General features: G+C 44.6%; 4 protein-coding genes and 1 long non-coding RNA gene across 58 annotated transcripts in view; 3 read left to right on the forward strand and 2 right to left on the reverse strand.

Annotated features, from left to right (window-relative positions):
- Positions 1-2983, forward strand: part of LOC127532302 (mucin-4-like) — a 5739-nt gene extending 2756 nt beyond the window's left edge. For 19 of the 50 annotated variants that reach the window (XR_007939678.1, XR_007939677.1, XM_051943739.1 and 16 more), the window contains 2 exons: positions 2667-2786; positions 2835-2982. Coding sequence is in view for 41 of the 50 variants with exons in the window: in XM_051943739.1 (XP_051799699.1) it covers positions 2667-2786; positions 2835-2867 (153 nt within the window). In the remaining 9 variants the exon portion in view is untranslated. Of the gene's footprint in view, positions 1-2666; positions 2787-2834 lie in introns of all 50 variants that reach the window. The other 31 variants (XR_007939673.1, XR_007939679.1, XR_007939674.1 and 28 more) reach the window with 9 other exon arrangements.
- Positions 1-20512, reverse strand: part of LOC127532301 (high mobility group protein B3-like) — a 23493-nt gene extending 2981 nt beyond the window's left edge. Inside the window, exons 1-5 of one of the 4 annotated variants that reach the window (XR_007939671.1) lie at positions 20357-20512; positions 16368-16525; positions 8627-8778; positions 5809-5983; positions 3136-3464 (exon numbers count right to left, since the gene is read on the reverse strand). Coding sequence is in view for 3 of the 4 variants with exons in the window: in XM_051943732.1 (XP_051799692.1) it covers positions 3345-3464; positions 5809-5983; positions 8627-8778; positions 16368-16517 (597 nt within the window). In the remaining variant the exon portion in view is untranslated. The remainder of the gene's footprint in view (positions 1-3135; positions 3465-5808; positions 5984-8626; positions 8779-16367; positions 16526-20356) is intronic. The other 3 variants (XM_051943733.1, XM_051943732.1, XM_051943731.1) reach the window with 3 other exon arrangements.
- On the reverse strand, positions 12154-16116 carry LOC127532300 (octapeptide-repeat protein T2-like). Its single transcript, XM_051943730.1, has 2 exons — positions 15582-16116; positions 12154-12578 (listed from the first exon to the last, which is right to left on the reverse strand). The coding sequence occupies exons 1-2, from the start codon at positions 16099-16101 to the stop codon at positions 12154-12156; spliced, it is 945 nt and encodes a 314-aa protein (XP_051799690.1). The 5' UTR covers positions 16102-16116.
- A 4684-nt stretch (positions 20513-25196) lies between the features above and the next one.
- Positions 25197-51463, forward strand: LOC110972620 (CST complex subunit CTC1-like). The gene is given in 28 exon segments (XM_051943648.1): positions 25197-25369; positions 25633-25732; positions 25993-26178; positions 26180-26309; positions 26389-26611; positions 26874-27097; positions 27297-27426; positions 27806-28414; positions 28491-28613; positions 28700-28929; positions 30283-30427; positions 30567-30763; positions 32891-32897; positions 34375-34543; positions 34629-34743; positions 35309-35462; positions 35465-35728; positions 35827-35916; positions 36032-36169; positions 39057-39103; positions 39209-39300; positions 39390-39525; positions 39837-39905; positions 40032-40194; positions 47533-47588; positions 47959-48115; positions 50766-50886; positions 51226-51463. Coding segments are annotated over 28 exon segments (4212 nt in total). The 5' UTR covers positions 25197-25318; the 3' UTR covers positions 51312-51463.
- Positions 45028-46616, forward strand: LOC127532292 (uncharacterized). Of its 2 annotated transcripts, XR_007939662.1 has the most exons (4): positions 45028-45127; positions 45552-45611; positions 46066-46125; positions 46553-46616. It is a non-coding gene; the product is annotated as an uncharacterized LOC127532292 (long non-coding RNA). The 2 variants fall into 2 exon arrangements; XR_007939661.1 differs by lacking the exon at positions 46066-46125 and having other exon boundaries at positions 45552-45581; positions 46553-46609.
- Positions 51464-71916: the final 20453 nt, after the last annotated feature.

The following is a 71916-nucleotide window of genomic DNA, read 5'->3' on the forward strand; positions in this document are numbered from 1 at the left end:
AATAGTCACTCCAGTGATTTCAGTTTCTGCTTGAGGTCTTCTAGTTTCTTTTCCAGTTTCAGATTTTCATCTGCCTTCTCAGACACTTTCTCAGACCCAGAATTACAAGAAAATACCGAGGGGGACAGTTTTTTTTTTCCGTGCAGTTGTTGTCTTAATGCAGTGCGCATTATTATATATATTTAAAAGGGGCAAAAGAGGGCACTTTTCAATACGAGGCCAAAAGGGCAGGGGCTGAAGCCCCCTTTTAGGTCTATGTGTGCACGTGCATGGCTGCCATAGACATGTGATAGGTGCAGACATGACACACTGTAGAATACTGAGCACAACCAACATCCATGCAACACTGAATTCAAGGACTTTCAATGATTTTTTTAGCTGATAATCCTAATTCCAGGACCACCTGATTTGTGGCAGTATTTCAGGATTTTTCCATGACTTTCCAGGATCACGTTTTTTTCCAGGACTTTTCAGAATTTTCAAGGACCGTGGGAACCCTGTAACAGGTTCTACTGACGGTAGAACCTCAACAGGTGCAGAAATGTGGACCAAAGACTGGATTTTAGTAGGAATATGGATCCATCTGCAGTCATGAACCAAAGCTTAGATCCACTTTTAATGTCCTTTTTTATCGTCAGTCTTTAGTCTCCAATCAGTCCTAGAACTCTGAATTTTCTGATGGAATCACTGAAACATGAATCTGTGTCACAACAATCATGTATTTTGGTTCTATTACAGATTTAGTGAAGTTCTTCTGACAACACAACGTCATAGATCCATAACACACAAACAGAACCTTGGATTATCCGTTCTGATGATGTCGAAAGTTGTGTTCATCTCATCTTCATGGTTTCGTGACATCTCATCTTCACAGGACTGATGATGATGGACTCCTCTGAGCCAGTTTAAACTGGTTTAGACTGAAGTCTGCTGCTCACCACATGGACAAAGAAAAGGTTCTGGAGGAAGGTTCTGAGGTCACATGGAACAAGAACCGAAGGTTTAACCCCGAGAACACCAAACCTACCACCAAGCATGGAGGTGGCAGTATCATGCTCTGTGGAACTGGAGCTTTACACAAAGTAAATGGAAAAATGAAGGAGGAGGATCACCTCCATGTTCTTCAGGAGAACCTAAAACCATCAGCAGAAGGTTGATCTTGGACACAGTTGGATGTTTCAACCAGACAATGAGTCCAAACACACATCAGACATGGTAAAGAAATGGTTCCATCAGGCTGGAATGAAGGATCTATGAAGGTTCTAGGCTACATTCAGAACCTTTCCCATGACTTTCCAGACGGCAGGCTGAAGTGACCCAAATCCAATTTTTTTGCCCCTATGCGACCTGTATCTGATCTTTTCATTACAGTCTGAACGACACAGATCCGATTTTTTCAAATGCGACCCAGGCCACTTGGTTATGTGGTCCTAATTCTGATACGTATCGGATCTTTTGCCATGTGACTTCAGTCTGAACGTCCAGGTCACATTTATCCGACCTATACGTCATTGGTACACGACAAACGTCACTATTCTGCGTTCAAGCAAAACACGTCTTCGGGCTGCTGAAGACGTGTGTCTTGCCGTGAGAGTGTTAAAAAGAGGCGTTCACATATGTAGGTAAAGGTTGCCCTTATCATTGGAAAATTTTGAATGAAGTCTGCATCTGTGAAGCCTCTCACATCACTATCCCACCACTCCTGGCTGTGACTCTGCACCCACACAGTTCTCTGGACAGATGTTGCTGCCACTGCCCCACAAAACCAGTATGTGTCTGTAGAGCCAGAGGCTGCACGAATACGATTCGTGCAGCCTCTGGCTCTGCAGCCATACCCTTCTCCACAAAACACCAGAGCCAAAATCCTGGCTCTATTCCTTCTTGACCTTCTCCTTGAAACGATTAAGTTATAAATATGCTGGCTCCGGCTGGACAACAGCTTTAAAATGGCCAGACATGCTCTACTGTTAGCATCCATGTTTACTTCAGTAAACACTGAACACGCTCTCTGCGTGTCGTTGTTGTGTCCTCTTCTGCACATGCGGGAACCTTTTGGGTCGTGTGAGGTTCACACAGGAGATCACATACAAGTCGCATTTAATTGGAAATGTGAACGAACTCGTAAAAAAAATCGGATTTCACAAAAAAATCTGAATTGAGCATTAAGCCCTGCAGTCTGAACGTAGCCTTAGACTGGTCTCCCCAAAGTCCTGACTTAGACCCATCAAGAACCTGAAGAACCAAAGAACCAAACAGAGTCGTGTGTTTGTGTTTTCCCTCAGTTGGTCATTTTATTATAAAAGTTGAAGTTTCTACTCTGACAGTGAACAAGGAACAGAAAACCTCCGATAAGAAAATAAAAAACAACAACATGACGATGATGGAGAGCAGGGGGAGGGGCAGGGGTTTCCATGGCAACACACAGGGGGAGGGGGTGCAGGGGTAACCATGGTAACAGTGAGGGGGTTTATTCTACTATCCTCTGGTGTGGGACAGTTTAACATCTGATGACCTCAACACACACACACACGCGCACACGCGCACACACACACGCTGCAGCAATGAGTGTGTTTCAGAGCAACCTGTCAATCACAAGATTCAGACACAGCATCAGGATTCATCAGCTGAGCCACAGACTAAGGGTGGGTCATGTGACCCGGTTACAGGTGGGTCATGTGACCCGGTTACAGGTGGGTCATGTGACCCGGTTACAGGTGGGTCATGTGACCCGGTTACAGGTGGGTCATGTGACCCGGTTACAGGTGGGTCATGTGACCCGGTTACAGGTGGGTCATGTGACCCGGTTACAGGTGTGTCATGTGACCCGGTTACAGGTGGGTCATGTGACCCGGTTACAGGTGTGCTGAGTGTTAAACTGGTCTTCATTAAGCTGCACCGCATGCTTCAGGTGACCAAACATGCAACATAAACACTAACTGGAGAAGTAACTGTAACTGCAGAAGTAACTGTAACTAAGTACAGTGGTGACTGGAGGAAAGCTACTGTTAGCTTTGGTTAGCTTTCTATGCTAAAGCTTCATGAACTACACTGAAACCACCAGATTAATGAGGGTCAGACAGAGTACAGGTGAGTTCTGATGTTCCCTCATCCTTACCTGACTCCTACCTGATGGACTACTGTGGAACATCTGATTCCATGGGTTAATAATGATCACCTGCTGTTACCATGGAGACAGGAGCAGCTGCTCCTGATTGGATGGCTGCTCTGACTCACCTGAGCCTCTGTAACCAGGATGTCACACCTGTGGTGAAGCCCCGCCCCCTGGCCTGCTGTCCAATCAGCTGCTCTGAAACACACACACACCTGCCTGCCTCTCAGTCTCTCTACTCGTCGTCCTCCTCGTCCTCGTCTTCATCCTCATCGTCCTCCTCCTCCTCTCCACCCTGAGCTGAAGAACCGGGGTTCCTGGCATACGTTGCACCGCCGCGGTACGCCACCATGTCCTGGACACAACAGGTGAGACAGCAGCTGACAGGTAAGAACACACAGGTAAGGACAGCTGAGAGCAGGGTTCCCACTGAAAATTGAAAACTAAATTCCAGGACTTTTCCGGGATATTCCAGGATAAAAATCATCCAATTTCCAGGACTTTGAACGGAATATCTGAAACAATTTTCTCATACAAACGAATCTTTCTGGCCTCCTCCACCCCTTACAGCCAGCCGATTCCACCCACTTTATTATACTATACAGTCTACCTGTGTTAGATAACAACATTAAAGTGTCAGGTAAAATACCAACTACTAGCCTAGTCACGCTACACCCATGTTTCTGACGGCGCAAGGGTCTAGGCACGCTCGACAGGGAGGGAGGCGGGCTAAAAGGTTGTCTATCAAATCACTCTGCAGCAATTGGGTAGGTATACAACCAATCAGTGCAACGAATAGGCTCCTAGAGCGCCAGAAATCAGAGGATGCGGTAGTTCGGTGAAGCCTTATTTATACAGTCAATGGGTGAAGCTCAAGTATATTACAGACATGTTAACAGAAAGATTATTCAGAGTCGGTGCTAATGGAGCTCAACGACTGTTGTCGTTTTTGTTGTCGACTCTGGCAGAGAATTAAATTCGTTGCCTTGGGTTGTCTAGCGCGGCTAGGCTAGTTGTTTCCGGTTGTTTCTGTCAGAATCGTCGCGCCTCTGTCGTCACTTAGTTACGCCCGCCTTCTGACTCTACACTTCATGGTGATTGGTCCGGCCAGTTTTAGGAGAATCCAGCCTCAAGCCTTATGGAGGGTAACTAGACCCACCCTGGCAGAGAATTAAATTCATTGCCGTGGGTTGTCTAGCGCGGCTAGGCTAACCAACTACAAAAATTCAGCAAAATTATTGTGCACACTACTAGGCTATCGGGCTGGCCCCAATAGTGGTTTCTGGCCTCCGAATATTCGGGCCCTATTAAAGACGAATATCTGGATATTCGTTCCGCCCCGTAACGTTCAACCGGGGGGTGGGGGTGGGGGTGGGGTGGCGGAGACGACCGAATATTCGGATCCGTTCGTCTGGTCTCCCGGGTCCACATTTTGCCCTCGTTTAGTCTTTAGTTAAACTGAAGAATTCAGAAAACACCGGTCTTCAGCATCTTGTCTCGTGTTTATGCAACGAAGTGAAGCGTGGCTTCAGAGTCGGCAGCCACCCGGCCATTCAGGTGGTGTTTACAAACATGAATGGAGGAGCCGAAATGAGCCGAAGAACACGGCGGGATGAGCCGAAGGCGCAGGGAAGAGACGATCTCCGAGATTTTCGTCTGGGGGGAGGAAGGGGTGATCACATCGACGTGTGTGTATGTTATAGACATGTGTGTATATGTTTATGTGATCACAGGACGAGATGAGCCGATGTGGGCAGAAGGAGGAGGGAAGACAGTAACGCTGCATATTCTTTCCGCCCTGTGACGTCCAACGGCAGCGGCAGCAGCAGCAGCGAATATTCGGATACCAAATTAATATCCGGATAGTGCCGTAGCGAACGAATATTTGGATATTCGGGTCCAGCCCTACTAGGCTATAGATGCTATTTCAGCAGAACAGAAAGCAGACCACCACCTTAAGGGAACGTTTCTACAACTACGTAACAATGCACCAATCTTTCCAGAGACATGGCCACATAAAACTGTACATGATACTATTACAGCCTACTAATATACATTATGTAACATAATACAAAGTCAATAATGGGACATTCATAATCAGTAACCACATAGAATTCATCTTTTGATCTTTCTTGAAAATAGTCACTCCAGTGATTTCAGTTTCTGCTTGAGGTCTTCTAGTTTCTTTTCCAGTTTCAGATTTTCATCTGCCTTCTCAGACACTTTCTCAGACCCAGAATTACAAGAAAATACCGAGGGGGACAGTTTTTTTTTCCGTGCAGTTGTTGTCTTAATGCAGTGCGCATTATTATATATATTTAAAAGGGGCAAAAGAGGGCACTTTTCAATACGAGGCCAAAAGGGCAGGGGCTGAAGCCCCCTTTTAGGTCTATGTGTGCACGTGCATGGCTGCCATAGACATGTGATAGGTGCAGACATGACACACTGTAGAATACTGAGCACAACCAACATCCATGCAACACTGAATTCAAGGACTTTCAATGATTTTTTTAGCTGATAATCCTAATTCCAGGACCACCTGATTTGTGGCAGTATTTCAGGATTTTTCCATGACTTTCCAGGATCACGTTTTTTTCCAGGACTTTTCAGAATTTTCAAGGACCGTGGGAACCCTGAGAGAGGCTGCAGCTGCTGTTTCTACTGGTCCTACCACGGGTCTTCCTGGTCCTGGTCCTCACCTGGTCGTATTTCTCTCGTAGCTTCTGGGCCTTTTCCTCGTACGGCTGCTTCTCAGACTGGGACAGTTTGCTCCACATCTCTCCCAGCTTCTTAGCACAGTCTCCTATAGACAGACCTGGACACTGCTGCTTCACGCTGGGACGGTACTCACTGCAGAACACGAAGAACGCAGACCTGGGGGAGGGATGGGGGGACGGGGTGAGACAGGGGGGATGGGGGGAGACAGGGGAGAGACAGGGGGGATGGGGGGAGACAGGGGGGCGGGGGGATAGGGGAATTTACAATACATCCGTCTAAATGAATAAATCTATTTACCATCATTACAAGGATCCTCCACTGTAGCTGGACCTTTATTTTGAAGTTTCCCATGATGCTCTCGCAGCTTCCTGTGGTGTTAACATTAGCCCGCTAGCAGCTTCCTGTGGTGGTAACATTACCTTGCTAGCAGCTGTCTGTGGTGTTAACATTAGCCTCCTAACAGCTTCCTGTGGTGTTAACATTAGCCAGCTAACAGCTTCCTCTGGTGTTAACATTAGAATGCTAGCAGCTTCCTGTGGTGTTAACATTAGCCTGCTAGCAGCTTCCTGTGGTGTTAACATTAGCCTGCTAACAGCTTCCTCTGGTGTTAACATTAGCCTGCTAACACCTTCCTGTGGTGTTAACAATAGCCTCCTAACAGCTTCCTGTGGTGTTAACATTAGCCAGCTAACAGCTTCCTGTGGTGTTAACATTAGCCTGCTAGCAGCTTCCTGTGGTGTTAACATTAGCCTGCTAACAGTTTCCTGTGGTGTTAACATTAGCCCGCTAGCAGCTTCCTGTGGTGTTAACATTAGCCCGCTAGCAGCTTCCTGTGGTGTTAACATTAGCCCGCTAACAGCTTGCTGTGGTGTTAACATTAGCCTCCTAACAGCTTCCTGTGGTGTTAACATTAGCCAGCTAACAGCTTCCTGTGGTGTTAACATTAGAATGCTAGCAGCTTCCTGTGGTGTTAACATTAGCCTGCTAGCAGCTTCCTGTGGTGTTAACATTAGCCTGCTAACAGCTTCCTGTGGTGTTAACATTAGCCTGCTAACAGCTTCCTGTGGTGTTAACATTAGCCCGCTAGCAGCTTCCTGTGGTGTTAACATTAGCCCGCTAACAGCTTGCTGTGGTGTTAACATTAGCCTGCTAGCAGCTTCCTGTGGTGTTAACATTAGCCTGCTAACAGCTTCCTGTGGTGTTAACAAAAGCCTGCTAACAGTTTCCTGTGGTGTTAACATTAGCCCGCTAGCAGCTTCCTGTGGTGTTAACATTAGCCTGCTAACAGTTTCCTGTGGTGTTAACATTAGCCCGCTAGCAGCTTCCTGTGGTGTTAACATTAGCCCGCTAACAGCTTTCTGTGGTGTTAACATTAGCCCGCTAACAGCTTGCTGTGGTGTTAACATTAGCCTGCTAACAGCTTCCTGTGGTGTTAACATTAGCCTCCTAACAGCTTCCTGTGGTGTTAACATTAGCCAGCTAACAGCTTCCTGTGGTGTTAACATTAGAATGCTAGCAGCTTCCTGTGGTGTTAACATTAGCCTGCTAACAGCTTCCTGTGGTGTTAACATTAGCCCGCTAGCAGCTTCCTGTGGTGTTAACATTAGCCCGCTAACAGCTTCCTGTGGTGTTAACATTAGCCTGCTAGCAGCTTCCTGTGGTGTTAACATTAGCCTGCTAGCAGCTTCCTGTGGTGTTAACATTAGCCAGCTAGCAGCTCTGATGCTACACCTCCTCCATCTCCACCTGGTTAGTTGTTTAGTCGGTTCTAACAGAAAAGATTTATTTTAAAACTAAACGAGTGAAAGTTTCCTCATAACCTGCTGTTAACTCTAATTTATGTTACTGGCAACAAAATGTTCTTTAACTGACATCAGAAACATTCCCATAATCTAAGTTCTAACAACGTTCTTAGATGTCCATCAGTGTTCCTATAAAATGTTTTCCAGATGTTACCAAGGCCTCAGACGATAGAATGTTTGTTCTGTTTCTGATTTACTAAAAACAGAACATTTCTTCTGATTCTGATGTACTAAAAACAGAACGTTTTACTGTCTGCTGAGGGAAAACAGGATCTGGAAAACATTCCCACAATATTCCAGAAGACCAGAGGAAGAACGTTCTCATTCAGCTAGAGAATGATAGACCATAATGTTCTAACAATGTTACCACCAAACACTTTCAGAACATTCTGTGAACTAAAAGAAAACAGAACAAATCAGTTGTTTGTGTTTGTAGAGTGGTTGGTTTGTTCTCCAACAGATAGAACGGTTTCATCCAGCTGATTATTGGTGATATCAGTACTGTGATTGTCTCTAAATCATGGCTAGAACATTCTGATGGAACCTGGTTCTCTTCTCCAGTTAGAACCTGTGGATCCAGGTCAGGAACGTTTGAAGACTCAACAACAGTTTAAACTTCTGTTTCACTCATAGATCAGGTCAATATTTAATCTCTAACATCTGAAATATTTCTACACATTTAATCTCTAAAATATTTTGACACATTTAATCTCTAAAATATAAAATATTTCTACACATTTAATCTCTAAAATATTTCTACATATTTAATCTCTACTATATTAAATATTTCTCACATTTTAAGGCCTGTTGTTGGTGAATCTGGGAACAAACTAAAATGATAAACATCCATCTCTGAAAACAGATGAAGACGCATTAAAAGAAGAATCTGTTCATCATTCCTTATTTTCCACATCCAGTGATCCAGTAGAGCCTGAACAGACCTGAACAGAACCAACTGAAAGACTCTGGACCAGAACCTGGAGCTGAGGGGACTTACGGGGGTCTCTTGGGGGCGTTGGGGTCTTTCCTCTTGCGGCCCCTCTTTCCAAAGCCTTTAGGGGGGACGTAGTCTCTCATCTCCCGGTTGTAGCGGACCTTGTCAGCTTTCGCCATGTCCTCGAAGCACTTCTTATCGCTGGGAGACAGAGCCTGGAACACCCATCAATAATCAATAATCAATCAGTAGGAACATCAGAGGATAGAGCCTGGAACACCCATCAATAATCAATAATCAATCAGTAGGAACATCAGAGGATAGAGCCTGGAACTTCTTCTTTTCCTTTCAGCTTTTCCCTTCAGGGGTCTCCACAGCAAATCATTTGCCTCCATCTAACCCTGTCTGCTGCATCCTCTTCTCTCACACCAACTACCTTCATGTCCTCTTTAACCACATCCATAAACCTCCTCTTTGGTCTTCCTCTAGGCCTCCTGCCTGGCAGTGGGAAACTCAGCATCCTTCTACCAATATATTCACTCTCTCTCCTCTGGACATGTCTGAACCATCTCAGTCTGGCCTCTCTGACTTTATCTCCAAAGCCTCTAACATGTGCTGTCCCTCTGATGTCCTCATTCCTGATCCTATCCATCCTGGTCACTCCCAAAGAGAACCTCAGCATCTTCAGTTCTGCTACCTCCAGCTCTGCCTCCTGTCTTTTCCTCAGGGACACTGTCTCCAGACCAAACAACATGGCTGGTCTCACCACAGTTTTGTAAACCTTTCCTTTCATTTTAGCTGAAACTCTTCTATCACACATCACACCTGACACTTTTCTCCAGCCGTTCCAGCCTGCCTGTACACGCTTCTTCACCTCTTTTCCACACTCTCCATTGCTCTGTACTGTTGACCCTAAGTACTTAAAATCCTCCACCTTCTTGATCTCTTCTCCCTGTAACCTCACTCTTCCACTTGGGTCCCTCTCATTCACACACAGATACTCCGTCTTGCTGCGGCTAACCTTCATTCCTCTCCTTTCCAGGACAAACCTCCACGCCTCTAGCTTCTCCTCCACCTGTTCCCTGCTCTCACTACAGATCACAATGTCATCTGCAAACATCATAGTCCATGGAGACTCCTGTCTAACCTCGTCTGTCATCCTGTCCATCACCATAGCAAACAAGAAGGGGCTCAGAGCTGATCCCTGATGTACTCCCACCTCCACCTTGAACTCCTCTGTTACTCCTACAGCACACCTCACCACTGTCTTACAGTCCTCATACATGTCCTGCACCACTCTAACATACTTCTCTGCCACTCCAGACTTCCTCATACAAAACCACAGTTCCTCTCTGGGCACCCTGTCAGAAGCTTTCTCCAGATCTACAAAGACACAATGCAGCTCCTTCTGACCTTCTCTGTACTTCTCTATCAACATCCTCAAAGCAAATATTGCATCTGTTGTACTCTTTCTTAGCATGAAACCATACTGCTGCTCACAGATGTTCACCTCTGCCCTTAGTCTAGCTTCAACTACTCTTTCCCATAGCTTCATCGTGTGGCTCATCAGCTTTATTCCTCTGTAGTTGCCACAACTCTGCACATCTCCCTTGTTCTTAAAGATGGGCACCAGCACACTTCTCCTCCATTCCTCGGGCATCTTCTCACTATCTAAGATCCTGTTGAACAACCCAGTCAGAAACTCTACTGCTACCTCTCTCAGACACTTCCATACCTCCACAGGTATATCATCAGGACCAAGTGCCTTTCCACTCTTCATCCTCTTCAATGCCCTCCTCACTTCATCCTTACTAATCTTTGCTACTTCCTGGTCCACAACAGTCACCTCTTCTACTCTTCGTTCTCTCTCATTTTCCTCATTCATCAACTCTTCAAAGTACTCTTTCCATCTTCCCATCACACTATTGGCACCTGTCAACACACTTCCATCCTTATCCTTTATCACCCTAACCTGCTGCACGTCCTTCCCATCTCTGTCTCTCTCCCTTGCCAACCTGTACAGATCAGTCTCTCCCTCCTTACTGTCCAACCTAGCATACAAGTCATCGTAAGCCCCTTGTTTGGCCTTTGCCACCTCTACTTTCACCTTACGCTGCATCTCCCTGTACTCCTGTCTACTCTCTTCAGTCCTCTCAGTGTCCCACTTCTTCTTAGCTAACCTCTTTCTCTGGATCCACTCCTGTACCTCCTCATTCCACCACCAAGTCTCCTTATCTCCTTTCCTACCAGATGACACACCAAGTACTCTCCGACCTGTCTCCCTGATCACATTTGCTGTAGTTGTCCAGTCATCTGGAAGCACCTCCTGACCATCCAAAGCCTGTCTCAACTCTTTCCTGAAAGTCATACAACACTCTTCCTTTTTCAGCTTCCACCATTTGGTCCTCTGCTCTGCCTTTGCCCTCTTCATCTTCTTCACCACCAGGGTCATCCTACACACCACCATCCTATGCTGTCTGGCTACACTCTCACCTGCCACTACTTTGCAGTCACTGATCTCCTTCAGATTACACCGTCTACACAAGATGTAGTCTACCTGTGTGCTCCTACCTCCACTCTTATAGGTCACCCTATGTTCCTGCCTCTTCTGGAAGAAAGTATTCACTACAGCCATTTCCATCCTTTTTGCAAAGTCAACCACCATCTGTCCTTCTGCGTTCCTCTCCTGGATACCAAACCTGCCCATGACCTCCTCATCATCTCTGTTTCCTGCACCAACATGTCCATTGAAGTCTGCACCAATGACAACTCTCTCACTTCTAGGGATGCTCTGCATCACTTCATCAAGGTCCAACCAGAATTTCTGCTTCTCCTCCAGCTCACATCCTACCTGTGGAGCATACCCACTAACAACACTGAACATCACACCTTCGATTTCTAGCTTCAGGCTCATCACTCGATCTGACACTCTTTTTACCTCCAGGACATTCCTAACAAACTCCTCCTTCAAGATAACTCCTCCTCCATTTCTCTTCCTATCTACACCATGATAGAACAACTTGAACCCTGCTCCTAAACTTCTAGCTTTACTACCTTTCCACCTGGTCTCCTGGACACACAGTATGTCCACCTTCCTCCTCTGCATCATGTCAACCAGCTCTCTACCTTTTCCTGTCATAGTTCCAACATTCAAAGTCCCTACTCTCAGTCCTACACTCTTGGTGTTCCTCTTCTCTCTCTTCCTATGAACACACCTTCCTCCCCTCCTTCTTCGACCAACAGTCGTCCATTTTCCACCGGCATCCTGTAGGTCGTTGTTAACCCGGGCCTCGACTGATCCGGTATGGAAGTCATACACTTGATTCACATGTTTGATTTGGCCAAAGTTTTAGGTAGGATGCCCTTCCTGACACAACCCTCTGTATTTATCCGGGCTTGGGACCAGAACAATAAGACACTGGCTTGTGTCCCCTTGCAGCTACATTTCATCTGTCTCTCTCTGTCCACTTGTCTCTCTTTCTCTGTTCACCCGTCTCTCTCTCTCTCTGTCCACCCGTCTCTGTCTGTCCACCCGTCTTTCTCTGTCCACCCATTTCTCTCTCTCTCTCTTTGTCCACTCGTCTCTCTGTTCACCCGTCTCTCTCTCTCTCCCTTTCTCTATGCACCCATCTCTCTCCCTCTCTCTGTCCACCTGTCTCTCTCTCTCTGTCCACCTGTCTCTCTCTCTCTCTGTCCACCGTGTCTCTCTCTCTCTGTCCACCCGTCTCTCTCTCTCTGTCCACCCGTCTCTCTCTCTTTCTGTCCACCTCTCTCTCTCTCTGTCCACCTCTCTCTCTCTCTGTCCACCGTGTCTCTCTCTCTCTGTCCACCGTGTCTCTCTCTCTCTGTCCACCTGTCTCTCTCTCTCTCTGTCCACCTGTCTCTCTCTCTCTCTGTCCACCGTGTCTCTCTCTCTCTGTCCACCTGTCTCTCTCTCTCTGTCCACCTGTCTCTCTCTCTCTCTGTCCACCGTGTCTCTCTCTCTCTGTCCACCCGTCTCTCTCTCTCTGTCCACCTGTCTCTCTCTCTGTCTGTCCACCCGTCTCTCTCTCTCTCTGTCCACCCGTCTCTCTCTCTCTGTCCACCCGTCTCTCTCTCTCTCTCTGTCTGTTCATCCGTCTCTCTCTCTCTCTCTGTTCATCCGTCTCTCTCTCTCTCTCTTTGTCCACTCGTCTCTCTGTTCACCCGTCTCTCTCTCTCTCCCTTTCTCTATGCACCCATCTCTCTCCCTCTCTCTGTCCACCTGTCTCTCTCTCTCTGTCCACCCGTCTCTCTCTCTCTCTCTGTCCACCCGTCTCTCTCTCTCTCTGTCCACCCGTCTCTCTCTCTCTCTGTCCACCTCTCTCTCTCTGTCCACCGTGTCTCTCTCTCTGTCCACCTGTCTCTCTCTCTGTCTGTCCATCCGTCTCTCTCTCTCTCTGTCCACCGTGTCTCTCTCTCTCTGTCCACCTGTCTCTCTCTCTCTCTGTCCACCCGTCTCTCTCTCTCTCTGTCCACCTGTCTCTCTCTCTCTCTGTCCACCTGTCTCTCTCTCTGTCTGTTCATCCGTCTCTCTCTCTCTGTCCACCGTGTCTCTCTCTCTCTGTCCACCCGTCTCTCTCTCTCTCTGTCCACCGTGTCTCTCTCTCTCTGTCCACCGTGTCTCTCTCTCTCTGTCTGTTCACCCGTCTCTCTCTCTCTCTCTGTCTGTTCACCCGTCTCTCTCTCTCTCTCTGTCTGTTCACCCGTCTCTCTCTCTCTCTCTGTCTGTTCACCCGTCTCTCTCTCTCTCTCTCTCTCTGTCCACCCGTCTCTCTCTCTCTCTGTCCACCCGTCTCTCTCTCTCTCTGTCCACCCGTCTCTCTCTCTGTCCACCGTGTCTCTCTCTCTCTGTCCACCGTGTCTCTCTCTCTCTGTCCACCGTGTCTCTCTCTCTCTGTCCACCGTGTCTCTCTCTCTCTGTCCACCGTGTCTCTCTCTCTCTCTCTGTCCACCCGTCTCTCTCTCTCTCTCTGTCCACCCGTCTCTCTCTCTCTCTCTGTCCACCCGTCTCTCTCTCTCTCTCTGTCCACCCGTCTCTCTCTCTCTGTCCACCGTGTCTCTCTCTCTCTGTCCACCGTGTCTCTCTCTCTCTGTCCACCCTGTCTCTCTCTCTCTGTCCACCCTGTCTCTCTCTCTCTGTCCACCCTGTCTCTCTCTCTCTGTCCACCCTGTCTCTCTCTCTCTCTGTCCACCCTATCTCTCTCTCTCTCTGTCCACCCTGTCTCTCTCTCTCTCTGTCCACCCTGTCTCTCTCTCTCTCTGTCCGTTCACCCGTCTCTCTCTCTCTGTCTGTTCACCCGTCTCTCTCTCTCTCTGTCTGTTCACCCGTCTCTCTCTCTCTGTCTGTTCACCCGTCTCTCTCTCTCTGTCTGTTCACCCGTCTCTCTCTCTCTGTCCACCCGTCTCTCTCTCTCTCTGTCCACCCGTCTCTCTCTCTCTCTGTCCACCCGTCTCTCTCTCTCTGTCCACCCGTCTCTCTCTCTGTCTGTCCACCCGTCTCTCTCTCTCTCTCTGTCCACCCGTCTCTCTCTCTCTCTCTGTCCACCCGTCTCTCTCTCTCTCTCTGTCCACCCGTCTCTCTCTCTCTCTCTGTCCACCCGTCTCTCTCTCTCTCTCTGTCCACCCGTCTCTCTCTCTCTCTCTGTCCACCCGTCTCTCTCTCTCTCTCTGTCCACCCGTCTCTCTCTCTCTGTCCACCCGTCTCTCTCTCTCTCTGTCCACCCGTCTCTCTCTCTCTCTGTCCACCCGTCTCTCTCTCTCTCTCTGTCCACCCGTCTCTCTCTCTCTCTCTGTCCACCCGTCTCTCTCTCTCTCTGTCCACCCGTCTCTCTCTCTCTCTCTGTCCACCCGTCTCTCTCTCTCTGTCCACCGTGTCTCTCTCTCTCTGTCTGTTCACCCGTCTCTCTCTCTCTCTCTGTCTGTTCACCCGTCTCTCTCTCTCTCTCTGTCTGTTCACCCGTCTCTCTCTCTCTCTCTGTCTGTTCACCCGTCTCTCTCTCTCTCTCTGTCCACCCGTCTCTCTCTCTCTCTCTGTCCACCCGTCTCTCTCTCTCTCTGTCCACCCGTCTCTCTCTCTCTCTCTGTCCACCCGTCTCTCTCTCTCTGTCCACCGTGTCTCTCTCTCTCTGTCTGTTCACCCGTCTCTCTCTCTCTCTCTCTCTGTCCACCCGTCTCTCTCTCTCTCTCTGTCCACCCGTCTCTCTCTCTCTCTGTCCACCCGTCTCTCTCTCTCTCTCTGTCCACCCGTCTCTCTCTCTCTGTCCACCGTGTCTCTCTCTCTCTGTCTGTTCACCCGTCTCTCTCTCTCTCTCTGTCTGTTCACCCGTCTCTCTCTCTCTCTCTGTCTGTTCACCCGTCTCTCTCTCTCTCTCTCTCTCTGTCCACCCGTCTCTCTCTCTCTCTGTCCACCCGTCTCTCTCTCTGTCCACCGTGTCTCTCTCTCTCTGTCCACCGTGTCTCTCTCTCTCTGTCCACCGTGTCTCTCTCTCTCTGTCCACCGTGTCTCTCTCTCTCTGTCCACCGTGTCTCTCTCTCTCTGTCCACCGTGTCTCTCTCTCTCTCTCTGTCCACCCGTCTCTCTCTCTCTCTCTGTCCACCCGTCTCTCTCTCTCTCTCTGTCCACCCGTCTCTCTCTCTCTGTCCACCGTGTCTCTCTCTCTCTGTCCACCGTGTCTCTCTCTCTCTGTCCACCCTGTCTCTCTCTCTCTGTCCACCCTGTCTCTCTCTCTCTGTCCACCCTGTCTCTCTCTCTCTCTGTCCACCCTATCTCTCTCTCTCTCTGTCCACCCTGTCTCTCTCTCTCTCTGTCCACCCTGTCTCTCTCTCTCTCTGTCCACCCTGTCTCTCTCTCTCTCTGTCCGTTCACCCGTCTCTCTCTCTCTGTCTGTTCACCCGTCTCTCTCTCTCTCTGTCTGTTCACCCGTCTCTCTCTCTCTGTCTGTTCACCCGTCTCTCTCTCTCTGTCTGTTCACCCGTCTCTCTCTCTCTGTCTGTTCACCCGTCTCTCTCTCTCTGTCCACCCGTCTCTCTCTCTCTCTGTCCACCCGTCTCTCTCTCTCTCTGTCCACCCGTCTCTCTCTCTCTGTCCACCCGTCTCTCTCTCTGTCTGTCCACCCGTCTCTCTCTCTCTCTCTGTCCACCCGTCTCTCTCTCTCTCTCTGTCCACCCGTCTCTCTCTCTCTCTCTGTCCACCCGTCTCTCTCTCTCTCTCTGTCCACCCGTCTCTCTCTCTCTCTCTGTCCACCCGTCTCTCTCTCTCTGTCCACCCGTCTCTCTCTCTCTGTCCACCCGTCTCTCTCTCTCTCTGTCCACCCGTCTCTCTCTCTCTCTGTCCACCCGTCTCTCTCTCTCTCTCTGTCCACCCGTCTCTCTCTCTCTCTCTGTCCACCCGTCTCTCTCTCTCTCTGTCCACCCGTCTCTCTCTCTCTCTCTGTCCACCCGTCTCTCTCTCTCTCTCTGTCCACCCGTCTCTCTCTCTCTCTGTCCATCCACCCGTCTCTCTCTCTCTCTCTGTCCATCCACCCGTCTCTCTCTCTCTCTCTATCCACCCGTCTCTCTCTCTCTCTCTCTATCCACCCGTCTCTCTCTCTCTCTCTGTCCACCCGTCTCTCTCTCTCTCTCTGTCCACCCGTCTCTCTCTCTCTCTGTCCACCGTGTCTCTCTCTCTCTGTCCACCTGTCTCTCTCTCTCTCTGTCCACCTGTCTCTCTCTCTGTCTGTCCACCCGTCTCTCTCTCTCTCTCTGTCCACCCGTCTCTCTCTCTCTCTCTGTCCACTCGTCTCACCTTCCATCTCTCGGAGCACTTCTTGGAGAACTCGGCAAAGTTGACCGACTGCTCGGGGTTTTTCTTCCGGTGTTCCTCTCGACACGTCTGGACGAAGAAGGCGTACGCTGACGTCTTCCCCTTCGGCTTGTTCACATCTTTACGCATCATAGTGGCACCTGGAGGACAATAAACCAATAATCAATAATCAGAGGACGTCTTTACGCATCATAGTGGCACATAGAGGACAATAAATCAATAATCATTGATCAGAGGACATCTTTATGTATCATACTGGCACATAGAGGACAATAAACCAATAATCAATAATCAGAGGACATCTTTATGTATCATAGTGGCACATAGAGGACAATAAACCAATAATCAATAATCAGAGGACATCTTTACGCATCATAGCGGCACATAGAGGACAATAAACCAATAATCAATAATCAGAGGACATCTTTACGCATCATAGCGGCACATAGAGGACAATAAACCAATAATCAATAATCAGAGGACGTCTTTACGCATCATAGTGGCACATAGAGGACAATAAACCAATAATCAATAATCAGAGGACATCTTTACGCATCATAGCGGCACATAGAGGACAATAAACCAATAATCAATAATCAGAGGACATCTTTACGCATCATAGCGGCACATAGAGGACAATAAACCAATAATCAATAATCAGAGGACATCTTTATGTATCATAGTGGCACATAGAGGACAATAAACCAATAATCAATAATCAGAGGACATCTTTACGCATCATAGCGGCACATAGAGGACAATAAACCAATAATCAATAATCAGAGGACATCTTTACGCATCATAGTGGCACATAGAGGACAATAAACCAATAATCAATAATCAGAGGACATCTTTATGCATCATAGTGGCACATAGAGGACAATAAACCAATAATCAATAATCAGAGGACATCTTTATGTATCATAGTGGCACATAGAGGACAATAAACCAATAATCAATAATCAGAGGACATCTTTACGCATCATAGCGGCACATAGAGGACAATAAACCAATAATCAATAATCAGAGGACATCTTTACGCATCATAGTGGCACATAGAGGACAATAAACCAATAATCAATAATCAGAGGACATCTTTATGTATCATAGTGGCACATAGAGGACAATAAACCAATAATCAATAATCAGAGGACATCTTTAAGCATCATAGTGACACATACCGGGCTTTGCAAAAGTTCTGTTACACGGTTTCATGATCTTTAGAGATGTTTACATGTCGGAGTGAAAAATTCCATTAAATAAACTGAAAGTTCTACCTTATAGGCAGGTGTCCTTAATACAAATTTTTTTCTCTGGTGAAGTTGTATCAAGATGGAAGTGAAAAGAGTTGAGATATCTGCTCTCCTTTGTGCTGAACATCAGCCGGATGACCGTCCACAGAGTCCCGGAGAGGCTAAAGAATGGTGAAGATCTTTCAGGTCTTCACCATTCTTGAAAGATCACTGAAAGATCTTCACCATTCTTGAGCCTCTCCGTGACTCTGTGGACGGTCATCCGGCTGATGTTCAGCTGCTTGGCTCTGTCAGACTTGTTGTGGCCAGCATGAAGGAGAGCAGATATCTCAACTCTTTTGACTTCCATCTTGATACAACTTCACTGGAGAAAAAAATTTGTATTAATGACACCTGTCTATAAGGTAGAACCTTCAGTTTATTTAATGGAATTTTTCACTCCGACATGTAAACGTCTCTAAAGATCATGAAACCGTGTAACAGAACTTTTGCAAAGCCCGGTAGAGGACAATAAACCAATAATCAATGATCAGAGGACGTCTTTATGCATCATCGTGGCACCTGGAGGACAATAAATCAATAATCATTGATCAGAGGACATCTTTATGCGTCATACTACAGTTAAAGCTAATGATCATTTAAAGATCAATTGATACAATTATTATTTGTCAGTCCTAATATAAATGAATCAATATCCTAACTAAAAAAAGAAGCGCAGCAGATCTAAACAAGAATCTGGAAACGATGTCAAACAGTTTTTATTCTGTACAGTAAACGGATATAAACCTGTGAGGATGATGGAGACGTCAGTACAGACAAATACTGCTGTTACACACCTTTACACCAAAATAAAAGCATTTCTCTCTGCCTTTACACCTGGAAACACACCAAAATAAAAGCATTTCTCTGTCTTTACACCTGAAAATTCATCAAAATAAAAGCATTTCTGTCTGCCTTTACACCTACAAACCCACCAAAATAAAGCATTTCTGTCTGCCTTTACACCTGAAAACCCACCAAAATAAAGCATTTCTGTCTGCCTTTACACCTACAAACCCACCAAAATAAAGCATTTCTCTGTCTTTACACCTGGAAACCCACCAAAATAAAAGCATTTCTCATGCAGACATTACCTTTATTTATTTAAACTATTTTTTAGAGGTAACAGATGTTTTATCTAGTTAAATGAGGGCATTTTACAGCTAACATATTTTTATTTAGTGAGCTAATATATTTAACAGCTAACTGATTATTACTTAGTTACATTATAAGTTAAAGTATTTAAGAAGTAACAGATTATTATTTATTTATATGAGAGTATTGAACAGGTAATATATTTTACTTAGTTAAATGAGGTTATTTTACAAGTAACATGCCCGCATATTTAGTTAATTCAGGGTATGCTACAGTTAAATTATTTATATATTTAGTTAAATGAAGATATTATAGATAATCTTGATTATTATTTAGCTAAATTAAGGTATTTGACAGGGAACACACCTTTATATTTATATATATGAGGGTATTTTATAGGTAATCTTTATTATTGTTTAAATGAGGGTGTTATACAGCTGACATCTATAAATGTATTTATTTAAATGAGGTTATTTTACAGGTAATCTTTAGTATTGTTTAGTTAAATAAGGGTGTCATACAGCTAACATCTAGAAATGTATTTTTTGTAATGACGTTATTTTACAGGTAATCTTTATTTCCAGGTATCTGATCAGCTTTACATTCATGTGGGTGGGCTGACCCTTTAACCTGTGTGTCTCCTTTGTTCATTTTGTGTCTAAACCAGGTGAGATGTGTGATTTAACTCGGGCTGTGGCTGAAAAGCCCCATCAGTCGGTGGGCTCGAGGCCCCCGGAGCTCCGAGGCTCGCCGTGAATAACAAAGAGACCAGACTGGGGTCCATTTTCTCCGCCGGGGAGCTCCGAGGCCCGTAGACCCGGGCTGCAGCCTCCTCCCTAGGCTGTGTGCTGGGACGTCCTACGGGAGCCCGGTCCGTGCTGTGGGCCGATGCTAAAGCCGTGAGAGCCGCAGAGGTGGAGGAAAAGCGGCGCGTCTCTGTGCAGATGTGAGTGGTGCAGTTAGCCTAGCTGCTAGCGGCTAGCTCCGACAGAACAATGGGCCACCATTTGCTTCCCGCCCTCTGCGGAGCTAGCCGCCCCATCCCCCTCCGCTAGCAGCAGGCTAACCGGCCACAGACGGGCATTTAACCCGAACACACGGCGCCAGCTACGGCACCGGTGTCCCCGGTCACGAACGGATCTTATTTATAACTGTAGCACCGGTTTTATCCCGAACAGCCGCGTCTGCAATGGAAATATGGATGCAGTACGACAGCTGCGCATTTCCAACGAAGGGTTCCGTCTAAGCCATGGAGAGGTCAGCGTTACATGGACGGGACCAGGCTATGTCCTGGCATTCCTACTCCAAAATGGGCGTTTCGTGTTTACAACGACACGTCTGCAGCAGTCCCCCGAGTACACGCACACAAAGGCTCGAAGCGGCGGACAAACATCACCGCTGTGACATTCCCACCGTAGCAGCGGCCATTTTATTCCCATTTTCCAGCCTCATTCGCGGAGCTTTTATCACCGAAGCCCGCACGGCAGAAAAAAAGACACCCGGCAAATCAGAGCCCGCTCATTCCCGGGTAAACCCCACGAATGTGAACCGAAGCCCGCAGCCGAGGATAACGGCGGTACTCACTCGTCAGGAGGGCCGGCTACAGGTGCAGCACACTGGGACCGGGTCTCGATTCTTGGGGTTCGGGTCTTGTTGTTGTTGTTTGGGGGCTGAAGCTGCGACTGGAGCCGTTGGTTCACTTTCAAACTGGGTCGAGCTCCAGCCTGGCCCCGCCCCTCAGGAACGCCCCCGTTGGTCATTCCTATTCAGGGGGCGGGTCACGGCTGGCCATCATGGGCGGGGCTCTGCTCAACGCTCAGTTCTGATTGGCTGAAAGGACCGCCAGTCAAAACCCGTTCCAGAACCACTAGGGCGGGAATCCGACTCTGACAACAGGGTGGGGCTAGTCTGTATACCCGCACCTGATTAGCCAGAATCTGTGTACGTCCACGAAGCGACCAATGACAGTAGAGAAGGAGGAGGGGCGACCAAGCAGCAGCGGAGGCCTGAAGAGAGAAGTTAAATGGATGTTAGTGTTTCATCAGTTAATCAATTAATGGATCAGTTAGTCATTAATGATCAATAACTACCTGACTGAGTAAAATGCTTCAGTGAGTTTTTAAGTAAAATGTTACAGCTTTTTCTTTGTCAGAAATAAACTGAACAGATCAGGTTGTTTAGAATATATAATAAGCTGTAAAAATGATTTAATTTCCGCTGATGAACATGAAGTTTTAACATTCAGAGGATGTTCTAAAATAAAGGAGGAACGTTCTCAGACCAACACTTCAGAAATGTTTTCCACATTGTGTGTTGAATTTTGGTTGTTTTACAACTTAAAAAAAAAAACTACTAAAGGGAAGCAGAGTTAAAATGTTCAGAAGTTCTTATATAAAAACTTGAAGCAGAGAACCAGAGAACCTGCATGACTCCACGTTCTCACCTGTACAGGTGTAGAACCAGGTTTACTGCAGCCCACAGTCCTCTGATCACCTCCATCAGACACTCACCTGTCCTCACCTGGTCACCTGATGGACAGGTGAGGTCACTCAGGTTATCACTTCCTGTTCCTGTGAGGGACCGAACCAGAACACAACTTTTACAACGTTTGGTTCTTCACCTGGTTCCTGTTCAGAACAGAACCAAACCAGCTGAAATCACATTTATACTGAGGACTGTGCAGAGAAACCAGGAGGAGAACATTGGAGAACAGTGGAGGAGAACACAGGTGGAGAACACTGGAGGAGAACACAGGAGGAGAACATTGGAGAACACTGGAGGAGAACACAGGAGGAGAACATTGGAGAACACTGGAGGAGAACACAGGAGAACAGTGGAGGAGAACACTGGAAAACACTGGAGGAGAACACTGGAGGAGAACACAGGTGGAGAACAATGGAGGAGAACACAGGTGGAGAACACAGAAAAACACAGGAGAACACTGGAGGAGAACACAGGAGAACACTGGAGGAGAACACAGGTGGAGAACACAGAAAAACACAGGAGAACACTGGAGGAGAACACAGGAGAACACTGGAGGAGAACACAGGTGGAGAACACTGGAAGACAAAAGAACACATGAAAACACTGAAGAACACAGGAGAACACTGGAGAACAGTGGAACCAACACAAGAGAACATTGAAGAACACAGGAGAACAGTGGAACCAACACTGGAGAACACAGAACAACACAGGCAAACACTGGAACCAAGACTAGAACCTTCTTCACTCTGATGTCACAGAAGAATCAGTGTTTGTTCCGTAAAGAACCATTTCAGTAAAATTCTTTAGAAAAACATCAAAGAACGGTTCTTTAAAACCAAATCATTGGTGTGATTTTTCATTCAGTTACGACCGAGAGGTGGAACATGGAACCTAGAACCTTCAGTGGACTTGTGGATCCACTGACTTAAGAACCTCCATCTAAATATGAGAACCCGTTGTATTTCTGGGTTCCTTCATGAAAACGTGTAATATTTTGGGTTCTTCAGGCAGAACGTCATGTTCTAAAATGCCGGTTTGTGAAACTGAAGAACATTTCTCTGTTTTCTGATGTTCTATTGACCAAATGATTCATCCAGGATAGAACGTTACCGGTCACCAAACCAAAGAACTCCAGCAAACATGAGGAACCTTTAAAGAACCAGATAAAACAGGCTGTTCTCTGAGGAACAGGAGGGCAGTGAGGAACGCTGCATGTTTATGGGGTTCCTGCAGGACGTTGACAGAACAGGTTCATGAATAAATCAAAGGTTCCTGGAAGATGTTCTGTAGAGCTAGCTGTAGTTCTACCATCTGTGGTTCCACTGTGTTCTCTACATTTCATGATTAAAACTGGGTTCTAATGTAGGTTCCAATATTCATATTTAACCTGATATAACATGATGCAGAATACAGCAGCAGTGAGGTGGAACGTTCTGGAACATGTTATAGAACGTTCGTCTATGATGACAAAGGAAGGACGTTCTCAGTGCAACATTAAAAAAACGTTCTCCAGACGTTATCGAGGCCTCAGAGGACAGAACGTTCCGTATTAAACGTTCCTGTGATATGATGCATTAAAGGTGGAACATTCTGGCTGTAAGGTTCTGAGGATGTTCTAGAAACGTTGCTGAAGAAAGTTCTCATAGAATCATTGAAACGTTCCTTCAATGTTACGTGATAACAGAGGAAGAACGTTCTCCATTTAACGTTTAGTTCTAAGAACATTAAGCCACAGCGTTCTAACAGCGTTATCACCAAACGTTTTTAGAACATCTTTAGTTATCCAACCTTTAGAAGGAACATTCTCACAACTAAAGCAAAACCAGCTGAGAACATCAGTAGAACTGATCAGAACTTTCTCAGAACGTCTGTAGAACACATCGACTGTAGCTGGATCAGGTTCTCCAACTCTGGAACTGGTCATCCTGGTTCCTGAAGGTTCTGAAGCAGAACACGTCTGGGATCATCACACCAAGGAGAACGTGAAGTTTAAAACCTGCAGAAGTTCTCCAGAGAACCTCTGGTCCAGTGGAACACCATCAGAGAACCTTCTAACTCCCTCAGATAGGTGGATCATTCCAGGACTGGAGAACATCTGGTCTTCTCAGTGTTTGAAGCTAATCTTTCTGTTTTCCAGCCTTCTGCTCCATATTGATCAATAATAGATATTGATGGTCTCATTTTATTCCATGTTTCTGTGTTGTTGCTAACCCTACTCTGATCCATGCTAATGTGATCTTTTTCTCAGCAGTAGAAGCTAGATATTTAGCTAGCTGTTACTGCTGACCACTGATGGAAAACAGTCCAAAGAATGAGTCTGATCCTGATAATATGAGGTAGAGAGAGACATTCAATCAAAAAGATGGACGATAGAAGAGTGGACATAGGTTTGATCTACCTGTTCTTTAGGAACATTGATGGAGGATGGAAATGACAAAAACAAGACAGAAACAAGACAAAAGACACAAAATGACAAAAATGAGACACAAAATGTCAGAAACAAGACACAACACAACAAAAACATCATCAGCAGGTTCTGCTAACATGTTGTTCCATCCATAATTATTATTATTTAAATTATTATGTTGATTAATTCCCCCCCCCCCACACACACACACACACAATTACAGCGATAGCAATGAAAACTAAAACCAGAAAGTAGATTTAAATTAGATTCTAACTGTTTTATCAGAGGTCCAGTTTGGTCATCAGGTGGACAAGAGAAAAATGTCAATAAAGGGGAACTCCAGACTGATTTGGTATTTAAAATATTGTAAACATTCTTTTCTCCTAGTTTTTATAGATTTGGTCTCAGAACAAGAACATTTACACACTACTGATGTTTTAGGGTTTAATACGTGGATTATTATGGGATTTAAACGTCCTGGAATGATCCTTGACTGAATAAAGACTGTTGGTCAGTCAGGAGGAACCTGTACAGGTAGAACCTGCTCTGACATCACCTCATCCATCAGATTAAACCCATCGGCTACAGTCATCAGGTTAATGACAGAATAAAAATACAGGAAATAAACATTACTACTCTGTAGTGTTTGAATGAAGTGGAAGAACCGGACCAGGTTCTGGTTCTGGTGATCATCTGGTGGTTCTCCCACCAGCAGGTGGCGCTGCAGCCTGTAGAGAACAGGAAGCAGCAGTAAAACTAGAACCGGAAGTACGGAAGTTTGAAGCGTGTAGCAATAAGTGTTAAAAATTTGAAATCTGAGGCAAGACAAGATATTATATGTGAAATTGGTCAAGTTAGTTATAGGCTAGGGAGACAAGGCAAGCAAGTTATTATTTTGTGGGTTCCGGCACACATAGGAGTGGATGGAAATGAGTTAGCAGACAAGTATGCAAAAAGAGGGGCTGCTAAAAGTGTAATTGACTTTCCCGTGAAGTATAGTAGATCTGAAGTTAAAACAATAGTTAAAGAACAAATGAAGAAGAAATGGCAGAGACAATGGGATACCTGCTCGAAAGGTCGCTTTTATTACTCCATTCAAAGAAGTGTAGAGGGGAATTTAGGAGAACAGGGCTGTTTAGGCCGGAAAGAGGAGGATGTCTTGTCACGATTAAGACTCGGGCACACAGGGCTGAATAGCACTCTGAGAATTATTGGAAAGCATAATACAGGGGAATGTGAATGCTGTAGAGTGGAGGAGAATGTTGAACACGTATTAATTTATTGTCCCAAGTTTCAGCAGCAGAGAAGAGTATTCAAGAGGAAAGTTTGTGATAGTAAAATTAAATTCGAGGTCAGGGAAATTTTGAGTAATTTATCTTTGAAACGTGTTGCTAGAGCATTGCTTTTATTTATGGAAAGAACAGGTTTAAGAGAGAGGGTTTAAGGGCTGCTGGGGCCTTCCTGCCCCACACTCCATTCCAGAAGGTGGCGGTAATGCACCTAAAAGTTGCGTGCCAACTGCCATTAAACAACAAGAAGAAGAAGAAGAAGGAAGTTTGAAGCGTTCAGCGGGAGGTCGTGTTTCCACCCGGATAAGAACCAGGATCTGGACCAGAACCAAGGCCGGGGACCCGGAGCAGCGACCCCCGGACCTCATGGATCCCCTGCAGCGGCTCCTGGAGCTCCTGAAGCCGCGCAGCGAGGCGGTCAGTGCGGTTCTTCTTCCCAGCAGGAATTCCGTTCAGAAAACGTTTGATTTTAGAAAGTAGAGGCTGAGAGACTGACGGACAGAACCGGTACCAGAACCTCCGTCTGATCCGGGTCTCTGAGGCTCTCTGCTCAGTCCGGCTGCAGAACTTTATGAAACAGACCCCAGCTGATGATGAAATCCTTTTATTAGTGACGTCATCTCTCTGTGATCAGTGTGAGTGGGTTCTACTGGTTCTGATCCAGGTGTGTTTGGTTCCAGGAGTCCACCTGGATAAAGACCCTCTTCACCTTCATCACAGAACACCTGAGCCCCGTCACCTGTGGCCCCGCCCCTCCCGCTGCTGACGGCTCAGAGACAGGTGAGTCCTCCAATCAGAGGACAGGAGCCTGTGACGAATGTGTAGAAGGTCCAAGTTTCTGGTTCTGGTTCTACCAGCTGCTGTGTCTCCTGGTTCCTCTGTAGAACATTCAGTTAATTATTATTAATATTGTGGACAGTTTTAGGAACGTTGTCTCTGTTCTCTGGTTGTCTCCTTTCTCATTTTGTGTGTTTTTCTTGTTGTTTTGTGTCTCTGTGGTGGTTTTATCTCTTCATCCTGTGATGGTTTTCTATCTCCAGACATTTCCTCTCTACTCTGCTCCTCAGCTGTCTCCACATGTGTCTCCATGCTGAATGTATCTCCAGATCTGTCTCCAGATGTTTCTCCAGATGTATCTCCAGATGTTTCTCCATGCTGGATGTATCTCCACCTGCTCCTCTGTTCTCCGTTCCTGCTGTCTTCTGATTGGTTCCTTCTCTCTACCTGCAGCTCACCTGATGACATCACAGATGTGTTGTGTTCCAGGTGAGGTCAGTGTGTTCCAGCTCAGCGTCAGTGTGGTGCACCAGATCCAGGAGAGGATGTGCATCTCTCACTCCTTACCTGTCAGCTACAGGTACGCCCACACACCTGCTGACATCACCACAGGTCATGTGACGATGCAGCAGGTCACCTATCCTCCTGTCTGTCTGCAGGCTGCTGTCTGTCTCTGAGCTGGTCTCCCAGCAGCACCTGGCCTGCGTCAGCAACCTGTCCTGGAGCACCAATCAGCAGCGAGTGTGGGCCAGGGAGGCGGAGCTATCTGTGCCGGGTCAGCGAGCGCTGCCGAGGGTCAACCTGCTGCTGATTGGCTGTCTGAGAGGGGGGCGGGGCGGAGAGTGGAGGCTGACGGACAGCAGCGGCAGCGTCAGGTGTGAGGTCAGTCACCTGTCTCACCTGTCTGTCTCTAAGACTAGTCACCTGTCTGTCTGTACCTCCAGTCACCTGTCTGTCTCTAAGACTAGTCACCTGTCTGTCTGTACCTTCAGTCACCTGTCTCACCTGTCTGTCTCTAAGGTCAGTCAACTGTCTCACCTGTCTGTCTCTAAGATTAGTCACCTGTCTGTCTGTACCTTCAGTCACCTGTCTCACCTGTCTGTCTCTAACTCCAGTCACCTGTCTCACCTGTCTGTCTCTCCAGTGCCTGTCTCCCTCTCCTCTGTGGCTGAATCGTCCCGTCTTCCTCCCTCATTGGAACTACATCCCCCAGAATGCCTCGGGGCAGGAGGCTGGAGGCTGGGTGGAGCTGATTGGTCCTCCTGTCCTGCTGTGTCCTTGTCCTGAGCAGGGATTGGCTGCCTGTGTGGAGGCGGGGCTTAACAACGTTGTGGGAGTCAGAGAGGCTACAGGACTGCTGCTCCACAGGTGAGTCACATGACCCACTGCTCCACAGGTGAGTCACATGACCCGCCGCTCCACAGGTGAGTCACATGACCCGCCGCTCCACAGGTGAGTCACATGACCCGCCGCTCCACAGGTGAGTCACATGACCCGCCGCTCCACAGGTGAGTCACATGACCTGTGACCAGTGAGGTGACCCGTGTGGTCGTTGTGTGTCTGTCAGGGTCAGGGGTCAGCGGCTGGCGGTGTGGGGGCAGGTGGGCTCAGTCTGCCCTCTGCTGGTGGTGGCAGGATCTACCTTCTTCTGCTTCACTCTGACTGACCAATCACAGTCCGTACCTGTCCTGGTCAAGGTAGGAAATCTCCACACCTCATGTACTGTTGACCAGCTGTAGTTCCTGGATGTTCCACCAGGGGGAACCTCTTCCTGTTTCATACTGAGGAACTCAATGACCTGACACGTTCCACCTTTAACCTATAGGAGCTTCAGGAGGAACCAGGTTGATTGGACTCACCTGGTTCCTCCTGAAGCTCCTCTGATCTCCAGGACCTGGATGAGTTCATCTGGTGAAGGGACACCATGACAGAGACGAATGTTCTAATTAGTGACCTCCAACCAGGAGTCTGCTGCTATGGAGGATATTGATGATGTTGTTGATGAAGATGATGATATTGATTATGGTGATGTTAACACTGATGAAGATGATGATGAAGGTGTGTGTCTCTCTGCAGGACAGCAGCAGGTTGTGCTGGTCTCAGTGTGTGTGTGTTGGACAGAGTGTGTGTGTGACGGCTCTGCGTGTGTGTGTCCTGCGAGGCTGGAGAGGAAACAACATCCTGTGTGTGACGGAGTGCTCTGAACTACACACTGACAACACACACACACAGGAACACACACACACTGACTACACACTAACACACACCAACTACACACCAACACATACACAGGAACACACACACACTGACTACACACCAACACACACACAGGAACACACACACACTGACTACACACACACACAGGAACACACACACACTGACTACACACTAACACACACCAACTACACACCAACACATACACAGGAACACACACACACTGACTACACACCAACACACACACAGGAACACACACACACTGACTACACACACACACAGGAACACACACACACTGACTACACACCAACACACACTGACTACACACCAACACACACACAGGAACACACACCTGCTGGAATGGCCACACCCCTGCTGATGATGTCACATGGTGATGATGATGGTGAGGAGGCGGAGCTTGGCGTCCAATCAGGTGTGAGGATGAAGCAGTCCAGAGTCATCAGTTACCAGGTGGGAGGACTCTGCTCTCTGATTGGGTGCCAGCATGTTTACCTGTGTGCTAAGCCCCGCCCCTCTCCTCTGATAGGGCACTGTGACTGAGGTGGTGAGTGAGGGGGCGGGGCTCTATGTGCTCGACGGGAAGGTGGGTCTGTGTGTGGCCTATCAGCCGACGGCGAGGAGGAAGCTGAGAGCAGGAGACCAGGTGGAGGTGAGGCTGCTGCTGATTGGACGGCCCGTGTGACATCATCAGAGCTGGTTGGACGTTCTAACGACTTTCTGTCGGTTCTCCTGCAGCTGCATCACGTCCACTTCCTGTTCCGGCCCTGCCCAGACTTTCCTCCCAGCATGCTTTGCTGCTGCCTCCGCTCCAGCCTGAAGGTCACGACCTTCAGCAGACTGGGAGAGGAGGGGCCTGTCCCCCGTTGTCCTGGAGACGGAGTGTTGCCACGGTTACTGCTGCAGGGACACAGGGGCGTGTCCGAGTACCTGTGGGCATGTCACCTGAGCTCGCAGCTCATGCACAGGTGAGGACATCACCTGTCTCCCCCTCTATCTCCCCCTCTGTCTCACCTGTCTCCCCCTCTGTCTCACCTGCCTCCCCCTCCGTCTCACCTGTCTCTCCCTCTGTCTCACCTGTCTCCCCCTATCTCACCTGTCTCCCCCCTATCTCACCTGTCTCCCCCCTATCTCACCTGTCTCTCCCTCCGTCTCACCTGTCTCTCCCTCCGTCTCACCTGTCTCCCCCTCCGTCTCACCTGTCTCCCCCCTATCTCACCTGTCTCCCCCTCCGTCTCACCTGTCTCCCCCTCCGTCTCACCTGTCTCCCCCTCCGTCTCACCTGTCTCCCCCCTATCTCACCTGTCTCCCCCTCCGTCTCACCTGTCTCCCCCCTATCTCACCTGTCTCCCCCTCTGTCTCACCTGTCTCACCTGTCTCCCCCTCCGTCTCACCTGTCTCCCCCTCTGTCTCACCTGTCTCCCCCTATCTCACCTGTCTCCCCCCTATCTCACCTGTCTCTCCCTCCGTCTCACCTGTCTCTCCCTCCGTCTCACCTGTCTCCCCCTCCGTCTCACCTGTCTCCCCCCTATCTCACCTGTCTCCCCCTCCGTCTCACCTGTCTCCCCCTCCGTCTCACCTGTCTCCCCCTCCGTCTCACCTGTCTCCCCCCTATCTCACCTGTCTCCCCCTCCGTCTCACCTGTCTCCCCCCTATCTCACCTGTCTCCCCCTCTGTCTCACCTGTCTCACCTGTCTCCCCCTCCGTCTCACCTGTCTCCCCCCGTCTCACCTGTCTCCCCCCGTCTCACCTGTCTCCCCCGTCTCACCTGTCTCTCCCTCTGTCTCACCTGTCTCCCCCTCTGTCTCACCTGTCTCACCTGTCTCCCCCCTATCTCACCTGTCTCCCCCTCCGTCTCACCTGTCTCCCCCCTATCTCACCTGTCTCCCCCTCTGTCTCACCTGTCTCACCTGTCTCCCCCTCCGTCTCACCTGTCTCCCCTCCGTCTCACCTGTCTCCCCCTCCGTCTCACCTGTTTCCCCCTCTGTCTCACCTGTCTCCCCCCTATCTCACCTGTCTCCCCCCATCTCACCTGTCTCTCCCTCTGTCTCACCTGTCTCCCCTCTGTCTCACCTGTCTCCCCTCTGTCTCACCTGTCTCACCCCTCTCTTTCTCACCTGTCTCACCTGTCTCCCCTCTGTCTCACCTGTCTCCCCTCTATCTCACCTGTCTGGTTTCCAGCCTCAGATCGTGGACGTTCTGTTGATGCAGACAGTATTCTGTCTTACATCTCTCTTTGGACAGCCCCGCCCCCTGTCTCTCTCTCTGGACAGGTGATTGTCTCAGGTGTGTCCCTGACTGTGTCTTCCTGTCTGTCTCAGTCTGGTTCCAGGTGTGCTGAAGCAGCAGTGTGTCTGTCTGCTGTCCTGGAGGCTGATGGAAACTCTGTGGGGACGAGGAGGACGAAGACGGAGAGACATCTACTCAGAGATGTTGGACGAGCCTCACACCTGTCCTCTGACACAGGTAGGCCTTCACACCTGGAGAACGAGGTGTCGTCTATGTCTCTGAAGTGTCTCTCCAGTGTCCCTCTGTCTCTCCAATGTCTCTACAGTGTTTTTCTGTCTCTACAGTGTCTCCTTAGTGTCTCTCTGTGTCTCTGCAGTACACTGTGGACTCTGCTGTCCCTCAGTACATCAGTATCTCGGAGCTCTGTCAGTCTCTACAGTTGGACAGCTGGTCTTCAGTGTCTCTGAGGTCTCTGCTGCCCCCTGATGGACAGAGTCTGTCCTCGTCTGAGATCAACGCCGCCCTGTCCTGGTCCTGCAGGACTCTGTCCTCTGAGTCAGCAGACGGTCTGAGGTAAACCTGGTTCTGCTCTCGTTTGTCCACCTGGAGACGTCTCAGTGCTGCTAGAAAAGCTTCAGTTTAGCAGAACATCAGAGAACGTTTTAATATCCAGGGATGAGAATTTTCCGCGGAATTCCGCGCATTTTATCATTGCAAAGAGGAAAAAGAAATCTTTGCAATGAACCATGAGTGCATTTGAACAGAATGATGCAGCTTGTAAATATGTTAGTTGGAACAATGTGTAGATGTGTGTGTGGCTATAAAATCTCAGAAACATTGACTGGAGTATAATCTTTCATGTGTGTGACTATTAATTAAGAATGAAATCTCAAATATTGTTTGACTTCTTGGTTAGTTGAGAGGAAGAGAACATTGACTGTAGAACAGTCTCATGTGTGACTCTGCATTGAGAATGAATTCTCAGAAATATTATTTGACTTCTTGGTGAGGTGAGAGGAAGAGAATATTGAGAAAGGTAACTTAATTTATTTTACATAAAGATAGTTATGTTAGCCATTTGGTTTACCTACACTGCTGGTAATGTTAGCAAACTGAGAGCAGAGTCCCTATCACCATGACATTTAGAAATAATTTTGGACCAGACTGATGCATATTAAATTGTTTTTAAGGACTCTCAGGCCACTTTTTACTGCTGTAAAATCTCCAAAACCCAAGAGCTTCGGGGGGGGGGGTTACCCCCCTGAATCCCCCCACCAGGCTCTGCCTGGACCTGGCTGGGGGCCCGCGGCCCCCAGACCCCCGGCTAATTTTCAGCTGAAAATATTTTTGTCATTCTCGTCCCTGAATATCTTCAGTCCAGCAGAACATCAGAGAACGTTTCAATCTTGTTTCTTCTGTGTTCAGGTTAATTCAATTCAATTTTATTTATATAGCGTCAATTACAGTCAAATTGTCTCAAGACGCTTTACAGAACCCATATGCCTGACCCCCAGAGCAGCCCAAAGGAGACAGTGGCAGGAAAACACCCTTTTAACAGGGAAGAAACCTGGAGCAGAACCCGGCTCTATATAGGGGGACCCATCTGCCTGCTGGCCGGGCGGGTTGAGAAGGACAGAAGAGGGCAAGGGGGAGGGATGGGAGAAGAGGGAGGGGTGGGAAAGCAAGGAAAACACAACACACATTTGGATACATGCATGACAGGATATGTGACACAGACAAAGTATAAGCTAACATTGAAAACTGACTCATAATTTACTCTTATGATGTACGGCTCTGACATTAAACATACTCCATATATAGCTAGCAGTAAAATTCAAACAGTATGTAAGTTAGCATAACAGTATATTGAAGGCGATGCAGAGTTGACTGGTGGAAAAAGGGAGTTGGAAGCAGAGGGCTGGAGGAAGGTCAACAGCAGCATCCCACAGTGGACATGATGGAGACTGGACCAGCTGGTGGAACATCAACCACAGATCTGAAGCATCCAGCTCTGGGACCAGGGACACGCGGAGAAATAGCACAGGGGGAAACAGAGTGAATGTACTGCAATAACGGTATACATATTAAATGTAAAGGTAGATAGAGAAGGGCTCAGTGCGTCAAGAGAAGTCCCCCAGCAGCCTATAGGCCTATAGCAGCATGACTAGAGGCAGAACGAAGGGACGTCCAAGAGGGAGTCAGCTGTGCAATGAAGACACAAGCCGAACCTCTGTGGGTCACCCAGTCAGCCCCAACTATAAGATTTGTCAAAAAGGAACGTTTTAAGCCTGGTCTTAAAAATAGAGAGGGTGTCTGCCTCCAGAACCCAAACTGGGAGCAGGTTCCACAGGAGAGGAGCTGATAACTGAAGGCTCTGCCTCCCATTCTACTTTTAGAAATTCTGGGAACAACAAGTAAGCCTGCAGCTTGAGAGCGAAGAGTTCTACTAGGATAATAAGGTACTATCAGATCTTTAAGATATGATGGAGATTGGTTATTAAGAGCTTTATATGTCAGAAGAAGGATTTTAAATTCTATTCTGGATTTAACAGGAAGCCAGTGAAGAGAAGCAAGTATAGGGGAAATATGATCTCTTTTGCTAACTCCTGTCAGTACTCTGGCAGCAGCGTTTTGGATCAACTGTAGATGTTTGAGAGAACTATTTGGACAACCCGATAATAAGGAATTGCAATAGTCAAGCCTGGAAGTAACAAAAGCATGAACTAATTTTTCTGCATCACTCTGAGACAGAATGTTCCTGATTTTTACAATATTTCGCAGGTGAAAAAAGGAAGTCCTACAGACTTGCTTTATGTGTGAGTTAAAGGACATGTCCTGGTCAAAAATAACTCCAAGATTCCTCACAGTAGTACTGGAGGCCAATGTGATGCCATCCAGAGTAACTATTTGCTTTGAAAGCGAGTTTCTAAGATGTTTGGGGCCAAATACAATGACTTCAGTTTTGTCTGAATTTAGCAGTAGGAAGTTAAAGTCATCCAGGTTTTAATGTCCTTAAGACAATCTTGCAGTCTAGCTAACTGATCAGTTTCATCTGGCTTCATAGATAAATACAATTGTGTGTCATCTGCATAACAATGGAAGTTAATACAATGCTTCCTAATAATATTGCCTAAAGGAAGCATGTATAATGTGAAAAGTATCGGTCCTAAGACAGAACCCTGAGGAACTCCATGATTAACTTTAGTATGCTCAGAAGAGTTATTGTTGACATGCACAAACTGGAACCTATCTGATAAGTAGGATTTAAACCAGTCCAGTGCTGTCCCTTTAATGCCAATTGAATGTTCTAGACGCTGTAATAAAATGTTGTGGTCGATTGTGTCAAACGCTGCACTAAGATCTAACAAAACAAGTATAGAGACTAGTCCATTATCTGATGCTATGAGAAGGTCATTAGTAACTTTCACTAGAGCTGTTTCTGTGCTATGATGCACTCTGAAGCCTGACTGAAACATTTCAAACAAATGATTCCTTTGTAAGTGTTCACATAATTGATTTGCAACTGTTCTTTCCAGAATTTTAGAGAGAAATGGGAGGTTGGATATTGGTCATCGTTACAACTGATGTTCTATCGTTCTACAGTGAGATGAGCTAAAGGTTCCAGAGAGAACCTTTGCATAAAGACACATTCACCTCATTAGTCTGTAAACTATGAACACAAACACTCATCACTGATCTTAATCTCATCAAACTCTGAAGGTGGGGAAAGTTTGTAGATCTTTAATTAATGACTTTTATAATTAAAACAGTCGTTCTGTAGAAAACAGAGAACAGCATCGTGTTCTACAGAGATAACGTTCTATTAGCATGACGTTCACCTGTAGAACCTGTTTGTAGCTCCATGTTGCAGCGTGAACAGCCTGAACCCTCACATGTAGCATGTAGCAGATAACATGTAGCATGTAATTTACAGCATGTAACACAGAATGTAGCATGTAGCATGCTATGTGGTCAAAGTAAACCTGGTAAACAGGACAGATGTTGTGTTGTGATGAGTCCAGATACAGCATCAGTGACTGATTATCACACGTGTGACTGTTTTGATGAAGTAGTGTTCTCTTTGTGTCTGTGTTGTCTCTGTGTGTTGTCTCTGCGTTGCCTGTGTTGTATGTCTCTGCGTTATGTGTGTCTTTGTGTGTTGTGTTTGTTGTGCTGTGTGTCAGGCAGCGCCCCTGCTGCTGGTCGGTGTGTTGGATTTTCCATCTCAGATGTCTGAACTCAGACAGACTCTACAGCTCAGAGACGCTACAGGAGGTTTGCCCTGCGTCACCACGGAAACCAGCGAGGACCACAGTAGAGGACAGAGAGCGTCCTACAACACCGCCTGGATAGGTACACAACACACACACACACACTCAGGAACACACACAGGTCAGAGGTCACCACTACAGCTGTATATTATCTGTGTGTGTTGCAGGATGTCTGGTGTGTGTCCGACAGTTCACCATGGTAACGGAGAGATTCCTCCAATCAGAGTTCCCCTCCTACCAACACCTGGACCAGGAGAAGTTCATCACTGACAGACACACCAGGTACACCCTCAGTAACACACACATAGACCGGATACACACTCAGTAATACACACACACAGCAGGTACACACTCAGTAACACACACATAGACCAGGTACACACTCAGTAATGCACACATAGACTGGATACACACTCAGTAATGCACACACACAGCAGGTACACACTCAGTAATGCACACATAGACCAGGTACACACTCAGTAATGCACACATAGACTGGATACACACTCAGTAATGCACACACACAGCAGGTACACACACACACCACGTACACACATTCAGGAACGCACACACACACACCACATACACACATCCAGGAACACACACACAGACACACCAGATACATACTCAGTAACACACACACAGAGCAGATACACACCAGGTACACAGACACACCAGGTGCACACATTCAGGAACACACACACACACACACACACAGACAGACCAGGTACACACTTAGTAACACACACACTCACACACACTCACACACACACAGACAGAGAGACCAGGTATGCACTCAGTAACATAAACACACTTTGTACGTGTGTGTGTGTGTGTGCTTTTACAGAGTTTACCTGCAGTTTTCTCTGGACCACCTCCACATCCTGAGTCCATCTGTCGCCATGGTAACTCACCTGAGGCAGAAGAGGGAGCAGTCAGCAGGTGATGTCACAGCGAGGAAGAAGACTGCAGATAGGAAGAGGAAAGAGAAGAAGACACAGGCTCCTCCCACTCTGCCTCCTCTGTTACCATGACAACGAGCTCTGTGGGCGGCGGCTCCCGGCCCTGCGTCTCCATGGTAATCAGGGTGGAGCAGAAAGAGGGCGTGGCCTTGAGAAACACGGGGGTGGATACAAAGGAGGAGGCGGGGCTGCCACTGTGCTTCTCAGCCAGAGCTGCTGTGATTGGTCCAGTGGTCAGATGGGGGCGGGACCCAAAGAATGAACCAATGACAGCCAGAGAGGCAGAGAGAGAGGAAGAGGACAAGGTGAGAGACACACCTGGATCACCTGGTTACCTGTTTACCTGTGTGTGTGGTTACCTGTTTACCTGTGTGTGTGGTAACCTGTGTCTATGTGTATTCAGGTGGTTCTGGTGTTCTCAGGTGCATCTGCTCGATGGTTTCCTGTCCTCCATCCTGGATGTTTCTACAGACTCATTGCTGTTAACACTCAGGTAACCCCACCTGTGATGATGTCACTGAGGGGCGGGCTGAGGACTCACCTGTTTGGAGGTTATTTGGTTGTAAACCTTTGTTGAACAGCTGTAAATTACAGTGTCTGTCCACCAGGATCCCAGTGTTTTCATTGGCTGTGGAGTCTCTGGACAGAGTGGGGTGGAGCTCCAAACTGACTCCACCCTTCAGGTCACGTCTGATTGGAGGCTCCACACTCTAACACGCCCACAGCTCCTGCACACCTGCAGACAGGTAACATGGTGTCTCTGTCTTTGTGACAAATCTGATAATGAGCGGATTCTGATTCTGACCTCAATGTCCTCACAGTGTAGAAATGTCCCCACAGTGTAGAAACGTCCCCACAGTGGAGAAACATCCCCACAGCGCAGAAATAACCTCACAGCGCAGAAACATCCTCGGTGTTGAAACGTCCTCACAGTGTAGAAGCATCTTTAGTGTAGAAATGTCCTGACAGTGAAAAAATGTACTCACAGCGTAGAAACATCCTCACAGTGCAGAAATGTCCTCAGTGTTGAAACGTCCTTACAGTGCAGAAATGACCCCACAGTGCAGAAATGTCCTTATAGTGTAGAAACATCCTCACAGTGCAGAAATATCCTCACAGCATCGAAACGTCCTCACAGTGTCGAAGCATCTTCACAGTGTAGAAACGTCCTTACAGTGTAAAAATGTCCTCACAGCGTAGAAACATCCTCACAGTGCAGAAATGTCCTCAGTGTTGAAACGTCCTCACAGTGCAGTAACATCCCCACAGTGTACAAACGTCCCCACAGTGCAGAAATGACCTCACAGTGCAGAAACATCCTCGGTGTTGAAATGTCCTCACAGTATAGAAGCATCTTCAGTGTAGAAACGTCCTTACAGTGAAAAAATGTCCTTACAGTGAAAAAATGTCCTCACAGCGTAGAAACATCCTCACAACGTAGAAATGTCCTCACAGTGTAGAAACGTCATCACAGTATGGAAATGTCGTCACAATATAGAAACGTCCTCTCAGTGCAGAAACACCCTCACAGTGTAGAAACGTCCTTATAGTGTAAAAATGTCCTCACAGCGTAGAAACATCCTTACAATGTAGAAACGTCCTCACAGTGCAGAATTGTCTTCACAGTGTTAAAACGTCCTTACAGTGTAGAAACATCTTCACAGTATAGAAATGTTCTTACAGTGTAAAAATGTCCTTACACTGAAAAAATGTCCTCACAGCGTGGAAACGTCCTCACAGTGTAGAAACGTCCTCTCAGTGTAGAAAAGACCCACAGTGCAGAAACGTCCTCAGTGTTGAAACGTCCTTACAGCAAAGAAATGTCCTCACAGTGTAGAAAACATCCCCACAGTGTAGAAATGTCCTCACAGCGCAGAAACATCCTCGGTGTTGAAATGTCCTCACGGTGTAGAAGCATCTTTAGTGTAGAAACGTCCTTACAGTGTAAAAATGTCCTTACAGTGAAAAAATGTCCTCACAGCGTAGAAACATCCTCACAACGTAAAAATGTCCTCACAGTGTAGAAATGTCCTCACAGTGTAGAAAAGACCCCACAGTGCAGAAACGTCCTCAGTGTTGAAACGTCCTTACAGCAAAGAAATGTCCTCACAGTGTAGAAAACATCCCCACAGTGTACAAACGTCCCCACAGTGCAGAAACGTCCTCACAGCACAGAAACATCCTCGGTGTTGAAATGTCCTCACGGTGTAGAAACGTCCTTACAGTGAAAAAATGTCCTCACAGCGTAGAAACATCCTCGGTGTTGAAATGTCCTCACGGTGTTGAAACGTCCTCACAGTGTAGAAGCATCTTTAGTGTAGAAACGTCCTTACAGTGTAAAATGTCCTTACAGTGAAAAAATGTCCTCACAGCGTAGAAACATCCTCACAACGTAGAAATGTCCTCACAGTGTAGAAACGTCGTCACAATGTAGAAACGTCCTCTCAGTGTAGAAAAGACCCCACAGTGCAGAAACGTCCTCAGTGTTGAAATGTCCTTACAGCAAAGAAATGTCCTCACAGTGTAGAAAACATCCCCACAGTGCAGAAACGTCCTCACAGCGCAGAAACATCCTCGGTGTTGAAACGTCCTCATGGTGTTGAAACGTCCTCACAGTGTAGAAGCATCTTTAGTGTAGAAACGTCCTTACAGTGTAAAAATGTCCTTACAGTGAAAAAATGTCCTCACAGCGTAGAAACATCCTCACAACGTAGAAATGTCCTCACAGTGTAGAAACGTCGTCACAATGTAGAAACGTCCTCTCAGTGCAGAAACGTCCTCACAGCGCAGAAACATCCGCGGTGTTGAAATGTCCTCACGGTGTTGAAACGTCCTCACAACGTAGAAATGTCCTCACAGTGTAGAAATGTCCTCACAGTGTAGAAATGTCCTCACAGTGTAGAAATGTCCTCACAGTGTAGAAAACATCCCCACAGTGTACAAACGTCCCCACAGTGCAGAAACGTCCTCACAGCACAGAAACGTCCTTGGTGTTGAAATGTCCTCACGGTGTTGAAACGTCCTCACAGTGAAAAAATGTCCTCACAGCGTAGAAACATCCTCACAACGTAGAAATGTCCTCACAGTGTAGAAACGTCCTCACAGTGTAGAAAAGACCCCACAGTGCAGAAACGTCCTCAGTGTTGAAACGTCCTTACAGCAAAGAAATGTCCTCACAGTGTAGAAAACGTTCCCACAGTGTACAAACGTCCCCACAGTGTAGAAATGACCCCACAGTGCAGAAACATCCTCACACCGCAGAAACATCCTCGGTGTTGAAACGTCCTCACGGTGTTGAAACGTCCTCACAGTGTAGAAACGTCCTTACAGTGAAAAAATGTCCTCACAGCGTAGAAATGTCCTCACAGTGTAGAAACGTCGTCACAATATAGAAACGTCCTCTCAGTGCAGAAACACCCTCACAGTGTAGAAACGTCGTCACAGTGTGGAAACATCCTTATAGTGTAAAAGTGTCCTTACAGTATAAAAATGTCCTCACAGCGTAGAAACATCCTTACAATGTAGAAACGTCCTCACAGTGCAGAATTGTCTTCACAGTGTAAAAACGTCCTTACAGCGTAGAAACGTCCTCACAGCGTAGAAACGTCCTCATGTCTCTCTCTGTGTCTCCAGGTTCTCTCATCCACGGTCCTTTCTGTCTCTGACGTTTTGGACAGCAGGTAAACTGATCGTCCTCAATTTGACTCAGAGTCGTCTCCTGTGGTCGACGGAGGAACTGCAGCATCAAAACACTGTTTTTTTTTTTGTGTGTGTGTGTTGTTCAGGACAGAGATGGTGTGTTTCCAGGGCCTAGTGTCTGAGAGGATCAGTGTGAGAGACAGGACCACCCACTGTGGATACACAGGTGAACACTCAGGTAAATACATACAGGTGAACATATACCTGAGTGAACAGGTTGAAACAGTTGTTCTGGATTCAGTTTTGGTTTGAACTGTGTCTCTTCAGGTGTGCGTCTCACGTTGTGTGACCAAAGTGGGAGGAGTCTCCATGTGTACCTGGACTTAAGCCACACCCCCTACCCACCTGGACTGTTGCCTGGCAACACCTTGCTGCTGTCTGCTGTGCAGAAGAGGCAGTCCAGGTAACACACACACACATACAAGGTGCGTGTCCACTATATACAATTTCCCCGGACGGCAACGCACCGCATCTGAAAATCGCACGGCTGGTGGCGGTTTTGCGGCATTGTCACATGACAATGATGTGGTCCGATAGTGACCGACCGCCAGCAGTGCGATTTTCAGATGCGGTGCGTTGCCATGTGGAGAAATCACATATAGTGGAGACACACACACACACACACACACACACACACACACACACACACACAGGTGAATGTTTACAGGTATGTAGTAACACTGAGTTTATAATATGTGTGTGTGTGTGTTCCAGGACAGGAAGTGTGTACTGCAGGTTTCTACCTGTCAGCTCGATAACCGTCGTCTCTCAGGGAGACACCAGGTAATTATGGATCAATAAGTCTCATTGATTATTGATTCTGACCTATTGAGTATTGTGTTTATTGATGTATTGGTCAGTTTGTTTATGGCTTACTGACATATTGATCAGTGTGTGTGTTTCTCTCAGCGTGGCCCCGCCCCCTCCTCCTGCTCCCATCATGCATCTGGGTCCGTGGGCTCTGAGCTCAGAGCAGAAGTGCATTGTGGGTCAGGTCAAAGGTCATGTGGTGTGTTTCCTGTTCCTGCAGCTGCAGTGGAGCTGCTCACTGTGTGGCAGTGTGTACACACAGGTACTGCAAAAAGTATACACTGTATACACAAGTACTGCAAAAAGTACACACTGTACACATGGTATCTATTGTAGTATTACTCACAGGTGCATTTATTTTTTCATTAATTAATTTCCTCATTTGGTAGGGACAGTGCACACTGAACGCCCGTCTGTTCAGAAATTGGAGTCAATATGCCGGATTATAGCACAATGCTAATTTGCATCTGCAGTCCCTAAAGGAAAAAATGGACATAGCAGTGATAAGGAATACAAAACAGTGTAACATACAGAAAAATATAGAACAATAAGTCGTAATAAAAAGACAATAAGTCACAATAAAAGGACATTACAAAGTGTACACAAAGGTACATGGTATATATTAGAATATTACTCACTAGTACATGGTATGTTGTAGTATTACTGACAGGTACATGATATATCGTAGTATTACTAACAGGTGCATGATACATTGTAGTAAACTCACACTTACATGGTATATTGTAGTACTACTTACAGGTACATGGTATATTGTAGTATTACTGACAAGTTCATGATATATATTGTAGTAAACTCACAGGTACATGGTATATATTGTAGTATTAATCACAAGTACATGGTATATCCAAAGAAGTTTAAATCAATCCACTGGACTTTAAGAAAGTTCCTTGAAAGTACATGGTATATTGTAGTATTACTTACAGGTACATGGTATATTGTAGTATTACTCACAGGTACATGGTATATTGTAGTAGTACTCACAGGTACATGGTATATTGCAGTATTACTCACAGGTACATGGTATATTGTAGTAGTACTCACAGGTACATGGTATATTGTAGTAGTACTCACAGGTACATGGTATATTGTAGTAGTACTCACAGGTACATGGTATATATTGAAGTAGTACTCACAGGTACATGGTATATTGTAGTAGTACTCACAGGTACATGGTATATTGCAGTAGTACTCACAGGTACATGGTATATATTGAAATATTACTCACAGGTACATGGTATATTGTAGTGGTACTCACAGGTACATGGTATATATTGAAATATTACTCACAGGTACATGGTATATTGTAGTAGAACTCACAGGTACATGGTATGTATTGAAGTATTACTCACAGGTACATGTATATATTGAAGTATTACTCACAGGTACATGGTATATTGTAGTAGTACTCACAGGTACATGGTATATTGTAGTGATACTCACAGGTACATGGTATATTGTAGTAGTACTCACAGGTACATGGTATATTGTAGTAGTACTCACAGGTACATGTATATATTGTAGTAATACTCACAGGTACATGGTATATCGTAGTATTACTCACAGGTACATGGTATATCGTAGTGTTACTCACAGGTACATGGTATATTCACGTATTACTCACAGGTACATGGTATATTGTAGTAGTACTCACAGGTACATGGTATATTGTAGTAGTACTCACAGGTACATGGTTTATTGTAGTAGAACTCACAGGTACATGGTGTATATTGTAGTATTACTCACAGGTACATGGTATATTGTAGTAGTACTCAGAGGTACATGGTATATCGTAGTATTACTTACAGGTACATGGTATATCGTAGTGTTACTCACAGGTACATGGTATATTCACGTATTACTCACAGGTACATGGTATATTGTAGTAGTACTCACAGGTACATGGTATATTGTAGTAGTACTCACAGGTACATGGTTTATTGTAGTAGAACTCACAGGTACATGGTGTATATTGTAGTATTACTCACAGGTACATGGTATATTGTAGTAGTACTCAGAGGTACATGGTATATTGAAGTATTACTCACAGGTACATGGTGTATATTGTAGTAATACTCACAGGTACATGGTTTATTGTAGTAGTACTCACAGGTACATGTATATATTGTAGTAATACTCACAGGTACATGGTATATTGTAGTAGTACTCAGAGGTACATGGTATATTGTAGTATTACTCACAGGTGCATGATACATTGTAGTAAACTCACACTTACATGGTATATTGTAGTGCTACTTACAGGTACATGGTATATTGTAGTATTACTGACAAGTTCATGATATATATTGTAGTAAACTCACAGGTACATGGTATATATTGTAGTATTAATCACAAGTACATGGTATATCCAAAGAAGTTTAAATCAATCCACTGGACTTTAAGAAAGTTCCTTGAAAGTACATGGTATATTGTAGTATTACTTACAGGTACATGGTATATTGTAGTATTACTCACAAGTACATGGTATATTGTAGTATTACTCACAGGTACATGGTATATTGTAGTAGTACTCACAGGTACATGGTATATTGTAGTAGTACTCACAGGTACATGGTATATTGTAGTAGTACTCACAGGTACATGGTATATATTGAAGTAGTACTCACAGGTACATGGTATATTGTAGTAGTACTCACAGGTACATGGTATATTGCAGTAGTACTCACAGGTACATGGTATATATTGAAAAATTACTCACAGGTACATGGTATATTGTAGTAGAACTCACAGGTACATGGTATGTATTGAAGTATTACTCACAGGTACATGTATATATTGAAGTATTACTCACAGGTACATGGTATATTGTAGTAGTACTCACAGGTACATGGTATATATTGAAATATTACTCACAGGTACATGGTATATTGTAGTAGAACTCACAGGTACATGGTATGTATTGAAGTATTACTCACAGGTACATGTATATATTGAAGTATTACTCACAGGTACATGGTATATTGTAGTAGTACTCACAGGTACATGGTATATTGTAGTGATACTCACAGGTACATGGTATATTGTAGTAGTACTCACAGGTACATGGTATATTGTAGTAGTACTCACAGGTACATGTATATATTGTAGTAATACTCACAGGTACATGGTATATCGTAGTATTACTCACAGGTACATGGTATATCGTAGTGTTACTCACAGGTACATGGTATATTCATGTATTACTCACAGGTACATGGTATATTGTAGTAGTACTCACAGGTACATGGTATATTGTAGTAGTACTCACAGGTACATGGTTTATTGTAGTAGAACTCACAGGTACATGGTGTATATTGTAGTATTACTCACAGGTACATGGTATATTGTAGTAGTACTCAGAGGTACATGGTATATCGTAGTATTACTCACAGGTACATGGTATATCGTAGTGTTACTCACAGGTACATGGTATATTCACGTATTACTCACAGGTACATGGTATATTGTAGTAGTACTCACAGGTACATGGTATATTGTAGTAGTACTCACAGGTACATGGTTTATTGTAGTAGAACTCACAGGTACATGGTGTATATTGTAGTATTACTCACAGGTACATGGTATATTGTAGTAGTACTCAGAGGTACATGGTATATTGTAGTAATACTCACAGGTACATGGTGTATATTGTAGTAATACTCACAGGTACATGGTTTATTGTAGTAGTACTCACAGGTACATGTATATATTGTAGTAATACTCTCAGGTACATGGTATATTGTAGTAGTACTCAGAGGTACATGGTATATTGTAGTATTACTCACAGGTACATGGTATATTGTAGTAGTACTCACAGGTACATGGTATATTGTAGTGGTACTCACAGGTACATGTATATATTGTAGTATTACTTACAGGTACATGGTATATTGTAGTATTACTCACAAGTACATGGTATATTGTAGTATTACTTACAGGTACATGGTATATTGTAGTATTACTCACAGGTACATGGTATATTGTAGTAGTACTCACAGGTACATGGTATATTGCAGTATTACTCACAGGTACATGGTATATTGTAGTAGTACTCACAGGTACATGGTATATTGCAGTAGTACTCACAGGTACATGGTATATTGTAGTATTACTTACAGGTACATGGTATATTGTAGTATTACTCACAGGTACATGGTATATTGTAGTAGTACTCACAGGTACATGGTATATTGTAGTATTACTTACAGGTACATGGTATATTGTAGTATTACTCACAGGTACATGGTATATTGTAGTATTACTCACAGGTACATGGTATATTGTAGTAGTACTCACAGGTACATGGTATATTGTAGTATTACTCACAAGTACATGGTATATTGTAGTATTACTTACAGGTACATGGTATATTGTAGTATTACTCACAGGTACATGGTATATTGTAGTAGTACTCACAGGTACATGGTATATTGTAGTATTACTCACAGGTACATGGTATATTGTAGTAGTACTCACAGGTACATGGTATAATGTAGTAGAACTCACAGGTACATGATATATTGCAGTAGTACTCACAGGTACATGGTATATATTGAAATATTACTCACAGGTACATGGTATATTGTAGTGGTACTCACAGGTACATGGTATATATTGAAATATTACTCACAGGTACATGGTATATTGTAGTAGAACTCACAGGTACATGGTATATATTGAAGTATTACTCACAGGTACATGTATATATTGAAGTATTACTCACAGGTACATGGTATATTGTAGTAGTACTCACAGGTACATGGTATATTGTAGTAGTACTCACAGGTACATGTATATATTGTAGTAATACTCACAGGTACATGGTATATCGTAGTATTACTCACAGGTACATGTATATATTGTAGTAATACTCACAGGTACATGGTATATCGTAGTATTACTCACAGGTACATGGTATATTGTAGTAGTACTCACAGGTACATGGTATATTGTAGTAGTACTCACAGGTACATGGTATATTGTAGTATTACTCACAGGTACATGGTATATTGTAGTAGTACTCACATGTACATGGTATATTGTAGTAGTACTCACAGGTACATGGTATATTGTAGTATTACTCACAGGTACATGGTATATTGTAGTAGTACTCACAGGTACATGGTATATTGTAGTAGAACTCACAGGTACATGGTATATTGCAGTAGTACTCACAGGTACATGGTATATATTGAAATATTACTCACAGGTACATGGTATATTGTAGTGGTACTCACAGGTACATGGTATATATTGAAATATTACTCACAGGTACATGGTATATTGTAGTAGAACTCACAGGTACATGGTATATTGAAGTATTACTCACAGGTACATGGTATATTGTAGTAGTACTCACAGGTACATGGTTTATTGTAGTAGAACTCACAGGTACATGGTGTATATTGTATTACTCACAGGTACATGGTATATTGTAGTAGTACTCACAGGTACATGGTATATTGTAGTGGTACTCACAGGTACATGTATATATTGTAGTATTACTCACAGGTACATGGTATATTGTAGTAGTACTCACAGGTACATGGTATATTGAAGTATCACTCACAGGTACATGGTGTATTGTAGTAGTACTCACAGGTACATGGTATATTGCAGTAGAACTCACAGGTACATGGTATATTGCAGTAGTACTCACAGGTACATGGTATATATTGAAATATTACTCACAGGTACATGGTATATTGTAGTGGTACTCACAGGTACATGGTATATATTGAAATATTACTCACAGGTACATGGTATATTGTAGTAGAACTCACAGGTACATGGTATATTGAAGTATTACTCACAGGTACATGGTATATTGTAGTAGTTCTCACAGGTACATGGTTTATTGTAGTAGAACTCACAGGTACATGGTGTATATTGTATTACTCACAGGTACATGGTATATTGTAGTAGTACTCACAGGTACATGGTATATTGTAGTGGTACTCACAGGTACATGTATATATTGTAGTATTACTCACAGGTACATGGTATATTGTAGTAGTACTCACAGGTACATGGTATATTGAAGTATCACTCACAGGTACATGGTGTATTGTAGTAGTACTCACATGTACATGGTATATTGTAGTAGTACTCACAGGTACATGGTATATTGTAGTATTACTCACAGGTACATGGTATATTGTAGTAGTACTCACAGGTACATGGTATATTGAAGTATCACTCACAGGTACATGGTGTATTGTAGTAGTACTCACAGGTACATGGTATATTGCAGTAGTACTCACAGGTACATGGTATATATTGAAATATTACTCACACTTACATGGTATATTGTAGTGCTACTTACAGGTACATGGTATATTGTAGTATTACTGACAAGTTCATGATATATATTGTAGTAAACTCACAGGTACATGGTATATATTGTAGTATTAATCACAAGTACATGGTATATCCAAAGAAGTTTAAATCAATCCACTGGACTTTAAGAAAGTTCCTTGAAAGTACATGGTATATTGTAGTATTACTTACAGGTACATGGTATATTGTAGTATTACTCACAAGTACATGGTATATTGTAGTATTACTCACAGGTACATGGTGTATTGTAGTAGTACTCACAGGTACATGGTATATTGCAGTAGAACTCACAGGTACATGGTATATTGCAGTAGTACTCACAGGTACATGGTATATATTGAAATATTACTCACAGGTACATGGTATATTGTAGTGGTACTCACAGGTACATGGTATATATTGAAATATTACTCACAGGTACATGGTATATTGTAGTAGAACTCACAGGTACATGGTATATTGAAGTATTACTCACAGGTACATGGTATATTGTAGTAGTTCTCACAGGTACATGGTTTATTGTAGTAGAACTCACAGGTACATGGTGTATATTGTATTACTCACAGGTACATGGTATATTGTAGTAGTACTCACAGGTACATGGTATATTGTAGTGGTACTCACAGGTACATGTATATATTGTAGTATTACTCACAGGTACATGGTATATTGTAGTAGTACTCACAGGTACATGGTATATTGAAGTATCACTCACAGGTACATGGTGTATTGTAGTAGTACTCACAGGTACATGGTATATTGCAGTAGTACTCACAGGTACATGGTATATATTGAAATATTACTCACAGGTACATGGTATATTGTAGTGGTACTCACAGGTACATGGTATATATTGAAATATTACTCACAGGTACATGGTATATTGTAGTAGAACTCACAGGTACATGGTATATATTGAAGTATTACTCACAGGTACATGTATATATTGAAGTATTACTCACAGGTACATGGTATATTGTAGTAGTACTCACAGGTACATGGTATATTGTAGTGGTACTCACAGGTACATGGTATATCGTAGTGTTACTCACAGGTACATGGTATATTGTAGTAGAAGTCACAGGTACATGGTATGTATTGTAGTAGTACTCACAGGTACATGGTATATATTGTAGTATTACTCACAGGTACATGGTATATTGTCGTAGAACTCACAGGTAGATGGTATATTGTAGTAGTACTCACAGGTACATGTTATATTGTAGTATTTTCTCTCTTCCAGTCCTGCTGTTCTCTTCAGTGTCATTCCACTTCATCCGTCTTTCAGTCCAAAGCAAAGTAAGAAAACGTTTGTCTGATTATCAGTTATTGATTAATTTTGTTAGTGGTTATTGATTAGTGAAATTTAGTTATTTATTATTGATTGCTGAAGTCTCGTTATTTTTTAGTTAAGTTTGATTATTAGTTATTGATTAGTGATGTCTGATTATTAATTACTCATTAGTAAAGTGTGATTATTAGTTATTGATCAATGAAGTCTCTGTAATTTGGTTTTTAGTTACTAATTAATGAAATCTTTATATCTGTGTGTGTGTATTGATCAGACCAGTGATTATATTTTTTCCATGTATTGATCAGATCAGTGATTATATTTACTTCATGTATTGATCAGACCAGTGATTATATTCTTTTTCCATGTATTGATCAGGCTGGTGATTGACGATGGGACAGGTGAGGCTCACGTCTGGTTCTCAGGTGTGCTGGTTCGTCTTCTACTGGGATTGGCTGATTCTCAGTGGGAGGGGCTTGAGAGAGCGCTCAGGGTTAAAGGTCACATCAGAGTCTATCCCCGGGGGCGGAGCTTGGTACGTACCATTGTCTGTCTCAGTTGTGTACATCTACCTGTCTGTCTCTCAGTTATATATACTGACAGTCAGTAGAAACTTTGAGGTAGAAATGTAGGCAGAATTCTACTTGTCGGGGGGTGTAATTATTCATTGTGGATTTACTGATGATCTAGTGCCCTGGTAGTTGAGATAATGATGAGTTGTCATTTTGTCATGATTCATTGCACATGGGTTGGTCACTTTGCAAAAGTGAACCAAATACACACCAAGCAATACTCAGTGAGTATCTGCACAATGTGAGAATGGGTTTGAAGGCCTATATAAAGGCCCAAAAAAGGCCACCATTGTTAGTCCAGTGAACAGCATCATGCCGCGTCTATCACATGAACAACGTCTCCGGGCACTGGGTATGGTGGAGGCCGCTTTGAGCTACAGTGATGTATCCAGGCGTATGGGCTGTTCCCAACCCACAATCAGAAGCCTGGTCCAAAGCATGCGCCGACGGATTGCTGCCTGCATCCAAGCAGATGGAGGCCATACTCGGTATTGACTGTTGGGACTTTGTGTTTGGCAGGTGCCGTTTTTTTTTTGTGAAATTCTTTATTTTGAAATCATTCTTGAAACTTTAGATTTTTGTTTCTGTATGCCAATATGCTAAACAAATGATTCATATGAAGAAAATACAGTTTGGGCTTCAAAATCAGACCTGTTTACCTCCCGCATTCGGCGTAATAAATTCCACAATTCAGTGTCCTATTACACAATTACGCATGTCTGTAACTAATTACGCTTTTCAAAACAGACAAAGTACGCATTTCGGACTCGGTGTCATAAAGAGTTAATTCTGTAATCCTGTTTGTTTTTCAGCCCGTTTTCACATTATTTTCACTCCAAAAACTCATAAAGAACTCGAAAAAAGCGCTTCAGAGCGGCTCCAGTTGGCAGGGGGAGAGACAGGCTGCAGCTGCAGCCGGAGCCGACGTGTGAAAAGTCACACAACCGCGCTCACAGAGGCTCTATTTATATTCTGCTATCCAGCAGCTCATTGGCTACCAGGCCTGTCAGTCAAAAGCTTTCTCCGACGTGATTTGCTCAGAATTTACTGATGAAATTGAGGTAGGTCCAGATCTGTCAGTCTCTGCGACGGTTGGCTGTTTAGGCCTCGGAGGCAGGCCAGAGTCAGTTGATTGGTTGAAATGCGGCGTAAGCCAGTGTTGCCAACTTAGCGACTTTCTCGCTAAATCTAGCGACTTTTCAAAGCTCCGAGCGACTTTTTTTTTTTGTCAAAAGCAACTAGCGAAAAATCTAGCGACCTTTTCTGCCGTTTTGGAGACTCTAATAGGAAAACTGGGATCATTCTGCAGTTACTGTTTTCAACAAGCAGGTCAGGTGCTGCTGTGAGCTTCTCCCCCTCCCAGAGCACAGATTGTCAGTCCAGTAACCCCACAGCAGACCCAGAGAGGGGAGGGGGAGACCCACATCACTCCGCGGCCAGACGACAGATGAATCGCGCATGCACAAAGTCACTACAGATCCCATCCAGACTTACAGAGCGGGATATAAATGAAAATGTTTCTTCACTGTCATGCTAAAATAAACCACAGCATTTAGCCACCAGTACAAAAACATATTTTGGGTGTTTTATACTCACTTTTTGGTCTCTTCCACAACGTTATTCCTCTCTCCTACAACACTGATTACAATTACATGCAAACTGGGAAATATGCAAATTAGGCGATGATGTCATTTAGCAACTTCTAGCGACTTTTAGGACAGCCAACAGCGACTTTCCTTACTGAGGAGTTGGCAACAGTGGCGTAAACTGTCTGATTCCTTTTATGTTTGAAAATGTTAGGTATTGTGTGGCTTGTGAAGAAATTGGTCAGCGATACATTACACATGTTATTACACATTCCCTTCTCAAGATTACACATTTTGACTTAAAGGCTACACTTTGGTTTCTGGAGGGGTAAACAGGTCTGCAAAATAAAAATTATGTTGAAAAATACGGTCTCAAAGTTTTTAATGACTGTCAGTGTACATCTACCTGTCTGTCTCTCTCAGGTGTATACAGCCATGGCCATAAGTTTGGACACAGCATGACTTATGTCTGTTTTGATGTCTATTACAGAACATAACTAATATTTTTTGACAGCACCAGTTTAATTAGTCAACAAATCAACAAGGGATATAATATTATCAATAAATTCCAACAATTGGAACAACTTTGTTCCCAAAACATAATATTAGAAGAAAACAACAAAAAAATGCAGCACTTTCACAACCGGATTTGGTAAGAATAACAAAATGACACCAAACTCTTTTGATGTTCTTTTAAATATGAAACATAATATAGTTCTCAGGAGTTGTGTATTATCACCCAAACACTTCAGTATTTTGTGGTATTTTCTAAGATTCACAAGCGTCATGGTACTTGTGTCCAAACTTATGGCCATGGCTGTACATATGCCTGCCTGTCTCTCTCTCAGGTGTATAGTCTACCTGTCCATCTCTCAGGTGTATACATCTACCTGTCTGTCTCTCTCTCAGGTGTATACATCTACCTGCCTGTCTCTCTCTCAGGTGTATACATCTACCTGTCTGTCTCTCTCAGGTGTATAGTCTACCTGTCCATCTCTCAGGTGTATAGTCTACCTGTCTTTCTCAGGTGTGTGACGGTGACTCTGATGAGTCTCTCTTTAACTTCCTGATGTGTGCGTGCAGCAGTGATGTTGTCTGTCGGCCGATTTCCCTCACCTGCAGGAAGCACAGCTACCTTAGAACAGAAGGTAACACACACACACACTCTAACACACACACACTCTAACACAACACACATACTAACAACACACACAGTAACACTATGACACACATAGACAGGGTTAGAGATTTTTGTGTTTAAGTTATTGTCTGTTTGTGTTTATATATGTGTTTGTGTTTATTTGTTTATTTATTGGTGTGTTTGTTTATTTGTGTGTTTGTTTGATTGTGTATTTGTGTATTTAATTGTTTATTAGTGTGTTTATTTGTTTATTTTTGTATTTGTTTGTGTGTTTATGTATTTGTTTGTGTGTTTTTCTGTGTTTATATGTTTATATGTTTATTTATATGTGTGTTTGTTGTTCCAGAGGTCAGGAGGTTCAGTCGAGCAGACAGAGACTTCGTCACCACGTTGCTCCGCCCCCTGCAGCTCACCTGTCTACACCTGCACTGATCCAGTCTACTGCCTGTTGTCATGGCAACACCTGTGTCTAAGCCCCGCCCCTTATCGTTGACCCAGCTGAAGCAGTGTACCCAGTCCTGTTTCTGATCTGTGTCATTGATTAGGTATTGGTCTGCAGTAAACTGATGTTCTGAAGGATCTGAGGAACGTTCTCTTTGTTCCACTCTGTTTCCATTAGCAGGCTAATGCTACGGCTAGCAGGCTAATGTTAATGCTACAGTTAGCAGGCTAAGAGCTTAGCCAGTCTGTGTGAGGAGCTAATATATAGCCAGACAGCTAGCAGCTGATCATTGTTAGCTCATTAACGGCATCTGAAGGAATGGTTCTACTTTCTGAGTAACCAGCTGAGAACCAGAGCAGCTTCATGACTTTTATTTTTAAAGATCAACAAGATGATGAAAACTTAAATTTAAAAAAATGCAGCAGAAACAGAAAACAGAGCAGCAAGTAGCTGGAGATCCATCCAGCATGGAGGAACATCTTCTAGTAGTTGGAGATCCATCCAGCATGGAGGAACATCTTCTAGTAGTTGGAGATCCATCCAGCATGGAGGAACATCTTCTATTAGATGGAGATCCATTCAGCATGGAGGAACATCTTCTAGTAGTTGGAGATCCATCCAGCATGGAGGAACATCTTCTAGTAGTTGGAGATCCATCCAGCATGGAGAAACATCTTCTAGTAGTTGGAGATCCATTCAGCATGGAGGAACATCTTCTAGTAGTTGGAGATCCATCCAGCATGGAGGAACATCTTCTAGTAGTTGGAGATCCATCCAGCATGGAGGAACATCTTCTAGTAGTTGGAGATCCATCCAGCATGGAGGAACATCTTCTATTAGATGGAGATCCATCCAGCATGGAGGAACATCTTCTAGTAGTTGGAGATCCATCCAGCATGGAGGAACATCTTCTATTAGATGGAGATCCATCCAGCATGGAGGAACATCTTCTATTAGATGGAGATCCATTCAGTATGGAGGAACATCTTCTATTAGATGGAGATCCATTCAGCATGGAGGAACATCTTCTAGTAGTTGGAGATCCATCCAGCATGGAGGAACATCTTCTAGTAGTTGGAGATCCATTCAGTATTGTTAAGTCAGTCAGTCACGGGTTAAATCAGTCAGCGTCACGGGTGCATTAGCGGTAATGAAACACAGGTGAAGTGGGAGGTTCTCCTTCCTGTCTGCCGCGCACATTGGTAAAACACTAGTATCCGGGACACGGGCTATAAACGGGAAGCATCACGTAGCTTGACTTCACGTAGTTTGGCAAACATCTTGTGAGGAGAGAGACGCCACCGGTAAGACGTGGGTTTACTCTGTTTGCTCGTGGGGCCGCCGTGCCGCTGACTTTTGTCTCTAGCATATATGTGTGTCCGGATTTAAGTGTTGTAGGACTGATCATGGTTTTGTGTGTGATCGGTGTGGACAGAGTAATGTTTAACGCTGTAATTTTAAGATCTCCGTGAGTAGTTTTGAATCAGAGCGCTTTCATTTTTACTTTCTGATTTGCCGTGCTGGCTAAGATATTTGGACGCTTCTGATTGGCTGCTTGTTCTGTCAGCCATTTTGATTGGCCATTTGTCCTCCCAGCAATGCTTGCTGGGTAATGTAGTGCTTTTAACTGGCGTAGTAGTGGATTGCTGTGTTAATCCTTCTCTGTTGAACTACATGCACTATTTCTGCACTTTAAACCTACTAATAGAAAGTTTTTGTACATTGTGGAATTGGCTTATGTGATATTGGTTTATATTGAGCTTAAGCAATTATTTGTATTTTAATGGTTTCAGTAATGCAATGCATGGCTTGCTTGGCTTTGTTTGTGGCTTTTTATGTGGCTTGTGTCAAATGCAATGCTTGATTTGCTATTGTTGTGTTTGCTATTATGCATGCTATTTAACTGCTGCTATGCTCTTGCTGTGCTATTTGCTATGTTTATTTATGCTATTTATTCAATATGCATTTCTGCTATTTATGCAATATGTATTTGTGCATATTTATTTCATAATACCATGCATAGTTTACACCACAGCCCTTTTCCATCTTTACAGGTTTATAACCTGTTGCTGTTGCTGTTGCTGTTGCATTGTGGTTACAACTGGAAAATTGTTGATGAACTGTTAACAAACTCTAACAAACACAAGCAAAATAAACCACAAAAGCAAAATAAATCACAACGAGTTATAACAACGTCTTAAACCTCTCCTTGCAACCCTGTTCGGTGGGGACAATCTTGGAATAACCGAACAGTTATAAACCGCGGCCAACTGCACAGGACTAAGTGCAGCCCATTCAACACACACTTTGCCAAACCCCAAGTCCATCTCTAGCGCATCCTGCTGGCCTAAAGGATAAAAGAGCAAGACAAACCCCAACAGTGGAACGGCTCTCCAGGCAGCACAAAAGGAGTGACGATGTCAGACCTGGACAAGCTTAAGAGTGTGCGATCAAGAGCTCAGGCTTCATTCAGCAAAAGGGGCAATACCCTCACCAAACCTGGACTTCTGGAACCACCTGACATTCTCAGGGAATGGAGCATCTTCAAAACTGACTTTTCCCGTGTCACAGATACTGGGAATCAGTATGCCGAAGCTCTCAGGGAATCATCAGATGAGGACCTTGTCGCGTCTGCGGCCCAGGTTGACGATAAGACATTGGAGTGCGAAAGCAAGTTCCTTGAAGTAAAGAAAGCCACACAGGGAATATTTTGGACCAGCTATGCTGAGGAGGTATTCTTCAACCAAGTCAAAACAGCGGAGTCTGTCATTGGTGAAGCAGAGGAGGAAGATGCAAACCCTCAAAAGACCTTCAAGGAGCGCAGGTTGAGGATAAGAGGACTTGAAAGAGAGGTCACTGAACTTGCAGCAATGCTGGCAGAGTGGAATGACTTGGTTCCCAGTTCAAAGGCGGTGGATCTTCAGTCACGCCACAAGGGACTAAAGAAAAGACTGCTTGCACTGGTTGACAAATTAGAGGACGATGAAGCCGAGCAACAAAGGGGAAGAGAACAATTCCGTGAGGATGACTATGCAGCTAAAGACAAAGCTCTGCCCTCTCCCCCTGATATCGCTAACAGCCTTGACTTAAAGCCTGCAGTGAACATGGGAGCAGTGAATCAGCCACTCACACAGCAAGAGCCGACTCATGCCCCAGCGGCAACACATGCAAACTCCAACCTCAAGCCCCAGCTTAGCCTTGAGAGAGCTCGGCTACCAACGTTCACCGGTGACATGAGGGAGTATTACCGGTGGAAGACCGAGTGGGAAGAACTCCAGCAGTTGGGAAACCCCCAAGGTGCGGAGTGCATCAAAAAGTTCCACTTGTTGAATAGTCTTCATGAGGGGAAGGAGTGGCGGTTGCAGCGGCGGCTGCGGCGGCAGCGGCGGCGGAGACATCGCCGTGAGCCCCGGCAGAATATACTTCTGCCAGTGAGTAGCCAGTGAGCAGCCTGAACAAGCAATCCAGCCTGTTTTTTTACTGGGACTAACGGCTAAGTTACATCGGAGGACTATTCACATGGGAGCTAACATGAAGACTAACGACTAAGCTTCATCTCCAGACTATTTACACTTAACCGGTTGAGTAGCTAACGGCTAATTAGCAGGTTTAGCTACGTTCACAGCCTGTTTACATTAGGGCTAAAGGCTAAGCTACATTCGAAGGCTATCGACATTCTGCCGGTTAAGTAGCTAACGGCTACGAGTAGACTAAGCTACATCTATAGCCTGTTTTCATTCCACCGGTTAGGAAGTTAACGACTGTTAGCTGGTGTTGTGCTGCAGAGAGATCTGTAGCCTACTATACGGCCAAATGGCACCAAAGAAAGATCAGAAACAGGATGATGAGCAAGTCTCTGTACAAGAGTCTTTACAACAGCAAAAGGATATGTTTTTGGCACTCTTACATCAACAACAGGAACTTTTTCAGGGATTTGTGAAGGTGATCATGGAATCAGCAAACAACAGAGTGGATGCCCTATTTAAGGATGTACAAGAGTTGAAAGCAAGTCTGATGTTCACACAGAGTCAGGTGGACGAGATGAAACAAGTGTTAACAAAGCAGACCAATCAATGTGACTCCATGCAGCAGGATTTTATGAAAGTGTGTGATAGTCTTTTAACTATCACTGACAAAATGGAGAACCTGGAAGGACAACTAAAAAAGACTAATCTGATCATAGAAGGAGTGGAGGACACTGAAGGAGAAACGTCGTTAGAAACAGAGAAAAAGGTAAAATCGATACTGACTGATAAACTGAAACTGAATGGGGACATTGAAATGGAGAATGTACACAGAAAGGGTAGAAGAGTGGAAGGAACTCGGCCCAGACCTATTTTGGTCAAATTTCAGAAATATAAAGATAAACTGATGGTTCTGCAAAAAGCCAAATATTTGAAAGGGACAAAGATCTATGTAAACGAAGATTACACTGAAGAGGTTCTGAGAAAGAGGAAAGAATTGCTTCCAAAAATGAGGGAAGCAAGAGAAAAGGGGAATATAGCATTTCTAAGACATGACAAGCTAATAATACATCCACGTACTAGCACACCCAAAAAGTCCTAAAGCAATAGAGCTATAATGTTACAACTTTTAAATTAAATTGAACACTTTTTTTCTTCAACCATGACACAGAAACCAAGAAAAGGTCTAAGAATAGCACATCTTAATATCAATAGTATTAGAAATAAACTTCATGAAGTGAGAGAATTAATTCAGGTATATAATCTCAATGTTTTAGCCATTTCTGAAACACATCTGGATGATACCTTTGATAATGGTGAATTGATAATTCAAGATTACAACATTTTCAGAAGGGATAGGAATAGACACGGTGGGGGAGTTGCATTCTATATTCATAAAAATATACCTGTTAGAGAAATTAAAGATTGTACTCAGGGTTATCTAGAGGCAGTTTGGCTCAAAGTACATTTACCATACATAAAGCCTCTATTAATAGGATGCTGCTACCGGCCACCAAATGCAAATAATGATTATATGAACATGATTAGTATGATGTTAGAGAAAATTAGTGCGATGGGTCATGAAACTTATTTTGTAGGAGATTTGAATATTGATTGGTTGGTAAAGAAATGTTCTCTAAGGGACAAGCTTTCAGAAATAACCTCTGTGAATGGTTTTGTGCAGCTCATAAAAAAACCTACACGATTATGTTATAAAAATGATGGGACAACAACTGCTACGTGTATAGACCATATTTTTACAAATACACCTGAACTCTGTACAGGCACTGTATCCATTCCTGTGGGATGTACTGACCATAATTTAATTCTTACGGTTAGGAAGGTTAAAATAGATAAAGTTGGACCTAATATAATATATAAAAGGTCGTATAAAAGGTTTATACTGGAACATTTCCTAGATGAAGTTAAACAGGTAAATTGGTTAAAAATAAAGAAGCAAACTGATGCTGATGAAGCAATAAAATTATTTAACAATGTTTTTGGGTCAATAGCAGATAAACACGCTCCTCTCAGAAGGTTCTGCACAAAAAATATAAAAACACCGTGGTTAGATCAAGAATTAAAACAAATGATAAACCAGAGAGAGCAGGCAAAGAAAGCTGCCAACTCCTCAGGAAATCAGGATGATTGGATTAAATATCGTAAATTAAGAAATCAAATAACAAAACTAAATAGACATAAAAAGAAATTATTTTATGAAAATAAAATTAATAATATTCAAAATGATAGCAAGAAAGTGTGGAACATAATACATGACATCATAGGAAGAAACAGGAAATCAACACCTGCTTTTATAGAAGCTGAAGGTGTCTTCCTAACAAAACCGAAGGAGATTGCAAACTATTTCAGTAGTTACTTCATAGAAAGAGTTGAAAACCTTAAGACAACATTATCAAAAACCGATAATAATATCGGATCAAACAAATTAATAAGAGACAAATTGATGGAGCGCAAACACTGTCGATTTAACTTAAAAAGTGTAACAACAAAAGAAGTTGAGAAAATCCTTAAAAATATAAAAAACAAACCAGCAGGTCTGGATGGTTTAGATCCATGCCTTTTGAGGATGGCTGCTGACTACATTGCTCCTGTAATTTGTCATATAATAAACCTAAGTTTTAATAATAGTTACTGTCCTCGTGAGTGGAAGAAAGTAAAAGTGATTCCACTTCCAAAAGATAAAAAAAGCACATTCTCTGGGCACAATAGTCGCCCCATAAGTTTAGTGCCTGTATTAGCAAAAGTAATGGAACAAATTGTATATGAGCAAGTGAATGCATATTTCCATGAAAATAATTTGCTAACTGATTATCAACATGCCTACAGGCAGAAGCATTCAACAGGCACTGCCCTAATACAAATGACTGATGATTGGTTAAAAGAAATTGAGAATAATAATGTTGTAGGAACAATTATGTTAGATTATTCGGCTGCATTTGATATTCTAAACCACAAATTACTTTTGGATAAACTCGAAAGTTATGGCTTCGAGAAGTCAGCAGTAATATGGTTTAGAAGCTATTTAGATAAGAGAACACAGTCTGTTTTTTCAATGGTCATTTTTCAACAGAAAAAACTGTAACATGTGGGGTGCCACAAGGCAGTTGCCTTGGACCTTTGCTCTATAATATTTATACCAATGAGATGCCACTGGTTCTAGAAAAAGCTAAAGTTGTCATGTATGCTGATGACTCTACACTCTATTCATCAGCACAGACTTTAAATGAATTGAAAAGTATTTTAGATAAAGAACTGAAAAATGTTATAGGTTGGATTAAGTATAATCAAATGGTATTAAATACAGTTAAGACAGTTTCAATGGTTGTGGGATCAAGAAATAGTATTAAATATATACATGACTTACAATTATTTATAGATGGAGTAAGAATAACACAGGTCCAAGAGACAAAATTGTTAGGTCTTATAGTTGACAATAAATTAACATGGGCTAAACATGTAGAAGTGATGTGTACAAAAATGGCAAGAGCAATTTCAATGTTAAAAAGGTACAAACATGCTCTAACAGGGAAAGCATTTATACAAATCACACACGCCTTGGTCCTCTCATATCTAGATTATTGCTCGCCTGTTTGGTCAAATGCAACAAAAACAGTGTTAAAAAGGTTACAGATCTTACAAAATAGAGCAGCTCGTATGGTTTTAGGCTACAAATTGGAAAGTAGCTCTAAATCAATGCTAAATAAATTAAACTGGTTAGCAGTGCAGGGGAGGATACTATATTCATCGTTATCACTTTTAATAAATATTATAACTCATAAAAATCCTAAAATACTCTACAACAATCTTTCATTCAGTTGTGACAAACACAGTTACAATACTAGACATGCGTGCGCAAAAAAATTTTGTCTTCCTAAAGTAAAATCACATACTATGGAAAGAACTTTCCTTTGCAGAGTAATGTCAGAATGGAATAAATTGCCAGAAAGGATAACGTTAGAAGAGAAAACAAATAAATTCAAACAACAACTAAAGACATTCCTATTGAAAGAACAGAAGGGAAGTTCATAGGATAAGAGAAAATTGTGTAGAATGCAGTCAGTTGGTGAAATTGGGTGTCAGTGAAGGTGAATCGGGAGGAAATACTAGATGTGAATTAAATATCGAACTAGGATTGAAAATGGGACTAAAGAAATCGGATGTTGACTAAGCTGTAAAACGAATTGAAGTGGCTTGTTATGTATTTTATGTGTCTTGTTTGATTTGTATTGGTTTTTATATATGTTATTGTTTTAATTTGTATTTACTGTTGGACCCCAGGAAGAATAGCGACAGCTTAAGCTGTGCTAATGGGGATCCTATCAATAAACTAAACTAAACTAAACTAAACAACCCCAGACGCACCATCGAGTTGATTCAGGCTGTTGAAAAGGCACTCTACAACTTGCAGATTCTGGGTGAGGAGGACGCTGTTAAGAACCGCGTAGTCGCTCAATCCATCGAGAGCAAGCTCCCTTCCTCACTCAAGAAGGACTGGATTGTGCACAAGTCTGATCCAGCTTCAGGGTTCATGCCCGCTGACCACTTCAACTGCCTTCTGAGGTTCCTAAAGAAACAGGAATCAATCCTTGAAGAGCTGGACCAGCTCGAGCCAAACACTGTTGACAAAAGCATGGTGGAAAGGGTCCCGGAACATCCAGACAAAAAGGGAAGGAAAGCCTTTACTAAGTCCACGGTGGGACAGAGAGAGGGCCTCCCTAATTGCACCGTCTGTGGGGACGACTCACATGCCGGCAAGCTATTCGCATGCAAAACCTTCAGAGAGCAAGATCTCTCTCGTAAAAGGACTCATCTCAAAGAGCTTGGTTTGTGCGTCAAGTGTTTGCGAACCCACCCTAAGGATGGTAAAGGGTGTACCGCCAGATTCCTCTGCCCCAAAGCTGAGTGTCGGAAGGAAGGTGCATCGGACCACAACTACCTACTGTGCCCCAAGCCACCAACTCCAAAGAAAGACAGCACCACCGAGGAGTGTAGCACTGTGAGGTATGGAGCAAGGAAGCTTGGCCTCACTAAGAAGCAAGAGGAGTTTCTGGCGGAACTTACCCCTGAGCAAAGAGAGCGATGCAAGAGTGCATTCTCAAATAAAGCCGCCTCCTCTGTCCGCTCTAACGCTGGAGGTGAACATCCAGTAGTAATGATGCTCATGGAAGTCACCACAAACTCTGGGTGCCTCATTGGTACTTTGATTGACCTCGCGTCCGACACCAACTACATCACCAATGAAGCAGCGGAACGACTTGGCCTAAGTGGTGAGAGCATCAAGCTCATTGTACACGGTGTTGGAGGTATGAAAAAGTCTGTTGTGACCCAGAGGTATTCCCTGCGTCTGAAGGTAAAGACACCCAAGGGGCAGATCACAGACCACAGGATTCTTTGCTATGGCCTGCAAAACATTGCTGAAGTGGCCCAGCCAGTCACTCCTGAGCAATTGCGACGGTTCTTCCCCAATGTGCCAAAGGAGGAATTGGTCCGTCCCAAAAGGATTGACCTCCTTATCAGCCACAGGGAAGGCCGCCTTGTCCCACAGCCTATCAAGATTGTGGGTGACCTAGTCCTTTGGGACGGCCCGCTTGGAAAGACTGTGGGGGGGACCCACCCTGATCTCCTGGAGAGAGTGGACCTGGCAGTATACCGTTCTGAAACTCACCTTGCTCGGACTATGAGATCTGCCTCCATGGCCTACAAAGAGACTGTCTTGCCTCAAGCAGAGGGGCCTGCAATTGCTCGATCTACTGCCACCAACAAGGAGATCCTTGAATGGTTCCGATGGGACAGCATCGGAGCAGCGTGCAGTCCTCAATGTGGCAGCTGCAAGTGTGGCAAGTGCTCCCCTGGTGGACAGGAAATGACCCTCAAGGAAGAGAGGGATCTGGAAAAGATCAAGGGCTGCTTGACATACGTGCTGGCAGATCATCACAGCAGCTCTCCTCATTGGGACTCAGCCTATCCATGGAGGGCTGACCTCACAACGCTAGCTGACAATCGGCAAGCAGTGGAGGCGACCTTCAGGAACACGGAGAAAAGGTTGGAAAGGGAACCAATGTGGAAGGCTGCATACAAAGACCAGATCCATGAAATGGTCTCAAGAGGGGCAGCTCGGAAACTCTCAGAGGAGGAGATCAGCAGTTGGAAAGGACCTAAATGGTACATCAGCCATCTAGTTGCACCGAACCCCCACTCCTCTTCAACCCCTGTGAGAATCGTCTGGAACAGCAGCCAGGAGTTCCAAGGAATCAGTCTCAATGACCTTCTCCACAAGGGTCCTGACGTGCTCAATCCCATCAGAGGCGTTCTCCTGAGGTTTAGGAGTGGACTCCATGCTGCACTTGGTGATGTTCGGAAGATGTACAATTCCGTGTGGCTCAAAGAGGAAGAAGTCCACCTCCACCGCTTTCTGTGGCGAGATAACCCTGAGGACAATATTGGGGTGTATGCTGTTGTCAGAGTCAATATCGGGGATAAACCCGCAGGATGTATCGCCCAGGTTGCGATGAGAGAGACGGCCAATCTCCCTCAATTTGCAGCCATGATGGAAGAACGACGTGCTCTGATTGAAGATAGCTACGTGGATGACATCCTGACCTCGCATGACGATCCCAAAGCCCTGGAAAGGATCACCAGAGGTGTGGAAGAGATCTTAAAAGCAGGCGGTTTCTTTCTCAAGCCATGGGTCCTGTCGCATCAAAGTGGGAGGAATGGATCCCCAACCACCTTGCCTCCAGGCTCAAGCACAGAAAGAACCATACCCAAAACTTTGGTTTTGCCCAACCAAATGCATGACGGAGAAAACAAGGCCTTAGGAGTTGGCTATGTCCCTGAGACAGACAAGCTACAGCTGCTCACATCTATCAACTTCTCCAAGAGAAGGGGGAAAATGAGGACTGACGTCAATCTAAGTGCTGAAGATGTCAGGAAGGGAACACCAAACCCCTTGACCCGACGTTTACTCCTCAGCCAGATTGCCTCATTGTATGACCCCATTGGTCTTGCTTCACCAGCAAAACAGAAAGGAGTGATGTTGGTCCGAGAATCATTCCAGGAAGCTGGCAAAGAAACCCCCTCTAAAGACATGTGGGACACCCCACTCTCACCAAGGCTTCGCGAAGCTGCAGTCACGCTTTTTGAAGAATACGTAAGGCTTGGTCAAGTCAAGTTTGAGAGAAGCCTAACGCCACCTGGTGCTGAAGGTCCACCAATAGGAATCACCTTTTCCGATGGAAGTGAATCGTCCTATGGAGCTGTGCTGTACCTACGGTGGGAAACTCAAGACAAAATTGTCATCAGGTTGGTCGAATCCAAAGCAAAGCTTACCCCCCTTGACCAGAAGGGTGATGTGATCAAAGCTGAACTATGTGGTGCAGTCTTTGCCACCCGCCTTAAGACGTACTTTGAAAAGCACTGCCACATTAAAGTCAAGCAATGGATTCACTTTGTGGACAGCCAAACAATCCTTGCAGCCATCCAAAAGGACAGCTATGGCTTCCAAACCTTCTTTGCTAACCGGGTCGGGGAGATCCAAAAGGCCGGGCCTGTGGAAGATTGGAGGTGGATTGAAGGCAAACTGAACATTGCTGACATACTTACCAGAGGCGCAACTCCTGAGGAGCTTGACGAGGGTTCAGAGTGGCAGCAAGGCCCTGAGTTCCTTAGGTTGCCAGAGTCTGGTTGGCCAATGAAGATGGCAAGCGAAATCACGCCTTCAGCCGCTGAAACAGTCAGTCAACTTCAACGTAAAGCGTTCTCTGCTGTGCTCACCAAGCTTGAAGGAATCACAAATGGACCAGCACCAACCACTGTCCCAAGTGCACATCCGACAGATGGACCCTGTGCGATTGGACTAGTGCGCCTCATCAAGCCAGAGCGGTTCAGTTCCCTGTCCAAGCTATGTGCTTCGATAGCCTGGATCCGACGGGCTGCTGAAACGTGGCTCAAAAGACTCAAGACCTCTGACTCCTCAAAGTGGGAGGCAAACCACCTTACCCTGTCCTCCGAGGAGCGAGAGCAAGCCTTCAGAGACCTTGTCCTAGAATGTCAAGAGGGCAACCAGTTTCAGGACTCTACACTGAACCGCTTGGTGGTCCACAAAGATGACAAAACCGGACTTCTTCTCTGTGGAGGGCGAGTCCAGGCATGGAAGGAGGATGGTGCAGCCATTCCTTTGGTCCCATTTCAGTCGTGGCTTGCAACCCTACTAGCAAGAGAAGCTCACAGTCAAAACCACGAGGGCGTTGCTGCCACACTTCTACACACCAGAAAGAAAGCATGGATAGTGCAAGGCCGACGAATAGTAAAGAAGGTCGTCAATGACTGCATAACATGCCGCAAAAGGAAAGGGAAGATGTGCCAGCAAATGATGAGCGACCTGCCACCTGAGCGCTCTCAGCGTGCCAGCCCCTTTGAGTACACGACACTTGATCTCTTCGGCCCTTTCGAAATCAAAGATGCTGTCAAAAGGAGAACAGGAAAAAAGGTGTGGGGCATAGTGTTCTGCTGTATGGCCTCAAGGGCAGTTCACGTGGACATTGTGGATGATCAATCATCGGAAAGCTTCCTCCAAGCTTATTTCCGCTTTGTAGCACTGAGGGGCCATCCAAGAACATTGTGGTCAGACAATGGGACCAATTTTATTGGAGCCAAACCCGCCCTGAAAGACCTGCATACCTACCTGGCCACCGTTCAGAGATCATCAGTGGAAGCTCAAGCCGCAAAACACGGAACGAAGTGGGCATGGAACTTTCATCCAGCGGATGCACCTCACCGCAACGGAGCAGCAGAAGCAGCTGTCAAGCTCATAAAGAGGGCTCTCATGAGTCTTGGAGGGACTACAAGTTCACTCACCTGGGGAGAACTCCAAACACTCTTCTACCAGGCAGCAAACCTCACCAACGAAAGACCAATCGACGCAAGGGCTCAAGCACAAGAGGACTCCATAGAGTATCTAACCCCCAACACCTTACTCCTTGGAAGGACAAGACAAGGAGGCGACACTGAAGGAATCGACTTGTGCACTCATCCCTGGCGTCGTCTCAGAGCCATTCAAGTTGGTGTGGATATGTTCTGGAAGAAATGGAGTGAACTTGCCGGGCCCAACCTGTTTGTTCGACCAAAGTGGCATCAGGCCAAGAGGAATGTAGCAGTTGGTGATGTTGTTTGGATCGCTGACAACAACGCGTTACGAGGACAATTCCGGCTCGGTCGGATCCAGGCCGTGTATCCTGACAAGAAGGGACTTGTGAGAGATGCGGATGTCAAAACATGTGCAGGCCTTTCTGCCTCTCAAGGAATTGGACAAGCCAAGAACACTCAGCAGGTGATGTCAGTCATCCTGCGGAGAGATGTGAGGAGATTAGTTGTCCTCATTCCTGTGGAAGACCAGTGACTTTGACTGCTTCGGCCATCAGTTCTGCAGGCACTGCCTCAGAGCTCAAAAAAAAAAAAAAAAAAAAAAAAAAAATCCCGAAAAGAATTGTGAAAAAAAAAAAAAAAAAAAAAAAAAAACTTGTAACACCTTTATACACATGTAATAATGCATTTTATCTGTGACCGCCTTGGATCTTTTGATCAGTTGGTCAAGTGGGAGGTGTTAAGTCAGTCAGTCACGGGTTAAATCAGTCAGCGTCACGGGTGCATTAGCGGTAATGAAACACAGGTGAAGTGGGAGGTTCTCCTTCCTGTCTGCCGCGCACATTGGTAAAACACTAGTATCCGGGACACGGGCTATAAACGGGAAGCATCACGTAGCTTGACTTCACGTAGTTTGGCAAACATCTTGTGAGGAGAGAGACGCCACCGGTAAGACGTGGGTTTACTCTGTTTGCTCGTGGGGCCGCCGTGCCGCTGACTTTTGTCTCTAGCATATATGTGTGTCCGGATTTAAGTGTTGTAGGACTGATCATGGTTTTGTGTGTGATCGGTGTGGACAGAGTAATGTTTAACGCTGTAATTTTAAGATCTCCGTGAGTAGTTTTGAATCAGAGCGCTTTCATTTTTACTTTCTGATTTGCCGTGCTGGCTAAGATATTTGGACGCTTCTGATTGGCTGCTTGTTCTGTCAGCCATTTTGATTGGCCATTTGTCCTCCCAGCAATGCTTGCTGGGTAATGTACACACGTGGACAAAATTGTTGGTACCCCTCAGTTAAAGAAGGAAAAACCCACAATTCTCACTGAAATCACTTGAAACTCACAAAAGTAACAGTAAATAAAAATTTATTGAAAATTAAATCATCAAAAACAGCCATTACTTTTGAATTGTTGATTAACATAATTATTTAAAAAAACAAACTAATGAAACAGGCCTGGACAAAAATGATGGTACCTCTATAAAAGATTGAAAACTATTTGACCAGAGTGACATGATTAACTCAGGTGTGTCATTTAATTGACATCACAGGTGTTTCCAAACTCATAATCAGTCAGTCTGCCTATTTAAAGGGAGACAAGTAGTCACCCTGCTGTTTGGTGAAAAGGTGTGTACCACACTGAACATGGACAACAGAAAGCGAAGGAGAGAATTGTCCCAGGACATCCAAAAAAAAAATGATAGACAAACATCTTAAAGGTAAAGGCTATAAGACCATCTCTAAACAGCTTGAAGTTCCTGTGACAACAGTGGCTCATATTATTCAGAAGTTCAAGACCCACGGGACAGTAGCCAACCTCCCTGGACGTGGCCGCAAGAGGAAAATTGATGACAAATTGAAGAGACGGATCGTTGGAATTGTATCCAAAGAGCCCAGAGCAACCTCCAAAGAAATTAAAGGTGAACTCCAAGGCCAAGGTACATCAGTGTCAGATCGCACCATTCGTCGTTGTTTGAGCCAAAGTGGACTTCATGGGAGACGACCAAGGAGGACACCACTGCTGAAAAAAACTCATAAAAAAGCCAGACTGGAATTTGCAAAAATGCATGTTGACAAGCCACAAAGCTTCTGGGAGAATGTCCTTTGGACAGATGAGACCAAACTGGAGCTTTTTGGTAAGGCACATCAACTCTATGTTCATAGACTCAAAAACCAAGCATACGAAGAAAAGAACACTGTCCCTACGGTGAAACATGGAGGAGGCTCAGTAATGTTTTGGGGCTGCTTTGCTGCATCTGGCACAGGGTGTCTTGAAAGTGTGCAAGGTACGATGAAATCTGAAGACTATCAAGGCATTCTGGAGAGAAATGTGCTGCCTAGTGTCAGAAAGCTTGGTCTCAGTCGCAGGTCATGGGTCTTCCAACAGGACAACGATCCAAAACACACAGCCAAAAGCACCCAAGAATGGCTGAGAGAAAAGCGTTGGACTATTCTAAAGTGGCCTTCTATGAGCCCAGATCTGAATCCCATTGAACATATGTGGAAGGAGCTGAAACATGCCATTTGGAGAAGACACCCATCAAACCTGAGACAACTGGAGCTGTTTGCTCATGAGGAGTGGGCCAAAATACCTGTTGACAGCTGCAGAACGCTCATTGACAAATACAGAAATCGTTTAATTGCAGTGATTGCCTCAAAAGGTTGTGCAACAAAATATTAAGTTATGGGTACCATCATTTTTGTCCAGCCCTATTTCATTAGTTTGTTTTTTTAAATAATTATGTTAATCAACAATTCAAAAGTGATGGCTGATTTTGATTATTTAATTTTCAATAAATTTTTATTTATTGTTACTTTTGTGAGTTTCAAGTGATTTCAGTGAGAATTGTGGGTTTTTCCTTCTTTAACTGAGGGGTACCAACAATTTTGTCCACGTGTGTAGTGCTTTTAACTGGCGTAGTAGTGGATTGCTGTGTTAATCCTTCTCTGTTGAACTACATGCACTATTTCTGCACTTTAAACCTACTAATAGAAAGTTTTTGTACATTGTGGAATTGGCTTATGTGATATTGGTTTATATTGAGCTTAAGCAATTATTTGTATTTTAATGGTTTCAGTAATGCAATGCATGGCTTGCTTGGCTTTGTTTGTGGCTTTCTATGTGGCTTGTGTCAAATGCAATGCTTGATTTGCTATTGTTGTGTTTGCTATTATGCATGCTATTTAACTGCTGCTATGCTCTTGCTGTGCTATTTGCTATGTTTATTTATGCTATTTATTCAATATGCATTTCTGCTATTTATGCAATATGTATTTGTGCATATTTATTTCATAATACCATGCATAGTTTACACCACAGCCCTTTTCCATCTTTACAGGTTTATAACCTGTTGCTGTTGCTGTTGCTGTTGCTGTTGCTGTTGCTGCTGCATTGTGGTTACAACTGGAAAATTGTTGATGAACTGTTAACAAACTCTAACAAACACAAGCAAAATAAACCACAAAAGCAAAATAAATCACAACGAGTTATAACAACGTCTTAAACCTCTCCTTGCAACCCTGTTCGGTGGGGACAATCTTGGAATAACCGAACAAGTATGGAGGAACATCTTCTGTTAGATGGAGATCCATCCAGCATGGAGGAACATCTTCTAGTAGTTGGAGATCCATTCACTATGGAGGAACATCTTCTAGTAGTTGGAGATCCATCCAGCATGGAGGAACATCTTCTAGTAGTTGGAGATCCATTCAGCATGGAGGAACATCTTCTAGTAGTTGGAGATCCATCCAGCATGGAGGAACATCTTCTAGTAGTTGGAGATCCATCCAGCATGGAGGAACATCTTCTATTAGATGGAGATCCATTCAGCATGGAGGAACATCTTCTAGTAGTTGGAGATCCATCCAGCATGGAGGAACATCTTCTATTAGATGGAGATCCATTCAGTATGGAGGAACATCTTCTATTAGATGGAGATCCATTCAGCATGGAGGAACATCTTCTAGTAGTTGGAGATCCATCCAGCATGGAGGAACATCTTCTAGTAGTTGGAGATCCATTCAGTATGGAGGAACATCTTCTGTTAGATGGAGATCCATCCAGCATGGAGGAACATCTTCTAGTAGTTGGAGATCCATTCACTATGGAGGAACATCTTCTAGTAGTTGGAGATCCATCCAGCATGGAGGAACATCTTCTAGTAGTTGGAGATCCATTCAATATGGTGAAACATCTTTCTACAGATGATCAGAGTAGAGAGGAAACATGGAGACAGAAGAACATCTACAGCAGGGGTGTCAAACTCAGTTCCTGGAGGGCCACTATCCTGCATGTTTTAGATGTTTCCCTCTTCCAACACACCTGATTCAAATGATCAGGCTCGTTATCAGGCTTCTGCTGCGCTTGATGATAAGCTGATCATTTGAATCAGGTGTGTTGGAAGAGGGAAACATCTAAAACATGCAGGATAGTGGCCCTCCAGGAACTGAGTTTGACACCCCTGATCTACAGGATGAGGAGATCAGACGTTTATAGAAACATCTCCCAGAACCTCCAGTTGGCTTCTCCTGAAGCTCCTACCATCATCAGAACCTAAATGACTGAGAACCTCCACAGAAGTCTGAGGAGACAACACTAATTCAGAATTTAACATCTGATGAAACATGGTGGTTCCAAGTTTTAATGTTTTAATACAATAAATAATCAAAGAAATGTTTATTTTCTCTGGTTTCCATGATTCTAATGGACTCCTGCTGACAGAAAACTGATGGACGAAGGTCTGGATCTCTGGAATCATCATCAGAACTTCTCTGAAAAACGTGTGTTTAAGAACCTTCTAAATGTTTAGTTTAAACATTCTTGTTCATATCTAATGTAATGGTGCATTCAGGAACCCTCCCACACTGTGGAGATCCTGGTTCTCCACCAGAGGGCGTCTCAGACCAACAGGTTGAGTCCTCAGATCTGGAAGCTGAGCTCTCATGACTCCATGTTTAGAACCTGTATTTCTAGACAGCACCACCTGCTGCAGTGGAGGATCACTACAGAGAACAAGTTTCAGTTCTAAAGGAGGATTTCACTTAGAATATACTTTAAAAACTTTATTCAAGCAGTATTCCACACAGAGTGCTACTTCCTGTCCAAGTACCTCCAGTTTAAAGGTTTATTCAAGGAGTATTCCACACAAAGTACTACTTCCTGTCCAAGTACCTCTGGTTTAAAGGTTTATTCTATCCAAATCCTACTTCTTCCAGCACTAATGATAACCTGTTTACCAAGAGCTGCATTTGGACCATCAGGTCAGATGTTCATGGAACCATCTGTGGTTCCTCTGTGGTCTCTGGATGGTTCTCCACCAGGGGGGGTTAGATCCTGGTTCTCCAGCAGGTCTCAGATCCTGGTTCTCCACTAGGGGGCGTCTCAGCTCTGTCTCTGCTCTGAGGTCCTCCAGCAGCTTCTCTGTTCTCCCGGCGACCGGTGAGTCATCAGCAGCAGGTTTTGTGATTGGCTGCTGGACTGATGGTGGATCAGATCAGATTTCTGTCACCTCCAGCAGAAAACAGCTGAATCACATGGAATAAAGTTCATAGAAGGAGTTCTGGTTCCAGGTTTCTATCAGCTGCTGCTACAGAGTTCAGACTAATATGAAATATTAAACACCAGAGTTTGAATCAGGAAATGAAGTGAAGCAGCAGAAACCTCAGAAAACTTCTTCACTGCTCTGTTTATGGATGGATCCATGTTTCTACTGAAATACAGTCTTTAGTTTCTCCACCTGCTGAGGTTCTACCAACCGTTCCAGCTGGTCACAGAGAAGAACAGTAGAACTCTATAAAGTCCAGTTCTAAGGTTCTACCAACCATTCCAGCTGGTCACAGAGAATAACAGTAGAACTCTATAAAGTCCAGTTCTGAGGTTCTACCCACCATTCCAGCTGTTTGTTCTCTACAACATATTTAATACAGTCACAGTACTTCTACTACTGCAGTACTTTAACTGAAGTACTGGATGGTCTGTTCAACAATCAGCTTCCTGGTAACTGATGACACAGCAGCAGCTGCTCTCTGATTGGCTGCTGAGTCTCACCTGAGCAGGTGTTTCAGAGCAGCTCCAGCAGGAGGCGTCTGACTGTTGGTCTCTCTGCTGCTGTTCAGCTGCAAACTGATGCTCCTGGCAACAGGTGACACCAACAGGAGCTGCTCTCTGATTGGCTGCTGACTGAACAGGAAGTGGAAGAGTCGGGACTTTCCACAGATGCTGAGTTCAGGTAAGTGATGTTATCAGATCAGATAATCCTTTATTGCTCTCCACATCAGGAGAAATCCACAGAGTTACAGCAGCAATAAACATGTATAATGATGATGATAATAATAATAATAATAATAATAATAATAATGGGAAAAGCCCTCAGACCTCCTCCAAGGCTGCTGATTCTCCCTTTTGTCAGAAATGCAGCATTCATTATTATTATTACTGATGATCAGAAATCACTTTATCATAGAATGTGTCCATTCAATATAGATGTACCCACAATGACCTGAGTGTTCTGCATGTGTTCGTTATATATGGATACTGAATCACGGGACCTAAATATGTGTAAATCCCTCTTATAAAGGTCTGTTGATCAGTTCATCATTTTTACATGTTTTTTTCTTAGAGTTAAAATAACCGTTCCCTCCATGCTTTTATTTTGAAGGTGCAGTTTTTTATGTTACAGGCTTTTATTTTGTCACCATTCCAGCAACACAGGAAGTGTTTATCTAAGAAACAGTTTCTTGACATGAAGAAGATGCTGCCGAAAAGTCACGTATTGTTGTTGAGATGATGATGTGATGTACAGCAGTATGCAAAAGTTTGGGCACCCCTGATAATTTTCAAGATTTTCCTTTATAAATCACTGGTTGTACAGAGACTGCAGCTACCAATCATCTACTCTGGTCCTGAACATGGGGACACCACAGTCCTCTTTACTCTGTTCACACATCACTGCACCTCCATCTACACTTCAGACACCATCAAGGAGTCTGCAGATGACTCAACTGTGGAGGGTCTTCAACCAGACCATAAAGAGACCCTCTGCAGGGAGGAGATCCAGCACCTGACTGATTGGAATTCACTCAACAACTTGGTCCTGAACACCAGGAAAACCAAGGAGGTCATTGTGGACTTCAGGAGATGCAGGAGGACGGTCTATGCTCCTCTCCTCATAGATGGAGAGGCTGTAGAGGACGCTGATAACATCAAGTTCACCTCTGATGTCACATGGACCCTGAACTCCTCCCACCTGGAAAAGAAGCCCAGCGAAGACTTTATCTTCTCAGGAGTTTCAGACAGGCTCCAAACTTCTACAAAACCACCACAGAGATCGTTCTCTGTCTCATTATGGAGGTCTGGTCTGGCAGCTGAAGGACTTGTCCAGGTTGTGGGACGTCCTCTATCAGACCTGGACTCTGTTTCTGCTGGTCTCCTCCAGAGAAAGGCTGGCAGCATTGATCCAATCCACCCTGGTAACCATCTGTTGGTTTCTCTGCCTTCAGGAAGGAGGTCCAGGCCTAGAAGAACTCCAACCACCAGACTGAGGAACATCATCTTCTCCAGAGCTGTAAACTCTAGAACGACTCTAAACTGTCCAACAGTGACCAGAATATTTCTGCTCACCGTCCACTCTTCTGGTGTTTGTCATTTATCTCCTGGACTTCCTCCTCCTCTCCTCCCTCTCTTCATCCAGCTCGACTCAGAGGACTCCACTCTGTTTGGACCAATCAGATGCCTTCTCACCTCCTCCTCCAATCGGATGGAAACCAGAAGAGACTCCTGGAGACAGATCAGAACCGACAGTCCACTGTGGAGCCGATTTACTAACAGAAGGGAGTTGGTTCAGACATGTTCCAGGTCACTCTGGACATGTTCCAGGTCATTCTGGGAAAGGTTTGAGGACTTCTGGCCAACTTTTATCATTTTAGACCATTTTTTTTGTCATTTTGGACATGCTTTAAGTCAGTCTCTACAGGTTTCAAGTCAGTTTTCAAGTCATTTTGGCCAAGTTTAGGGTCATTTTGGACAAGTTTTTGTCATTTGTAGCACATTTTGAGTCATTTTAGACATCTTTTCTCCATTCTACACATCTTTGGAGTCATTTGGGCCATGTCATTATCATTGGTGGCAAATTTTGAGTAATTTCATACAGGTTTGGAGGACTTTTAGCTACTTTTTAGACCATTTTAAGTCATTTCAAGCAGATTTTGGGTGATTTGGTGCAGGTTTCAAGTCATTTTGGCCTTGTTGTAGTC

The sequence above is a fragment of the Acanthochromis polyacanthus genome, chromosome 23 (assembly GCF_021347895.1).
Source record: "Acanthochromis polyacanthus isolate Apoly-LR-REF ecotype Palm Island chromosome 23, KAUST_Apoly_ChrSc, whole genome shotgun sequence".
Taxonomy (NCBI): domain Eukaryota; kingdom Metazoa; phylum Chordata; class Actinopteri; family Pomacentridae; genus Acanthochromis; species Acanthochromis polyacanthus.

Coding starts and splice junctions, on each gene's coding strand:
- LOC127532300 (XM_051943730.1), bottom strand. CDS start 16,101: ATGGACAGAGAGAGAGAGAGAGACGGGTGGATGGACAGAGAGAGAGAG. Junction 12,579..15,581: donor GGACAGAGAGAGAGAGACGG/GTGAACAGACAG, acceptor AGAGAGAGACAG/GTGGACAGAGAGAGAGAGAC.